The following is a 72,089-nucleotide window of genomic DNA, read 5'->3' on the forward strand; positions in this document are numbered from 1 at the left end:
GTGCTGACTGTGAGACATGCTTTCTTTCTTTGAACTGTTTAGGAAAATATGAGAGCAGGTTGTCTATGGATTTAGTTATTTCTCTGAATTTTATATTAAATTTTACCACAGAAATTAGGGAAATGAAATGAGGATGTATGTGCTGATGTAACAAAGCTGCAGCCAGATGCCAGACTGTGCCTTGGGTGCTAAGAATGGGTAAAGTGATATGAGAACTGTAAGTGACAGAAAGGAATTAGTTACAGAGAGGAAGAGGAACTGGTGAGTGAGCTATGTGCCTTTACTGCTTGCTTACTTACTTCTTACAGCTTGCACCACTGGGATGTACAGGCCATTGTCCTTAGCTCAAAATTAAGAAGCTTTTGTTTGGATGTTTCCTAAAGCTTTTCCAAGCCTAGCCTACACAAACACTTTATACTGGAACATTTACTTCCTCTAAGATCATGTTTTTTGTCTAATATGTCTACTATCAACAGAGCTATGCTGTGATAAATATGCTCACAACATGGCAGATGGTTCTTCTATAGAAAGAGGAATAATACATGACGCTATTCTGCTAATCATAGAATCATAGAACATCTTGAGTTGGAAGGAAACCATAAGAATCATCAAACTCAATACCATGCCAACTGCTGTATTTGCATTAAAGATAAATAAATTGCAGCCTTGATAAATATGTCTAGCAAAAACTACACTGAAGCTAGGGCAATTTTGTACTGAAATAAAGGCATCTGCACTAATGGGTTTTTGCTGATTTCATTGCACAAGTAGTTTGGTGCTTTTATTAACTAGATCCCCAGTTAAGCCACGTGAAGGGATAGTGATGTGATGTTCTATGATCGAAAAACTTTGACCTCTGTCTTGTGACTTTCCTATGTGAATATGACACATCTCAGTGCACAAACCCGTTTGCCCTGTGCCTATAGGCTTTTTCCATGGGCATTTCATCTCAGTGATCTCCCCAGCTTGTTCCTTTGACTCTTGTGTGTCGCATTTCTCTGCTGTGCTTGGATAGCTGAAATAAGTCAACCACTCTGAATTTTTAAGAGTAGCCAGAAGCAAATGCATCATGTAAAAATATTTCCTGCTAAAAAACTTGACTGTCTCATGATCAGACCCTTTTGGATTCATGTTCTGCAAGTGCATCAGTATACAGGTTCATTGATCAGCTGTCCGTACAAGAAAATACGAGGCATGCGTTAATATTCATGGAAGACAGTGTCATGTTCAAACATACTCCTATAAATACTGTTCTAAATAATAGGTTTATTCGGGGATCTCACTCCCTGGTTGTGTGTCTAATCTGAAAAAAACCTCCACTACTCATATATTAAATAGTACCTCCTTATAAACTTATCTGCACCAAGAAGAATGTGAGCACTTATTTTTCAAATAATTTCAAAAAAGGAGTATTCTTTCAAGGAAAAAACAAAAAAAAAAAATAATCACATTGCAGTTCTCAGCTAATATAAATTAAATCCAGCTATGCAGCAACTGCTAAAAATGTGCTTAAATCTATTTATAACCCTTTAAATAGCTCTCACTAGTTTATGTCTATAAAAGACACCCTTACAATTGACTGTATGAGCTCCCTCTGGTGGGTTATGTGACATCTACCATTATTACTACAAAGCAAATGGAGATACCTCAGTAAATGTTTTTGGTATACAATTATGTCTGTCTAAGTGGAGTTTAGTTTTTTTAAGTGTTTTCAGCTCCTAATTCTTTATATATCTAGGTATAGAACAGTATACTAATTTCTCACTGTCTGATCTCATCTGAAACTACCAAAAGTGTGATATCCAATATTTTTAAGATACTTGGACAAAGGTGCAGTTTTCAACAACACATTGGACAACAACTGACATGAGCACCCAAGTTAAATGAGTTCTGGCATCCTAGAGAAGCTGAAATAGTTCATAATACTCACAAATTATGTTGTAGCATCTTTATTTGTCCAAAGTACTTCTGTTGAGTTTGACTGGATTTATGTGCCTGGAAATCTGGTCTATACAGCTTTATTAACACTTTTTCAGAATAACCAGGCAGTATTAACTGATAGTGGACACTTTATGTAAAAAGCATTTATTTAATGGTACAAAAACTAAGAATCAAATATATGCTTTAAATAACACAGTACAAGACAGCTGACTAATGTACCTCTTTTTTTGCTGGCAAATTTTAATATCCCTTGAATCTCATACAGCCTGAGATTCAGGAGTTACACTTTTCTGAAAGAAACACTAGCGTTGTCTTCCTATTTTTCTTTTCATTAAGGTTAAGTAATCTGAGCACGGGAAGTGTTAGCCTTCGGAAGAGGTCCCTAATGCATGGGCAATGGTCCAGCCACAGTTCAAGTTTCAACAATCCAAAGTTGTTGTGCTGAAATATTAGGATTGCTTAGCCAGCAATGAATTTGGTGGCTCTTGCACACCCCGCAGTTTTTTGGACACCATGTTTTTGGAAAACGTGGGTTCCTAGAATGTTTTGGAAGGAAAAGGAGCAGAAAAAGCATGCTAATAAATTTGCATTTCTACTTCAGCTGTTTCAGAATTCCCCTTTAATTAACAAAAAGAGGTTTATGTTTTGTCACTTGGCTGAAACCTGGCAAGAGACAAAGTTCTAGTTGCACTGTATTTAAAGGTGAGGCATGAAGATGAAGGGAAGTTTAAGCAGGATTTTAGCAAAGGCAGTGGACAACGTTTTTACTAGAAGTTTGTGATAGCTGCGTATCTCCTGACTGTATGTGCAGTATTTCCAGATGTTTATGAGATTCCTTTAACCCTGTAATTTCTATTCAAGAGACTCTTAGTGCAGAGTTTGACTGCCAGAGTGCTCTGATGGAAATCTACCACTAAATTGTCCAAAAGGGAATCATGGCTGAATTTTTATACTGAGAAACTGGCATTTAAAAGTGCTTAGCATTTCTTCTGAAATGAGGGTGTCCACATCTAAGTGAGCAAGGCTGCCCGGTAGGTAACCAGCAACACCAAGAAGGCACCACATGGTAAACTGGATTCTGGCCCTGGTTCAACACAGCACTTACTGTGGGGCACTGTGGCCACATCAAACAAGTTTCTTAAACACATACCTAACTTTAAGCAATGAGTAGTTCCCACTGATTTGCCAGTAGGACTATTCACAGTGGCACATTTTTATTCACAGACTGAAGTGTTTTGCTGGATCAAGGCCAGAGGGACCAGCACCTCAGCTTGAAACTCAACTGTTGAAAGTTCATTGGAATTTAATTACGTGCTTGGAGTGTTTAAACACCGAGCTACGTCAGGGCCTTTCTGTTGAGCTGTCTGTCAACGAGCTAAACAAGTCCTCACAGCACCTAACAGTGGGGAGGACCTTCATGCTGTGAGGTGCATACAAAACTCGGGTATCTTGCTCCAGTGCTTTGAGCTAGGTCTAGGTCCAGTTGCAGCTGCCAAACAAGCCAGACACTGGCATAAGATGTCAAAGTAATGAAGAAAACATTCTCTTTTGTCACTCCTGGTGAGCACATTTGTTCCCACTTGCACAACTGCAGCCGTGCCAACCCTTATGAAGTGGCTCTGTAGGGTCATTATATGGAACTATATATAAGTCGAAAAAAAAGCAAGCAAACACAGAAGAAACGTCAAATATTTACAAAGCACTATAAAACACATCTAGAAATGACTCTTAACTAGAGAAGTAACAGCATAATACTGTTAAAGAGTTTTAGAAATACTCCTCTCGCTTTTCTTTGGAAAAATGCAGCAGAAATACTAGACTAGGACAAATATGCCACGGGTATTTTCACCAGCTAGATGCCACTCCTCCTTTCCTCATCCTTCACATGCCTCTCCTTGTTCTTCCAGTAAGAGATCTCAGCTGCTTCAATGATGAGATAGAGAAATAAAAAGCTACTCGTAGCTGTGACTGCAGCTCACTTTGGTCAGAGAAGCTCTGCCTGCTCTCTGCTTTTGGTGTAGGGACTGGGTGGAAGAAGAGTGCTTGGGTTAAAGGTGTGTTCTCTGTCCTCCATGTAAATGCCTGCTCAAATTGGAATGTTGTGCTGGTTTGACAGAAAACAAATCAATTTTCTTCATGCAGTTAGAAAATTTTCTTTTTACTAGCTAGCGTGAGCATTGTTTGGATTTAGTCTGAGAACAAGAGATAACACCCCAGGACAGAGTTAATGTTTTTAATTGCTATAGTCTGAGAGTCAAGGATGTTCTGAGCTCTGCCCACAGGTGTGAGGCAGCAAGGAAGGGGGGCATAGATAGGGCAGAGCTTGACTGACATCCAGACAAAAGATATGCAACTTAATGTAGAGTGCCTTTGTAAGACAGATAAGTAGTGTGTTCAGACCTATCATGATATATACACAGCTGAACAAACAAGATGACTATTTCAGCATGATCTTAAGCATTTGGAACTTTTTGTTTGATGACGCACCTTCCTACTTTCAAGAGTAGGAATTACTTAATATCTGTCTGAAGCAAGCAGAGGATTTATGAAACACATCATCTTCAGCTAATCTCAGCCTTACTGGAGCATCATTGAAGACTTTTATTTAAAAATAATGAAATAAAAACTTCTAGACCCATTTAATTTGTCATTAAATACTTTTATAATGCCACCTAAAGGATGAGGTTAGAAAAAGAGGAGTAGTCCACAGTGGGCTTAGATTTCTCACTATATAATTTAAGTCAAGTTTTCAACACTAGTTAGTGTTTGGATAAGCAGCATACGGTAGTCTCTCAGGGCTTCATTATCAGGGATTGGGTAATGGGGCTTTCTGAATATTTGATTTTTAAACTAAATCAAAATTGATACATCACAACAAGCCAGACTTCAGTTTTGAAAATGTACACTGTATGAAGATCACCTCTGATATCTGACAAGGACTTGGCCAATGCAGAAAGTGCCCCAGTTCAGAAAAAATGTGAACAATTCACATCGAATATTATCTGGGGTTGATGCTACTCTGGGATCAGAGTGAATAGGAGGCAGTAGGCATTTATTCAGACTGAAAGTGCCTCTTGTAGAGGTCTTTCACTTTTCCACTGATTGTATAGGGACCTTGGGGTCCAGTCGCCCACCAGCTGGGTCTCCATGGACCTCTTACTTACCACAACTTGCATCTGTATGAAAGAGACTTTTATTCACTTAAAACTTGGCTCTCCACACTTGAGTGTTAGCCTTCTGGGAATGCTGTTAGGACTCAGACTCCTGGTAATCTGAGTCATGCTATGTGGACATAAAAAGTACCTAAAACTCTGATTCCGACTAGCATCAACACCAAGTTGTTCTGTCTTTACTTGAAAAAACCCTCTCAGAAACCAAACACATATAAACAAACTATGCTGCCAACCACACAAAGGTGAGTATGGCATGAGTACAAACTGAGTGCCACTGAAAGGGAAAGGGAAATCCTTATGGTATGTCTGTGCAGCTACAGTAATTGCTCTTTTGAATTCAGGGGCCTGGCATTAAGCCCCACTGTGTGCCATATACAGTGCAGCAGGTTTGCGTGACTTCCCTTCCTTATGGAGCCACCTCCAACTTTTGCAGGGGAAAGAGAAGCCAAAGAGGCTGCTCCACACCTTGCCCAGCTGATCCTGCCTGTTGTTCTTCATGTGACTGGCAAAATACAGAGAGGTCTTTGGAGGACACAAAACGTGGCCATTTGTCACCGGGGCTCCAGAGGCACCATCAGGTGGAAAAGAAGCAGCCAAAAAGACTTCACACCTGCAGACCAAATGCTGCTGCAGCTCCATAGAGCACTCAACAGTAAGGGGAGATATAATAAAAAAATGAGACAATGTAAACATTCCTGTTAAAAAGCAGTTTAAAAAAATACTACTGTGGTGCTGCAATGAAGATGTATGAGAAACAAACTTTCAGTTGTCTGTGCTATATGGACAATTATATTCAAGACCTTGAGCTTTTTCAGGGTTTGGCCTGAAGCTTCCTCAAAGTGGAACAAGATCATTTGGTACATATGTAGTCTGCGAAAAACAAACAAACAAACAAACAACCCAAGGAACTGCTGTCTCTGTACTGCTTCTGGTCTGAAGCCTGATAAATGGAAATCTTGGAGACAGACAGCTGACCGGTGGTAGGACACTGCTTTTTTAATATGCTGAAAAAAATAAATTACTTGGTAATTTCAGCTAAGAAATACAGGAAATGTACCTTACAAACAAGTTTTCTCAACTGCACTCTTTGACCTTCAAAAGGTTTTGATGATGTCTCAGCTTAAGAATAGACTTTTTATTGTATTTTAGCAGAGACCTGGAAAGAAGACAGATATGCACTGTAAACCTTGTGACAGTGTACATGGGTCTTTTGGGACTTCATCGGAAAACTGTTTTGAATTGTTTCCTCCATGTGCAGAGGATGAGGGGAGGAAAGCATGCAGTGATTTCTTACCACCTTCCTCCCCAGAGTCAGTCTGTAGGACCTAAAAACTCAGGACACATTTGCTGACTCACCTCTGCTGCTGCAGGAGCTCCTGGGGACTCCAGGCAGGAGCCCACCTGGGAGGGACACATCCCACCTGGGCTCCCCGGCATCCCCTGCCATGTCCCCACCTGCAACCCACTGTGTCCGCTCACTCTGAACAGCTGACAAGCTGATCTGGATTGGCATTTTTTTTTTTGAAGTTGCTATTCCAGGTGATTCCTTCCTGGATCTTGTTACTAATTTTCTTTAAAGCCGGGCTACGCATTCTGTGAAGTCAGCTCCAATTTCATCCTTCCTTCTGCCTAATTATTTCTGGAAAAATCTGTGTGCAGTTTATCCATGTGTCGGTGGTGTGAACCAACAGTCTGCTTTGATAAAGCAGAAATGTTAAATTCTGTTTATAGCCAGTCTTATGAGTGAACTTTTCTGTCACCCCTTCTTTCTGCTAGAACTTCTGGTCTTCATTGCCTTTTCTGAACTGAACCATTTCATGTTTTTTGTTAGACCTGTTCCAACCTGCTGTCAGATGGCTGTTTTACAACAGTTCCTTCCTCGCTGTAGAAAAATTAAATGGGGACCCACACCAAAACTTTATTAAAAACTCAGTTTATTGGTAGGAACATAATAACTGTCTTAATTCATTAACAAGCAATTAACGGTCTTAATGGGCAGCTTTTCCACGACTGCAAACATCTCTAGCAATATACTAGTTATTTAATTAATTATTCTGCTTTAAAAATTGACAAGCTGTCTTTTGATCAATTGATTTCTTTTTCCTCAATGCTATTTTGAGCCTCCATTTTTTTTATTTTTTTTTTTTTTCTTTTTCTTAACTGACAGCAACATCTTTTCTCCCCCACACAAGCTTATTTCTCTTTCACTGCCTGCAGGATAGGGAGAGGACTCTATCTCTAGTAAGTCTGCTTTGCCACTGATAGCCTGGAGGCACCTTTCCTACCTGGAACCCATTTTCCTAGAAGTTTGTTTCCTACCTTTATCTCATAATTCAAACACATTTTGTACTTTAACAGTTTCTGTAGGAGGATGACTTTAAACTCAGTAAACACAACTTTTATCAGTACTTCTAATTTGTTTTCCGAAAGAGTTTTTGCTTAACTAATTCTACTTCATTCCATCAGTGGTTAAATTTTATACTTTCACTGTAAGGATTTTCCATGCCACTATCTACCTAAACAGCTTGCTTTTTTTTTTGATGAAGCTTCATTTTTAATATATGTACCCGAATATATTCTCTCAACTATGGTGGCCATCTTGCCAATGAGTCAAGTACATCTTGGATCTGGAAGTTAGCTAGTATAGTGGCAATACGTTTATTTTGCTCCTTGAAACTTGACAGCAGCTTAGAATCATAGAATCACTTTGGTGGGAAGAGACACTCAAGATCATCAAGTCTAACCATTAACCTAACTCTGTCACTAAACCATGGAATCATAGAATGCCCTGAGTGGGAAGGGACACACAAGGATCATCAAGTCCAGCTCCTGTCCCTGCATATGACAACCCCACAGTTCACACCATGTGCCTGAGGGTGTTGTCCAGTCTCTTCGTGAATACCAAACCTCATTTCCACATCTTTTAAAGACCTCTGGGGATGTTGACTCCACTACCTCCCTGGGCAGCCTGTTCCAGTGCTTCACAACACTTTCCGTGAATAAATGTTTCCTGGTAACCAGACTAAACCTCCCCTGGCACAACTTGAGGCCATTTCCTCTTGTTCTATCACTTCTCACTTGGGAGAAGAGACCAACACCCTCCGTGCTACAACCTCCTTTCAGGTAGTTGTGTACAGTGATAAGGTCTCTCCTCAGCCTCCTTTTCTCCAGGCTGAACAGCCCCAGTTCCCTCAGCTGCTCCTCATCAGACTTGTGCTCCAGACCCCTCACCAGCTTCACTGCCCTTCTCTGAACTCTCTTCAGCACCTCAATGTCTTTCTTGTAGTGAGGGGCCCAAAACTGAACACAGGATTCAAGGTCGGGCCTCACCAGCGCTGAGTACAGTGGCACAATCACTTCTCTAGTCCTACTGGCCACACCATTCCTGATACAAGCCAGGATACTGTTGGCATTTTTGGCCACCTGGGCACACTGCTGGCTCATATTCAGCTGGCTGTCAATCAATAACACCAAATCATTTTCCACCCAGCAGCTTTCCACCCACTCTTCCCCGAGCCTGTAGCACTGCCTGGGGTTGTTGTGACCCAAGTGCAGGACCCGGTACTTGGCCTTGTTAAACCTCATACAATTCACCTCAGCCCAGTGATCCAGCTGGTCCAGATCCCTCTGTATGGCCTTCCTGCCCTCCAGCAGATAAACGCTCTCACCCAGCTTGATGTCATCTGCAAACTTACAGAGGGTGCACTCAATGCCGTCATACAGATCATTGATAAGGAGATTAAACAGAACTGGCCCCAATACTGACCCCTGGGGAACACCACTTGTGACCAACTGAGCCATGTTCAGGAAGAAAAGCAAAGAAAGTATTGCTTGGTTTAACATGTTGGATGTAAGTGGACCTCAGTTTTCAACAAGAAATTATATTTGTATACCAAAATACACCTAGGTATATTTCCAAACTCCTCTCACAGTCCAGTATTTGCAGTTGTGCTACTCTGCCATCAGCTCACAACTGCTGTTTTAACTGCTATACCAGATGCAGTATGTTTAAAACATACTAGCTATTTGATTTGTGAAGTTGCCTCCCTCCCCTTTTTCTCTGGATCCTGTGCATCCTCCTCTAGGTGAACCTACTTTAGCGGGTGGGTTGGACTAGATGATCTGCAGAGATCCATTCCAACCCCAACCATTCTATGATTCTGGGATTCTGTGATTTTACATCTTCTAGCTCTCAAGAAGAATCACTGAAGATCAGTGCTTACAAATAAAAAGCTGTTCTTTAGCTGCTTTTCAATGCAAGCTTTTGTTAATGTCTTTTCTAATTCTTTAGGCATAAGCTAGATATCCTACCTAAACTTAGGGTAGAAGCACAGATGGGTGCATAGACTACAGCTAATACAGTGACGCTTCCAAGGACAGACACTGGGCACAGCAGATCCCCTCATGGCTGGGCTGTGGGAACTGCTGGAAAGTTCCTGGGGTGTGAGTCTGTTCAGCTGTCCGCAGGGTCACATCCTTTCAGATTATGATTAAGGGCTTGCAGGATCGTGCTTTGCTTGTCAAAGAGCCCCATCAGAGGCCTCATCTGATTAAATCACTGCCATTCTTGATTGAGAGACTCATATTTCTTATCATTCATCAGGGTATACAGATTTATAGTACAGATGGGGTTGTGTCACCTTGCACCAGTGCATGTCAACTCACAGCCTTCTGGTTGTTCCTTGCAAATCATAGCTATCTGCATCAGCAGCCAGCTGCTCCAATATACACACTATTATTCTTTACATAACTGTTAAGACTGAATACAATTTAAAGAATGTCATGACAAAAAAGATAAATGAGACATTTAATTTAAACATCATTTTCTGTTTAATATTAAAAAAAAACAAGATATGACTTAAGCAGTCACTTCTAAGATAGCTTTCTCTATTTCTTAACAACATCAGCAGCGTAAAAACTTGGCAGAAGCTGAAGTCAAACAACTGCACCACTTGTGATAACCTATATTGTTATTTCAAAACCAGAAAGTGCCTAGAAAATACAACTGACTCTTCAGTCAGCAGTTTTTTGTGCTGCATCATTTCCACTGCAATTGGCAAATAACGAAAAAACAAGCAAGCTGTTCACGTCCTGACAGAAATGAAGCTTCCTTGGCACTGTACAACTGAGAACTTTTAAAACCAAATATATACTGCAACGTGCATTTAAGAAGTTTCCACCAATTTTTAAGTGGTTATCTGAAGTATTTCTCACTTTATGCAACAGAAAAAAAATATATAAATGACAGCCAACTTTGTATTAATAGAAACATGTGAAGCTTAGTCATCATGCTCTTGCAAATACAACTGCCAACAACATAAAAGCAGTTTCTTGTTGGTAGAAGAACAGCCACTAGTCTGAATAAACTTGACTGTGCTGACACATGACCTCTCTCAATTAGTGACAAGATTTGCACAATGAGAGACAGAACTGGTAGAACCTCAAACTGTGTTTTGTTTATATATCAGTTTACGTTTTAGATTATCTGAATGAGCTTTGACAGGTTCAGAAGCCTACTCTAGGGACCAGTTGGGGAAAAAAGTAATTTTCCAAAGACAGTAAAATTGGTTACTACTGATTACCATGTAAGAGCATTTTCTCAAAATTATTTTTATACAAAATATCTACTCTTCCTTGTTTTTTTAAGATCAGTGTTTGGAAGTTTCCTTCCCATTCTGCTACATTAATTAAGCCTTCTAAATTATATTCTGCCACCAATGAAACTGCAAAATGGTATTAAAATAGCACAAATTAAAATAATGGAGAAAACAAAAAAAAAGAAATATCGGTGATACTTCCTGACATGGAACAGAACAGAGTATGTTTTGAACAGATTTTTTAGAGGTTTGCTCATTCAGGTCTTAGTGAGACTACCCTGCTTATTGACATGGGCTCTGTTAAATGTCTTACCAGATGAGGGACTCAGTGTATATCATATTCCATTTTACTCTCCCTTTGGAGTATTTAGCACACAACCCTAGAGTTGTGTGACTTTGCATAAACATTACTTACATAGGTTATAAATGCCAACCCCAAAGCCTGCATTCCCAGCTGGAGTGGCAGCTCATTTGTGGTCCTGAAAGCTTCTGTTTAATTTATTTCTTTGTCACAGAAACACTGTTAAAAATGCCCCAGGATTGTTCATCCTTACCTACGCCTTACAATCTGTTAATAAGGCAATAGTCACTACTGTGTACCTACATGCAATTTCTGCATGTATTTATTAAGTTCACAGAGAAAAAATATCTAATTTGTGTTCTACTCTCTGCATGCAAAAAATTGAATGTTTTTGTTACTTAAACTATCATTTTAAGATTTCTTCTCCTAGCACTGTGTCAGCTGTGCAGTTCCTGCTATATTTCTCTGCCTGAAAGAAATGTATAGTATAATGTATCTCCTGGTGTCACATAATAAGCACTGTACAATACAGCCATTGGCTGCCTCAGTTCAGTACATTCTCCTCATTTTCTGAGAAGGTATGTGAAATGTGGCAGGTGGTGTAATTTTTTAGCGGGTAGTGATTCATAAGCATTTAACTAGAACATGGGTATTTTGTTCTTTAGAGGGATTTCATGAGAGATAATTACCACAATTTCTGATTTACAGCATTTGTCGTAAAGTACAAGGCATTTGCATTTTCTTTGGCAGTAATTTGCTTTCCCATGGCGGGTAGGTGTGCAAATGAGCACTCAGAGCTGAGGGCTTATACCTTATCAGGACCAAACATGACTGTGCTTTCCGTGGCTGCATGTAGAGATGTAAACAGTTTGACCGTGACTTGCAAAACTCCACCTGAACCCCAGAATCTCAAATTTTCCAACCCATTCTTAGGTGGAGGGACGTGAGGAGAAGTAGGTAATATGCACAGGTAACACTCAAGACAACATTGCTGCTGTGAGCAACTCACAAACCCTAAGCTGACCCTGGATGGTTTGAGAGATCAGTCAACAGGAGACTGCTCAGTGGAGCGCTCCCTCTTGAAGCCCCAACAGTAGCAGTGTGCTTGGCAAAAGCAGGTAGAAAAGACACTGCTCCGGAGATCCTACAAACAGCCACATCCCTTAGAAAGACTGTAGGGTCTTGACCTCCTATGGAGTACACCATACCATAGACAACAGCCTTGCACAAAGTCCTAGAACAATCTGCTATGTACTCAGTCTTTGAGTCAATACAGCCAGAATTTGCTAGACAGACAAAAATATGAGGGTTTTTGGACAGAAGAGATCATGATGGCATATGAAAAAACATGAGAAAATAAATCTCCTAAGCTAAACATCAGTCAGGAAACATCTTACATGGATTTCAAGGTCATGTTTGCCATTCTCCTTATCAGCAAATAAGTCTGTGTGCAAAGAAGTACCCACAGGAATTTGTTTCTCTCCCACCCTTCTGGCAGAGCAGCAGTCCTTCCCTCGCTCTGACTTTCCTCCTCTCCCTCACCCTTTGAATGCTTGTTGAGAAGTAAAGCAGCCAACACATAACCCAGCTGGCTCTTCTGGGGACTGAAGACCTTATGTGAGCTCTTCAAGCAAGAGATACGGCCTCTTTTCAGAAAAGACACAAAATATGCAACAGGAACTATCACCAACGTACTCATAAGCTGCTTTTCGTTGACTACATTCAAGCCTAACATACATTTGTCCAGCTTGTATATTGAATCTGGCGCAAGGCATAAGGTAACAATAGGCTGCTGTGTGGTTCAGGATGTCTAAATAAGGCTTCACTGACGTTTTCAGGTGTTTTTCCAAAGTGTTTTGAAGAGTTCTCAGGCTAGGTAAGCTCTGGCTAGGACAGCGTCCAGGCTCCAACAAACACCCAAGATCCACACTGTTATTAAGTGCAACATTCACATGTTTGCCAGAGAAAAAGCACGTCTCAAAAACTGTTGTAATCATCTGACAGTAGCAGGAACAGCACCAGAGGTCTTTGCCAAGTAGATATATCACCTTAGTTCCTGACTAGGCAGCTTGGCCTATTTCAGCCCTTCTTTAGTACTTCATCCCCACTAAGGGAATGCTGAGGGGACATCTCACCAATGGGTACAAATATCTGAAGGGAAGGTGTGAAGATGACAGAGACAGGCTCTTTTCAGTGATATCCAGTGAGACACAATGCGGACAAACTTCCACCTGAACATCAGGAAACACCTTTTCACTATGAGGATGACCAAGCAGTGGCACAGGTTGCCCAGAGAGGTTGTGGAGTTTCCATTCCTGGAGATACCCAAAAGATGTCTGGACATGGTCCTGGACAACTGGCTCTGGGTGGCCCTGCTTGAGCATGGGGGTTGGACCAGGTGCCCTCCATAGGTGACTTCCAATCACAAACACTGTGATTCAGTGAAGGGAAAGGGAAAAAAAACACCAGTGTGTTCCCAAGATAAACTTTGAAAATGGTTTCATAAGCTCCTACCTTGCACCATGAGAAATCAAATGCCAAAATGTTTTTTAAAAAGGTTGTGAGTTTCTTCAAGTGCTGGCAAAAGCAGTCTCCACAGCTGTGGATCATCAGCTGTCCAAAGAAGAGAGAGGAAAAGCAGGAACAGTAGGAAACTGTCCACCTATTATGTCCTATGCAATACCTCAAAAGACAACAAATTAACAAAGAACCAAATTGTCAGGAAATTACACTATATAATCAGTTCCATCATTTTTATAACAAGTTCCAGATTTGCAAGTACACTTCCCAACTGTCAGCTTGCTGTTTTCAACAACTTTCATTCTCTGACGATAGGTGACCACTAGTTTGTGCATCATCTACTGCTCTGTTTTTCAGAAGAGACTCCATCACAATCAGACCCAGTACAGAGAACTGCAGGTATATTACTTTCCTTTTTTTGCACGTTGATGGTGATACCTCCTTCTGTGTCTTCTTTGCACTGGGTTACCTTTTGCTGTGTGTAGCAGTTTTGGGCTCTTTGTGACTTTCACAGAAGTAAGCTACAGATAAAATCAAAAGCAGAGATAAATTTGGCCTCATTTTCCTTTCGGTATGAGTTGTGCATTTAAATCATGACTCACCAGAGCTTGCAGTCACACCCAAGCAGCGCACAATGAGCTGACTGGCCAGTCACTCGAGAACAGGAGGAAACCCAGATAGACACAGCAGATGGGTGAAGGTCGGCTCCCTCTTACTGGATCACCGCAGTGACAAACAAACTAGTAATTGCTCCAGTTTCTCAACCGAGACTCCAACTTAGTAATGAGTCCCAGAAACTGAACAGCTTCTGTTGTAGTGCATTTAACGTGCGGCTCTAAACAGAAGCAGGCACTGAATCAATTTTTCCTCTATTATGACAAATGGTAAAATGTACAACCTCAGAAAGATAAATATCCTTTTCACAAAGCTGTAACAGTAGAGTTAGTACGTCGAACAGTCAAACTGTCTTCCTGGCAAGTCACTGTGTGATCAAGACAGAAGCAGTAGGCTACAATAAGAACCTTATGCTGTGAAATTAAAACATAGCCAAGTATTTGAATGTATGGTATTCTTTCCTAATTTTGGTATGCTTTCCAATCTTAGACAGGTCTTCAAGAACATCATTCACTTTTGCAATCAGCCTAGCAAAAGCAAGGTGGGCGATGATAAAGAAGACCTTATTTAAGCAGAACAGTAGCTTAATTAGGTACTTGAAAAAAAAAAAAGTTATGCCATGCTGTAAAAAATCATATATTGTTGCTTATTTATGCCACTGTCAGACATCTCCAGAAGCAAATGCAATTTCATTGTGTAACATTCTGGTCCAGGTGTATTTACAATTGCCTTCAGACAGCCTATGCGCATGTCCTTCAGAAGCTTTCTACCAAAACATTCTAAAGTTAATCCTTCTTCAGGCATTAGATTCAAAAGCTAAATATGCTTAGATATACTGGAATCAAAATTCTTTCCTGTATTTTCTTTCAGAGTAGTTGAAGTGTTTCTATCTAATTGCCAGAAAACCTAACCTTTTGAATCATTTAACCAGTGTTTTTGTTGTTCAGCTGTCTGTCTTGGTTGTGTCTGACCTCTGGGATGGTTGTAATAGAAAAAACATTCAGCTTTCCTTTCTTCACTATGACTCAACATCCTCCTTCTCTCTGGGGTATGACTACAGTTCTTAGGGAATTAGTCCAAAGTTTCAACATCTCAAGTCTTGCAGAGATTTATGAATCTGCATGTGTGTCAGAGAGAATCCACTTCTTTCCTACTTTCAAGGACCTCAGCTACAAGTACTTTTGTCATTTAGGAAAACTTGGTACCTTCTTCCACAGATAAAAGCAACGTTCCCTGGGTTCTCATCCAGGGCAGGGTGGGGAGTTTGCACTTTACTAGAAGAGCAACAAACCTGTACTTCAAATAGCCCTGATAACTTGGTGCTAATAAGCAGACTCCTCAGAGCAGTTTAGAGTGAAAGCAAGAGAAGAACCCCAAGCTGGACACACATGGGAGTAACACACCACCAGCTTTTAGTCCTCCTAAGCTAAGGGCGTGCAGAGGGGCCATCCCAAATTGCTAATTCAGGGGATGGTCAATAGACTATATTATAAATTAAAGAAAACAGACGACCTCTTCTTTCCCTAGTACTGCAAAGGCCATTTGCTGAAGAGATAACTGTCTTCCCCATGCACGACCCTTTTATAGGGGAAGGGCACACAGAAGCAGTGGGGCTGCTATGCATTTACGGTTTGTGGTCCTGCGAGTGCACATCCTCAGCCCCCCAAGCACGAGGTGTTTCCCCATGTCTCCCTCCACCTTCCCAAAAACCTTGGTCCTTCCTTGAATCTGTTTGCAGATCCGCATCTGTCTGAAATCTCAGCTTCTGCTGGTTTCAGGCTTTGCGGTTTTCTGCTGCAAGGGAGCGAATTCATCCAAAGCCCACACAGCTGCGATCCCACAGCATGACTTGAGACTGCAAACACTCATCCAGTCCCGGGTGACACACACTGGCTTTTCCCACATACACCAAGGTTTCCTCCCAGGCTTCAAAAGAGCCACTGTGTGATAATGCCCGGTCTGGACAGTCTGGCTGCAGTAATTTCACCTCTTCTGATCTTTTCCTAGATCCCTCAGATCAGGCATTGCTGTCTGGCAAAATTATACCCATTAGAAGTCTTACTCCAGCTTTCCAGGAAAGCAAATCAATTTTTCATGAATAAAACAATTGTTTTCCTCTTTCAAGCTAAGTAGCCGGATGGGGCTGCTGTAGCTGCCTGCTGCACTTCTCATTCTTTGGTATTTTCATACACCTCCATCAGCCTATCTAAGCAGACCTCTTGTTTTCCACAGCTAGACACTTTTAAATCTGTTTCCCACTTTTTTTGCCATTGTTTACACATGGTTTATAACCCTTCTCACAGAACAAAAAAAAAAAAATCCTTATTCTTTTCAAGAGAAGAAAAATAATCTTTTTTTCCCCCGTTGAAATATTACTCTTTAAGGTTACTGTTTTGAAAAATAATATCTGAAAACAAAACAAAACAAAACAAAACAGTTTTAACTGAAGGGCTGTTTTTCATTTTAAGAAGCTTTGATGAGAATTTGGACCAAATTAGCTTTAGATTTAAGATAATGACCTCTATAATTGCATTTTTAAAAGACAGTTTACTAGAATAGGACTGACTTCTAGATGAAAAGCATTTTTTCTCTTTTTTATATACAGAGAATTTAATAATAATTTCCTGTGATTAATAGTATGCATTCCCAGAGTGAATCAAAGACTTTTTTAAGTAAGAAACCAAGAAAAATAAGCAAGTGTTTTCCTAAGAATTAGAATAGTGCCACACAAATACAGCAAAAGACAGTATGGAAATAAATTCTAAAATAATGTAGATAAAGACTTTTAAAATAGTTTTAAAATAAGAGCCAGATTTTCAGCTTGTACATATTGACATAGCCCTGAGGTTTCATTCACTTCAGGACATCATATAGTAACTCCTTGATAGCTTAATTTCTAGTCAGAAAATGTTATCTAAGTGTAGATTTAAAAAACAGCTTTTGTGTTTGCAAGTTCACAGGAGGGAGTTGTTTGGTTTTCTTTTACCAGATTGTAAATGGACTAGTCTTTTACATGATGCCTCCAGAAGTCATATTTGATGTGGACGTGTGTACAATGGGGTCTTCGGCCTCTGCCCCAAGACGCCAGGGCAGCAGTTTCCCCCAGGAGACTCCTGACACAGTTGGTGGCACAGACGGGCGCAGGAGAACATCAGAAGCAGGTCATGGGCTCAATAAGTTGTTCCAGTGAGACCAGACCAGTCCCAGCTGGAATCTTCTCCCACTCCATCTGCCCATCACCGCATGCATGTATTTTAGATGTGCAACACAGCTGATGTACGTACGCACGGAAAATCCGTGGCTCTGAGGAAATGCTGGAATTGCTGCACATGCACGAATGTAATTCACCATTTATGACACTACAGCCAGTGCTTCCAGGAAAGCATCAGACCTACCCCGTATATGCAGTGCATTCAACCTAGGCATGTAAACCTCGTGCGTCTAGGACAACAGCATGTCTGCTACATCTGATGTAGTGCAGTGATCTGTACGCTTATTTGGTTTACGACCAAAAATGCTGGATTCATTATGTATGTCTAATCAGTCGGGTACAGGGTAGGTAAAGAACCAAAGAGAGAAACACTCTTCTGATGCTCAGGTAAGCGTCCTGCTCAGCCAGAAAAAATCGGACATTTCATGATGAAAGAAGGATGCGCCTTTAGCATCTATTTTTCTCAATGACTCTAGAGCACTCTAGAGGATTCTGATCCCAGCATCCTGCAGAAGTATGGGAACACAGGTTCAGTTAATGTGTAGTGCTCTGAGAGTTAGGCCTCTCGCCTCACCCAGCTATCCACACTCCTGCCACAGACAAAGGAGTGAGACAGGCATCTCCAAAAGGAGTTTCATCACACCTGTCTCAGACGTCTACCATAGGAAGGGAAGAATTACCCTGTGGAGATGCCTATCTAGTTCCATTGATTGCACAGAAGTCTAGATAAGTAGCTTAGATTAGACAGTCAAATTTTAAATGGATAAAGATAGGTGAGATGAATCTCACCTTTAGTGTTGCAATTTACCTCTGGAGAATTTATTAGTCAAGTTTCTGTGGTATGAAACCAGCAAGAAGAGAGGGCAAGGGCAGAAAAGATCACACACAATATTAAAAGTGGCCAAAATGTTCCTTCTTTTGGGCTGTGCCCTGTAGTCAACACAACAAACCTCCAGAGGTTAGACCACTTTCATCTCTCTGGGCCATTACCCACCCATAGATGAGCCAGAGCTCAGTGAAACTGAGCTGCCAACTCGTGTGAGCTGAGGCTGGTGCACCTGGTATGCCAGAAGTAGTAAACAACACTGGCAAAGAGACAGCTATAGCCAGGCTTCTTCGGAAAATAACAGCGTCTGACATAATGGGGATTAAAATCCCAATAATGTCATCAATGTGTCAGGAAAAAAAAATGAAACAATGAAACAAATGGGGACTTTTTTTTTGTTTTCTTCTAGTTATGGTTATTATTTGTTATTATGCTCAATAATTCTGTGAGCATCTATTATCTCAGTTTTTATGTTGCTCTATCTTTAAAACATTTATTATTCATCTGCAGGAAGACCTACTTCCTTGTTTTTCAGTTTAGCTCCCAGATCTCCTTTTTGCTGGTTTTACTTCTCCTTTTAAGGAAAAAAATGGATCAACTTTTTTTTTTTTTTTTTTTTTTTTAATTTTTCTCCTTCCAGTTGTGTCTAATTTCAATGAGGAAAGCACTTATTCAGTTCTTCAGTCTGACTATAAGTGAGAAGCAAGCTATCATGACGTAATTTCATTCCCTACTGTGTGGGAAGTCAGCATTGCATCATCCCTAGAATTGAGAACAAGAGATGAAGATCCCTTCTTGGTGGGTGCAGTCCAAGATTTGATAGCCAATCTTCAAGCCAAAGTAAGAGCTTCTTTTGTTTTGATTTATTATTTTATGTTTCAATTTTTTTCTTCTACTCCCGTCTCTTCCGCACAAAAATTGTTAAGTGTAAGACCAGAAAAAAAAAAAACAAACAAAACTCTTAGTCTAGTGGTAGGTATTTTAAGTTTTCTGTTTATGCTTAAACATTGAGAACATCCTGTATTTCTGTAACACAATTTTTACCACCTAAACAATTGTCTTCAAGCTGCTTTCTTCAGATCTGAGTAGTAGGGGACTGAGAAGTACCAACATGTGTAAGGGCATGAGAACTACAAGCTATAGAAAACATAAAGAGCAACTGTAGAAACTTAGATTCAGAATACATCATTATTGAGAACTGGTAGTATTCAAAGCTCAAGCAAGAAGATACTCTTTGGATATCATCAAATAGCTGTCCTTAAACTTATGTGCCAATAGATTTCTTACCTTATTTTGTAATGGAACTCTGGTTGTACAGAGGAATATATTTACCAAATAATAACTAAAAAGAATTAAACGTTGTCTTCTTAATGAGGTGAAAGGCAATTATCGAACAGTCATTGAAGGAATATCTGTATTAGCCTCTGTCAAAACTGAAAGCCTTGGAATTTTGTTCAATATGCTCTTCATATGAATAGCAGGGAGAACCACACCCTCCCTCCACTATGTGTGATTTTGCTGAATCTTGTGTGAGATTAAAAACATCTCAGATGCTCATCTCATAATATAGATTTAGCAAATTTGGGCCATCAATAATTTCTTGCTTAGTCAAAATATGGGAGTTGTATAAACACAGGAATAACAGCTGTATTACATAAAAAGAGAACTATGAGAGGGATTATTTCAGTTTACAAAGTACTGGATATAACCTGTTCCTTTAGCAGAAATACACACGGACAGATTCATCAGAGAAATCCCAAGGAAAAGGTGGCAGTGGAGAGGCAATCCTTCCTCCCAGCAAGGGATTCTTCTAATCTCTAAGGCATCACACCTCCTTCAGAGAATGCTCACAAGATCAGTGTGTAAAATAAACAAAGACCCCAAGTGTATGCAATTTTAAATTAGTAACTGAATATCCAGATTTGCTCTTAATGCAATAAGTTTTTTTGAAGCTTCCATTCTTTGCCTGGTCCCATACTTTACACTGCTGCTGTTCTTTATACCCTTTCAGCATCTCTTTTGATTTGATACCTTCTCTGCTTTATTGGCTCCAGCGCAGCATAGGTGCAACATCTTTGTCCCAGCGGTTGGAATGGATGATCACAAGGGTACATAATCCTATTTGCTGCAGGCCTTTCAGAGAAAGCATTGCTTGACTAATCTCATGTACAGCCAACACAGTATATTGTTTACTTTATCCATGTTGCTTTTATTTGTTTTGCATGATTGTCAGTTACAAAAAACAACTGTTACTCAGATGTATTAGCCCACAATAAAGACTCTTTTTAAGAATCCAGGCACATGTAAAACTAAACTGGAAGGTGTGTTGCTTTGGAAGACAGCTAACCTTTATGTGCCAAGCCTACAGCTGGCATAACAGAAAGACTTCCACCTACTGCAAATCTAAACAAGGTGTTAACATCTGTCTCAAACGTTGCCAATGGAGAAAAAGACTTTTGCATCTACATGCACAATTTTCAGAGTAAGTACTACGAATTCACAGAGCTGGGAACAACTGGGAACACTTAAGTAATCTGGAACTGCTACTTAGGGTATGGTCGCGCATCTGCTTTTATGGTGCTTCGGGTTGTCATTTTTATTTTGGGTGCTAAGGAAGATTTCAAATTAAAGAAATGGAAACAAAGAAATAGTACAAAATGCACCTTACAAAACTGAGCCTAAATAACTCATAAATGATCCAAGGAAAAGTGAAGCCTGCCTGTGAAATGCAGCCACTCTCCACTTAAAAAAAATCCCATCCAGAACCCTCTCTTCAGCTAGCAGACAAATCAATAAAGCAGCAGGGTCTTCCTATCTGTTATCAGTTATAATCTGGTATAATGACTTTTGAAGAAAGCCATTGAAAAGTTCCTTTCTAGTTTGCTGTGAAAATGAAACTTCAGTGTACAAGGGCTCCCCAGTTAACTGGGTAGGGGTGAAATCAGTTCAAGATCCCGCAGACCTCCTACTGGTGCAATTTCTAATTGGCTTGCCGCTGAAAGAAGAATTTAATTAGCATTACCATTCTAATGGTAGTAGCTCTTCAGAAAAAAAAAATAAATAAATAGTATTAATATATAAAGAAGTAATACACAAAAGTATTTGTTTTTTTAAGAATGACACTCCATGAATTTAAAACTTAAGCATTCTTCCCCATGGTTTCATCTGTTTCTAAATTATGTAAGGTCAGCCATTACACTCAAACTTGAGGTGCACTCCCTTCCCTGTTATACGCACCTATCATTACTAAACATTGCCAATAAGACCTTTGCTCATACCTTTATCGAAAATACTCAGGAAGCTTAAAATGGAGTTTTGAATTTCTACTGTAATAACAGCTTGAGAAAGTTACAGGACACTCAAATACAATGTAAGACAGATTGCATATTTCATACCTCCTTTATTTTTGAGGCATAAATGCAATCATAATTCAAATGCAAACAAAATTGTTAAACTTAGTTAAAATTTCATAACAATGAAATTCCTATTAGTATTCTTGGCAGTGCATCTTTCATAGCTGCCATCATTAATCTTTTATTCAATATATGCAGCTTCTAGCTTACCTTCAATGACGTCCTTCAAAAAACAGGTGCACAGAGTTTAGCCTCCTCAGATCTGCCCAACAGAGAATTTTTTCCCTTTTAACACAGAACAAAGCCAAGGTTTTTCCATTTTTCAGTAAGTTTCCCTTTGCCTTGCCCTCAAGATAATACTGGGGCGAACAAGTTACTCTCCAGCTATTCTTAGCAGCAGGAAAGACACTGCTACTCTAAGCTGCTCTTGAGGAGACAAATATCTATCAGAGCCTGGAAATCCTGGACAGGGCAATACACAGCAGCCATTTTTAAGACATCCTCTTATCTATGTTAGGCTGAATTTGTACATAAAATCATAGAATGTCCTGAGCTGGAAAGGACCCACAAGGGTCATCGAGTCCAACTCCTGTCCCTGCATATGACAACCCCACAGTTCACACCATGTATCTGAGGGCATTGTCCAGTCTCTTCTTGAACACTGTCAGGCTTGGGGCTGTGAAACCTCCCTGGGGAGCCTGTTCCAGTGCTCCACCACCCTCTGGGGGAAGAACCTTTTCCTCATGTCCAACCTAAACCTGCCCGGGCACATCTTCCTGACATTCCCTCAGTTCTGTCATTGATCACCAGACAGAAGAGCTCAGTGCCTGCCTCTCCTGCTCCCCTTGTGAGGAAGCTGTAGCTGCCATGAGGTCTCCCCTCAGTCTCCTCTTCTCCAGGCTGAACAAATCAAGTGACTGCAGCCGCTCATCATACGGTTTCCCCTCCAAACCCTTCACCAACTTCGCAGTGCTCTTCTAGACACTCTCCAGTAGCTTGTAAATGGTATCACACAAAAATACTTGTCAGGACCTAAAAACAGCATGCAAGCTGCATACACACAGAACTGGACATCCTGGTCTACCTTTTAATAGGGATACTAGCTCAACAGTACCACCACAGCAGTTTCAGTTCTAGTACCGGTGTGTCTGTTGCTAGCTGAACGTTATCTCTTCCACCACAACTTGCTTCGTTAGTATTTTTTTTTTCTGCCTTACTTGTCATCTTATCTCCTCGTACACAGTGCAGCACAGAGCTTGATAGCTGGTTGACAAGTCAGACCCAGAACAAGGACAATTCCAGCAAACCACCTCCACATCAAAGCAGGTTGAGCAGCCGCAAAGTGCTTTAACCCGCACTGCATCAATTCAGCAATCAGGTAAGCTACAGCAGCAACAACTCACTGGGAATGCTACCTTCACAGAACGTTAGTTTAAACTTTCGTTGCACACCAGGTGTCACTAACCACACCACTGGCCAAACTTGTCAACTGGTAGCACCTCCCAGCACTGGCCTCGTGCCACAGTTCTAAAAGAGTGAAGAATTTGACACCAGCAGAACACACAAAGTCCTGCTCCGTCACGTCTCTGCCTCGGACACCACACGAGGAGATGGCCGTGGGTCCGAGGCCGCCGCCGCGACCAGCGCTTTCCACCACGTAACTGCAGCCCTTACGGGGCACCTACGGCTTCCGGCCCGCACAGCCCTTTCCCCTCAGAGAGGCGGTGAACACCCCGCCCAGCACCTCAGCCGTGCTCTGGGATCGCTGCTCCTACTCCAGCTGCCCCAGCCACCAGCGGGCTGCTGGCGGCGGAGCGCATGCGCACTGCACCGCGGTGTGGGCGGCTGCGCGTCGGCGGGGAGCGTCGCATCCAATCAGCGGGCGGGGTGTGTGCGCGGCGGGGAGGGCGCAGGGGCGGCGGGCGGGTAATGTTGTTTGGGAGTCACCTGACCGCTCGCGCCGCAGTCGGGCCGCAGCCTCTGTGGCAGGAGTGGCCGAGTCCGAAGGAGCGGGGGGAGAAGGAGAAGGAAGGGGGCGAGGCGGTGACGGCGCTGCCCTCCCGCCGACCGGCCCGCGGGTAAGGGGGCCCGTGCGGAGCAGCGGCGGCAGGCGCTGAGGTGAGCCGAGCAGAACCGTCCGCCCGTCCGGTGCCCGTTGGGCTGAAGGTGTGGTGGAGGGGGGCGAGGGCAGCACCATTTCGCCGAGGGGGGGGTGGGTGTGGAGGAGGCTGAGCCACGTTCATGGGGGTGCTGTTATTCAGCCGGCCGCCCCCCTTGCCCCCCTACTCTGTGGCGCGTCCTGGCAGGGGGCGGGCGTTGTCGGACCCCGGGCGAAAGCTGTGAGGACGACGGGGTCCGGCCGGTGGGGCGAGGGAGCGGCCGCACTCGCGGGGGCGCCAGGCCGGCGCAGGGCGGTGGCGGAGTCGCCCTGTCAGCGCTGGGCACCGGGTGGCGGCCGGCTCCCCCTCCTCGGTGCCGTGCTTGAGGTATTTCCCCCCCCCTTCCCCCGAGGCCTGTGCCCAGCGCTACCCGCGGGGCTGGGCAGTCAGGCTTTAGTCAGCGTCTCGCCCCCAGTTTCCGCGGGTGCCCGTGCGCTCCGGTGACACAGGCGTGACTCTCCCACGCCGCGGTCGCTGGCCCTGTGCGAAAGGGACAGCTCAGCTCTGCTGGAAGCCTGGCGGTAACCCCGCTTTGCCTGCGTGAAACGTGCAGCTGGGGTGTTTGTTACCCTCTGTGGGAGCCGGGGAAGATTTATTTTAGACTGTAAACAGTGAGATCCAAATCCTGTCTGTCTTGTTCTGTACAGTGAGATACTTGGCATGCTTTGAGGCATGCTGAAAATTTAGTAATTAAAAGAATCATCACGTGCTTTTCTGTCGAATTATATTTACGTTCTCTATTCTAGTATGGCAATGTAACAGTAATCCCAAATTCATCTACAGCTGGGCTCTCTAAACATTTGTTGAAATAAAAGAGGGAAAAGCAAACGCTCTAGCAGTAAAGTGAAGATAACTGTATATACAATTTCATCATGGCTATAACTTTTGACAGGCTTGCTAATTTGAGGCACTTTCAGGAAGGCACTTTCACTGTGTGAAAAACGTATTTGACTGCAGTAATTGAATAATTGCAACCAAAAAAACACCGTAGATTAAAGTTATACAGCACTCTGAATACTTTAGTAATGGAGTCAGTTCCTTAATCTCAAATATTATGCTACACTGAGGAGAAAACAAGGGTATCTTCCTGTCAAACTTGTTGAGTCCAAATTAAAGTAACTAAGATATGCCAAATCTTATTTCATGGTTTATGAGTTTAACCTTAGAGGTTATTTAAATGGTATAATTACTCCGGGATGCCCTAACATATATAAGTCTGTGTGCATGTTAGCAAGTAGTAAGTTGCAAAAGTTGAAGACTTGCAGAGAAATAGTTGTCACTAAAAGCAGAATACTCACACTGTATGCTCTTCAGGAGGGCTTCTTTCAAGCAAACTCTGTTGAATCCCTGAGTATTTGTGCTCCTTCAGATGTGCTTCCAGAGTATATTTCCTAGTTTAATTTAGTTGGAAAAAAGAACCTGCTGTTGTTGTCCAGTCTTGTCTTGTGCAGTGAATGAAGGCACAGCAAGTGGGATATTTGGCCAGTTTCCTTTGCTAGCACAATCCTGATTCTAAGGAGAATGCTAAAGTGAAGGTTTAACTTGCGTTTGTTCTGGTTTTGAGAGTTTTATACTCAAAATTGTCAAAGATCTTGGTGTGCTAAATATTTATTTGCATTTAATAGGTTTTTTAAATCCTTATGCTAAGGATATTTTAAACAGTAATAAAAACCAGAATTGTCTAGTATTAAAAGTCTGATAGTTTGTATCAGGTGGCACTGTCATTGAGCGTAGAATAGAAATGTCTTTGTATGTGGGTTACTTCTGTCTCCAGTAACTTTGCCCTGTGGTTTAGGGAAGCATAGCTCAACAGGTCTCCTTGTCCTGTCATTCCCTCAACACCACCCCCTCCCCGCCAATCCTGGTCTTATAAGACGAGGTGTTCATACGTATTCTTCATATATTTAATAATAGATCTGTCTTTCTCCCTGCACTGGGCATACTGGTGTGAGGGGGAGGAGTGGTAGGTCAGTCAAAGGATTCATGGTTGAGTCCAAGTGCTGGCATTTTAGTTGTCCCTTAGAATTTGACCGCTGAAAATTTCATGAGAGAGGTTTTAGGGGTACAAAAAAGCTTTGTGTTATTTGTAGCGTAACTCCTAAGTCCTGTTTACACGCAATCCTTAGTTAAACCATAGGTAACATGTCAATTGATGCAAATGTGGCTAGGAGCAAAGCTTTATGTGAGCAAAAAGTAACTACTGAAACAAGCATTAGATTGTATGAATTCAGCTTAATATGACCACAGTGGGGATAATGTGTGAGGACCCACCTGCCGCTTTCCCTGCTCCCCACCTGCAGTTCAGAGGTTAGCAATGTGGAAAGAAAAAAGGGTAATAGAAAGGCTCTCGTTCCTTTAACAAGTTGTAGGCTGTGCCACAAAAGTAACTCCCTCTCCAGCAGTATGCTGTATTTTTCACTTAAGGCCCCTTTGAGGGTGGACAGTTGTTTTGCTCTTCTTAAGTAACACGAAGGAAAACCTTAGTATTTTGGATAAATGTGAATTAGCAGGTCAGAGTAAGGCTCAACTGACTGGTCCACTACTGAAGCTTTAAAAAGAAGGGGGAAGTGCACTATGAAAGGCAAATTGACTTTAGAAGCATTGGTGAAATACAAATAAATTAAGTATAATCATTAGACATACATTGGAGAGTGGAAGAGGTAGCCTCCGGTATCAGTCAGTCAAAGTGCCTTTAAATGACAACCTGCATCTTAAAAGAATATTCAGCTAGTCTTTAGAATCACATTTAAATAATTTGGTTATGAATAACTTCATTTGAGCTGTTAAGTTAACCTTTGAAGGTGTTTGGATTCCAGTCTTGGTCCATTGACTAATACCTTGATAAGTACACAGATAGCACTGTTATCCCTGTGTACCCTTCTTTTAAGATCAGTATTTTCTATGGTGCCATCTCAGAAACACTTATTTACATCACATGTGACTTGACTAGAATTATCATTTGAAGTCTGGTCTTCTGCATCTTTTTTTCTTTAATATATAAATATTGCCAATTCTGATGAACCTATGCTTTTCTGGTTTTGCATAAATGTTTCTGAAGTTCTTCCTGATTTATGTCTGAAATATTTGTAGAATTTTGTTTCAGTTTCACATGCTGTGAAGAACGGTTGTGGAAACAAATTTGAGTTAAAAAGCTAATACCAGAAACAAGATTGTGAAGATAATTTCCAAAAAGTATTTTATTTGACTTGCCAAATTATTTCCTTCTCAGCTCTTTCAGGTTCTTGTGTCCTTCTAAGTTAGATACATTAAAACCACAGATGATTAATTTAGTATTCATTAAAAAGAGTTTGACATACATACTTGTGAATGGATTCTGACAGTCATTAAAACAAAGTAATTCATGTGGTTTGTTTAACTGTGTCAGGGAGTAGAATATGTAGCTATAAATGCAAAGGTATTCATCCTTTAAGTAAAGGCAAGAACTGACAGTAGATGTTAATTGTCCATACTTTACATTGTACCAATTTACCCCTTATCCTAAGTGAATATTTTATTATGTAAAGTAGTTTTTATAAAAAAAAGTACTAGTATTTTTGGGGTGTTGTGTTTGTGGAGTTTTTTTTGTTGTTGGGTTGTTGTTTTTTTTTTTTTTTCTTTAGATGAACCATGCATTTCAAAGGTCTGTGCATTGTTGTTTTTCCAGAGTGACTGTTTGAATGTCAGCAGAATTGAAGGGTTATTGGTGGTGAGATTTTACCGCAAAGGAGTCTCTGAAATCCCTTCAGTCCTGTTTCATATTTTAGCACTGAAACAAACCCAGTCCCACAGTATGATTTTTATCCCTGTTCCAAAAAGTAAACAATAAGTGTTGTGTAAAATAATGTTAAACTGCAAAATAGTCACATTTTTTTTTCCTGGTTTTAATATGGACTGTGTTGTGTCATCTTCTGAGGGAAACTATTCAAATCTCTGTTCTTTGGAAAATTTATATGATTACACAGTATCCATCCTTTTTTTTTCCTTTAAAATCCCAACTAGAATCTGGAGTCTTGTGACTACTAAGAATTTCAGGTCCCTGTTTCTCCGCCCTCCCCACACCTCAACTTCTCATGTAGCTTGCAAATGTTAAAAAAAGTGGACACTCAGGCTTAAAACCTGGAAAACAAATTAAGACTCTCAGTGCAGACTTAGAACTTGCCAGACTTCCCGTGATTCTTTTTAATTTTTGCTTGTGACTTGACAAGAGTCCAAATGCTGTGGCAAGAATTATGTTGCAGAAATACAATGTAATAATTTTTAAAGAGCTCATTTATGTAATTAAGCTTGAACACTATAATCTAGGTGTTTGAACTAATAAGAATACAATTTAGAATTTTAATTATGAATGTGCTAATCATCTGAAGGTGCAACTTTTTTTTTTTTTTAGAGGAGAAAGCATTGTTCTTATGCAGCAAAGCTGCCTTTTTTCTTAATTGCTTTTTTCTTTTAACATCTTTTTGAACTGAAGATGGGGAGGCAGTAAACATTAATGCTAAAATGCCCGTTCATTCCTTGTCAGCATAACATGAATCAGCAGCTATTAACTGCTGTAGGCATTCATCTGTAACATAACTTTATTTCCTTAAAAGGAGAGGTAGCTAGGGGCAAGGACATAGATATAAAACTTTAGAAAAAAGCCTTTGCTGTGTATTTTGAATAAACTGTCTCTTATCCAAACTGCCGTGTTTTAGCAGTACTAAATGATAGCGCTCCCTTTGTACTTTAAATCTGTGGATGGCAGTTTTGTTTTTTTTTTAATAGAATAAAGTAAATGTAAATATCTCCCTCAATAGATCAACTTTGAAGTCAGGAGAGAGCCCAGAGTTTGTTTTTTCCAAGCTATTTTTTAGGGCTTGATTATGCCTTTTTTCTAACTGTTCAGGAATTTAAAGTGTTCTGAGAGTATAGATATGCTACGAGAGTCATGGTAATAGAGCAGAACTTTATTGTCTGCCAGGTGTTAAATTAATGTTGCTAATTTTGTCGTGATGGTGATCACAACTGAAATTATGTCTAGATGTCCAAGTTCAGCTAGCTCAGATAGTAATGATGCCAAAGCTGTGCTGCCTGCAATTACTGAAGGGGAGTGTCACTGTGTGCTTTCTCCTATTGAAAGAACTTTACCATGTACAAGTGAGAGTTACTGTGATTCCTACAGAGGATTGATATCCAGTGTGGTATTAGTGGATGGTGCTTCACTAAGTAAATAAAGACTAAGGAAAAAAGTTTTGTTTACTTTTTCAGTAAATTGGGTGACTTTTGAACTGGATCATTTACAGGAAATTTATGGTAGCTGAAGGTCAGGAAAAAAAGCCTATGTGTAGGCTGAGTTGATTGCAGTGGTAGAGCCACATAATTGATACGTGAGTCTAGGAATAAAATATTAGCTCTTATTTTAGAAATATTTTAAATGGATTTATTGACTGATGGATAATAAGTAAAAGGCTGTTGCTCTTTAAAAGCAAGCACTGACTTGATAGGATGTAATCTCTTGTAACTTCTGTAGCTCATGTATTTTTTGCTTGGCTCTTGCTAGTGCCATTGCTGTCTCAGCCGAGCTTCAGACAGAAGAACCACAGGTCAATTTGTGCTGGCTTTTTTCCCCATTTGCTATTAAGTGTGTTACAGGTGACAGTAAAAAAGTACAGTCCTGTGTTTTATTTGACAGTGAGTCTGTCACAGTCACTAGGTTTGGATGCTGGACTCAATTGAATCCAAATGCTTGTGGCTTGCCATTGTATCTTGGTGACCATTAGATACTGGATTTTCTTTTCCAGGTCCTTAGATTTACTACCAAGAATTTAGATTGTAAGTTTAGCAAGTCAGCTATGTTTTTCCTGAAAATGCAACCTTTTAAGTAGTGAAGGCATGACCATTATTGATTTCTGTGGATTTGTGTGCTCTGATTTCATATTTTTAAGGACACTTGAAACAGTCAAACTTAGAATGTTCAAAAAGTATTTTGGTAAACTCATGTGCAAATCATAGAGGTATCATAATGTAAATAGAAGAAGCAGTGACAGTGATTTGCACTCTCAAACCTGTATCTCAGTTTTAAGTGCCATTTTAGTATTCTTTGACTGTTTGCCTTAAAGAGTCTCGGAGCCTATGGAGCTCATTTGTGTGACTCATTATTTCTAGCTGTGTGTTTTCTTCTAATGCTACCAGTGGATCTTTCGAGTGTCAACTGGTCCAACTTCTAAAGCTCTTTTTAGCTGTAAAGCACACCCCTTTGTATGTTGAAATATTACCCTTTTCAGTTTTTGTGGTGTTTGAGTATAAAATAAAGGACACTGAATTTACCAGTGTGTTAGCTGTCTTATTGTTTTTCTAAGTTATTCTGTGGTAAAGTTCCTGGCAGCTGTCCTAGGCAGACAGGGACACCTCCAGCTGTTATTTTTAACTTCTTTGTTCAGAAAGAATGATGCAAGTATATGATAAACCAGCTATAAGCATACGTAATTGGTGGCTTTTGACTAGTTTTATAAGTTATTGAAAAGCTTAGTTGTAAACTGTTTGGCATTTTGGGGGATTTTCTAACATGATGCAAAGTGCAAGATACTGTAAATCTTCATTTAAAGTCTAAAAATGTTCTTACTATTAATTCACTGCACTGAATAGCAGTTTGTATTATTTATTTAGTCAGTCTGATTTTTATGGTCCTGTATGTTTGGTATTCATTATTAATAAAATATTTTGGACAGAGCATCAATGTTTTAGAAAGTCTCTACAGAACTCTTTGGTAGTTGTCCAGTGGGCATCTGGATAAGTGGTAATGATTTGGAATAATTGTTGCTGATGTTAATATTTGCAGTGAGCTGATGGGTGGTACAATTGCTTTATTGTTCCAAGGTTTTTGAATGTTGTCTTAACATCTGCATCTTATTGCGATTGCTGCTGGTTAGTCATATAACTTTCGTCTTTAAATGGGATTTGTGTCTGTTTTCAGCTTTTTACAATGACAAAGGACTTAATCATTATAGCAGATTTTGAAGTTTGGACTCCACAACATAAAAAGGGCAAATGCTCATATTGAGTGTTTTATGTCAATATATATACACAATGTGTTTTATTGTCCTTTGCACAATGGGTAGAATTATTCCTCAGCGTTAAATACTTGAGAAAATGGTACTGTGTCAAATCCTGACTTATGAGTGGTTTGCTTGGAAGACCTATTGTAAAAGTCATTTACTGTTTATTATTGTCATAATGATATATATAGTATATTAAAATCTATTATATGTATTTACACATATAAAAATATATCTCTTATGTGAAATGCAATACAAAACTCTTTTCAGGACTATGTAATTGTCTGAAATGTCAGAGACGTACTTAATCATCAGGCAGTTCTTTTGCCCTGTCATGAACGTTGGAAGGTAATCTGGTTTTTGTGTATGCTTTTGTCAACTTCAGTGACAATTTGCTCCTTAAAATCTTCCTTCACCTCTTGCGTGACACTTTTCTTGTCAACCACAGGATGTTGAGTGCAGACTCTCAAATGCTGCAGAGGTACTGCTGAGTATGAAAGTTAATCTACCTTATGCCAGATTTATATGTGTGTGGATAAGAAATACATCACACTGAGTGTTATCCTGATATGTTCCTACTCTTATGCTATCTATTCAAATATTGTATTATCTACTGTTATTTTCTTTCAGTAATTTAGCAACGCAAGTTCCTTACAGCTTTACCTAGTCTCACCCATAATGATAATCATCTTTGGAATATGAATATATATTTATATATATCTTAGTATTGAATGGGAGGCTTTATAGTTTACCTAAAGATCTACACTAAGTGACTCTTTTAAAGCAGAGATTGTGGGGGAAGGCAGTAGAGGATCATTTAACTCATGTTTTATTCTGCAGTCAACTAGGAGTTAAAGAGCAGTAATTGCTACCAATCCTAAATAATCAGGTGAGCAAGCCTGAAATCTAATTTTAAACTACCTTATGCTTCCTATACTTCACAGTTACCTTCATGTCAATAATATAAGCTAATGAATAACTTTAAATGCATGAGAAAAATGAGTCTTGGGTAAGATCTGTATTTGCCATTGAGGCTTGATAGGCATCTTGCTCTGATCTCTACTCTGTATACTTAAATGTATATTCCTTCTTAAATGTTGTTGCAGTGCTAATTTTCATTACGACAGTAAGTATTTTATATGTTCTTTGAAAATAAATATGTATATATCTAGTCAATTAAAAGTACAGATCTCTAAATTTCCTGGAGGTGTAATTTTGCAGATATGTGGAAGGCATAGCTTTCCTATTGGATCATATACTACTAGGGAGAAAAAAAAAATCAGACTTAACTTCACTTTCATGAAGCAGAATAAGGATTTATAGCCAGTATTTAGGAGAAAATATTTTCGCCCTTAGGCAAAACATTTTTAAATCTCAGATATCACTGTCTGATAAAGTATGAAAACTTCATAGTAACATGATTAGTTGTGTTTTCAAAGCAGAACCTGATTCATTCAGCTGCAAGTGTTCCTTTATGTAGTTATTATACTAGCATGTGTTTATATACTTTCGATCATGTTTTTTATTTTCCTCCCTTCAAGACTATGTTGTTACTAGGTGCACAGAATTTCAGGTGAGAGGAATTTGAGGAAAGCTCTTATACTGACAGTATACTGACTATTTTGAGACTTGGAAGATCTCTTCGGACTCCTTAATTTTGATGGTACCTGCTGTGTCAAATGTCCTAAAGAATATTGTTGCATGTTTTTGTTTCTTAGCATCTTCTGCATTCAGTAACGTGGTGGGTTGTTGATGCTGACTTAGTGAACAGTGATTTAAATGTAAGGTCATTTATTGACTGTTGGAATGCTTGTACAAATTATCTGTGCTTGCTTTTAGTTTTCCTTAAGTGTTCATTTTAAAATAAAAATAGCATGATAGAATAGGAGTTTTAGTCTGGCTTGCAAGGAAATAATTTGTTTTATCGTTGTTAGTAGTGTGCCTTTTTCTTCTTTTAGCGACTTGTTGCTGCTTTCATTTGAGGGTGGGGGGAGAATATGATAGATAATGTTTTTAGAAAATTAAATTATGTAAAATGGACACCTGAATTGGGAAGAAGAATGCACAGAAGGGTCTGTCTTTGTGAGACAGTTGCGGTTATAAAGGTTCTTTTAAAAGCACCATTGATTTTTTTTTTTTTTTTTTTTTTTTTTTTTTTTTTTTGTCTACTTCATACCTTTTCACTTCTTTGTCCATTCAACCACTACTTTTGAAAATTTTGGAGTCATCCAAGGAGCAGTTAAAGTAGAAGAAAAATTAAACAGTTTACATAAGAGATATTCTTTTTGGTACAAGAGTGTTGTCGTTGTGGAAATGTGCAGAATGAATCTACTTATGGAGGAGTGTATTTTGTACTCGCATGCTGTTGTGGAAAATTTAGTTGGCTGTTATTACAAAAACTATCAGAAACGTGGTACCATGCCTTTATTATGCAACTGGCAAACAGAATTAAGACATTCACGGATTTGACCTCTGTTCGTACTTCTCTGAAGTGTTACAGTGGCTACACTTTCCCTTTCCTGTTTGCTTTTTGTATTCACCAGCATTTTCAGTCTTCTGGTTCTTTTCCTTTTGATTTCTCTCTTTATGATGTATGACAGTAATTAGATTTTACAAAGAAGACTGAGAGAAATTTAGTGTTTGGTTTGTGTAGTGTGTTGTTTTTGTTTTGTGGGGTTTTTGGCGTGTGTGTGTTTTGGTTTTTTTTCCAAAGGTTCTTTTAAATTTTGAAATGTTTAATGAAATGCTGCTTTTTGTATTTTGGATACCTGAAAAAATCTTGCATCTTCTTTAAAAATAGTGGAGACATAATTTGACTGAAATATTCACATTAAGAAGTACAACATTGTATTGTATTGTAGTGTTAAATTGAGTTTAGCTCAAATCAAATACCTATTTTCACTTCATAAGAAACAGAAGGTAGCTTTTCAGTGTAGAGACCTAATGTATTTTTGGCGGCAACAACATTGAAAGCTCACTATCAGTACTTTATGTAGGCTGCATGCTGTTTTGAAACCACATTGTGTGCCTTGGAGAGCAAGTGAAAAGGAGGTTTGACTGTTCTCTGTGCATATATGTATATACACACACACAAACATTTTTATATATATGTATATATATACATACTCTTCTTCCTTTTAACCTTTCATGCTGTGGAAGTCTAATGAGCTGAATTGGATATTGGAACTGGCTATTTTGGGAAAACCCAGGAGCTGCATGTGTGATACATGGATTGTCTGTCAGATGGTTGGGAGAACTTGGGACTTCAAAAGAAAAAAACAAAAAGAACCTTTGAAGGCCTGTCTGTAACTGTTGTCTCCCTTATGAGTTTTGTCTAAGTGTTCATCCCAGAATACATCCTTATCTTTAATACTCCCTGTATTTCCCACCACCCTGGATTTAGTCTTCTGTTTTGTGCTCTGTTCCTTTTTCACACTTTTTTCAAGCTTTCTGGTAACAAATAGACAGTCACATTTTATTAAGCTGTGTGTCCTGTAATATTTGAGGAATATGATAAGGATATAGAGCAAACAAATTAGCAATACATAGTTTATATTGCACGGCTTAGATCTCATAAGCTATTATGTGAATACCTGTTTCACATGGAATTATTCCATAATTTTCAGTTAAACTGATTGAAAACTAAATACCAAGTAAACAAATCTCTGTAGTCTTGTCATTGGGTATATGAAAACATTTAAAGTGTATTTTTCTTCCAAAAATAAGCCCTTTAGGGTTAACGCACGTGGGATAGCTGTTAGTCATTGGGAATCTGATTTGTATAACTTTTTTTTTTTCCTCAGATCTTTTATTTTCACAAAACAAAATCTTGCATATTTAAGCAAATGCCCCATAACAGCCTTACTTTCTTTATCTTTGCCAAGGTATGATCTGTACATTTTTTGGTAACATTGACTGAAATTGAGCGCAAAATATTCCACAAGGGAGTGGGAAGGGCAGATAATGCTGATGCTCTGCACTTTGTACCAGAGTCCAGGCTGACACTGTGCTACTACTGCCATTGGAAATGTGGATCGAAAGATCACTAAAAATGCCTGTATCCCATGAAAATAACTTGAGTAGTGAATAACCAGGAGTATAGCTGGCAGGGTTGTTTGTTGTTTCCCTGCTGTGTTTAAAAATGGCCATGCCCTCCTCCCTGCTGTGTTGTGAAAGTTTCCCATATTTGAAAACTGAAGCTTTGCATTGGTGACAGTTTTACTGTTGTTGGAAGCTGGTGTATCATAACAACCTCTGTTGAGCAATATCATGATTGGGTATTCCTGTGTCAGCTGAAGTGAGTCTGAGCAGCTGTGTTCAGTTACAGTAACTCTTGGGTAGAATAGATGAGTGTAATCTAAATGCTCTGTTTGTTAACGCTTTTCCTAGTAATATCATGTTCTTCCTGCAGGACAGTTCCAAGTCTTGTTATGTGGTTTCTTGAACAAGCTTTAGATGCAAGGACACTTACTCACTTACTAGGCCTTTTTTTAAAATAAATTAATTAAAAAAAAAAAGAAAGGCTTAATTCAAAGAAGATAGGAATTTAGACATACAGTGTGAAGATCAGACTTGGAAATGCTTTTAAACTTTGCACTCTCTAGGAGGGCTGACCACTCCCTAGCTTGCTTCTATTTTGTTTTTTTGGTTTTTTTTTTAATACTAGGAGTTGAGGAATAGCTTCAGGAAACTTTTATAATATTTAATGTCAAGGTTTTAAATATCATACAACTTGTAATGTTGTTTATTCTCTAATACTGTTACTTCAGAACTTTGCTCTGTCACAAAAGAGGTTTTGTTGCCGGGTGATCTGAATTAAAGTGATCCATTAGGAAAGGAAACTTGACAAGCATGACAATTAAAATAGCAATGAGCAGGAGAGGGAAGAAAGGCTGCACTAGGTAGCTGAGGCAGGTGGTAAATAGGAGAACTAATCTGCTTTAAAAACAAAACAAAGCACCAAGCTACTAGAGAAAATTAGAATATTTTACCAGTGCCTGATTGGTTTAACAGGCAAGCTACTTTTGAAAGAAGGTAGGACACAAATATTTTATTCTGTACTGGGTGAATCAGTAAACAGAAGTAGCTTACATAGTATTTTGGTGAGTTCTGGCTTAATGCATCTGTTTTTTATTTCTCTTTACACTTACATAGTGTTGGAGTCAGAATATACTGATAAGTAAAAACGAAAGCTTAAAGAATTTGTGTTACAGTGAAATTATGACTCTTAATCACTTGCTAAAGAAAATTCTGTTCTTTGTTGCTGAAATCACATTAAATACTCATGCTTTTTTGGTCTATGAAACTACTAAAGCGTTATTTTAAGATGTATATGTTAAGGTCTGAGTACTTCAAATGCTCATAAGCATGTATTTATGTATTAACATATATGAAATATGGAGTAGTAATCTTAGTCTTAAAGAATTTGAATAGGCAATGCATGTTTAACAGTTTGCTTATTTTTTTAGCATCAACAGGTTCCTGTTGGATGACACTTTTCACATGTACAACTTCTTTTTTCTTCTTCCAGATTTGAAGAATAGAAGCATGCTTTCCGCTGAGACTTACACTACTACTTGTGATACAGAATGTCTCTAAGTGAGAAGAACAGTGTGGTTTTTGCATATGAATCTTCAGTACACAGTACCAATGTACTTCTCAGTCTTGATGATCAGAGAAAGCAAGATATTCTTTGTGATGTTACTATTTTAGTGGAAGATCAACGATTTCGGGCTCACAAAGCTGTGCTTGCAGCTTGCAGCAGTTACTTCCTTTCAAGAATTGTGGGTCAGGTGGATGCTGATCTTATCATCACTTTACCGGAAGAGGTGAGTGTCACTCCCTTCTGTATTTTACCTGCCAGTGCTTCCAATCTGTTTTGTTTAATTCTGTTTTACAGTAGGCTGGTGGTGCCTAACTGAGAAGGTAAGAGAGTTAAGAACAGAGGAGAAGGAATTTCTAAGTTTTAAAGCTGCCGTTGGTTGAAGGAAACGCTGAACAGATCAGAGTGTATATGACAGACTGTGAATGCTGTCTTGCTGAATGTATAGGGGATATCTTTTCAATTAAATATATATTACTTATAAAATCATGCATCTGATGCAAAGCATGTAAGTTTGTCAAAAAACAGCCCTTAAATGGTAAAGTGGTATTACATAACTAGTCCTCTTATATGAAAAGAGAATACATTTGGAGTAATAAATAAACAGAGCTTAAAATGGTAGTACATCTAAATCAGAGTTATTAGGATTTGGTTTCATACATTTGAGTAGTACAGCTGTGCTTATGTTGCTTGTTTGGTGCTTAATGCTGGTAACAATTTTCTTCTGCTCAGTTCCCTATCCTTTTTACACACTGACAATTAGCAGCATGTTTTTTTCATTGTGTTTTATTGCTTTTAAGGCTGAGAAAATGTATTGCAATTACTTGTTTTATTTTATATTTTTTACTCCTAATATACAAATTCTTAAATCAGATTGAATTTAAAGGCATTTAGCGGGAATGAGCCAGAACCTGACATCCATAGGAAAGAAAATTTATTATTGCCTATCCAGAGCATCCAAGACATTTAAAGAGTCCAGTTCTTATTTAGTTAAAAGACACATGAGGCAAGCCACTGATTGGATTTTCATACGAAATGCTGTGCTTGTAGGTGAAAATTAAGAGCCCCCATGTGCTCTGATTGTGTCCAATGATAGCAATAATCTGAAGAGGCGGTTTTTAAATAATCAATGGCTTCCTGGGAAGCATTTTATGGTAATCAGCTTGGGAGGTGGGAAATAACATGCAAATTGTTGGCAACTCAACTAGAATCATTAACACTGGGGGAAAGGTGCACATCAATGAATATTTATAGTGACCTTGGAGATTACGTTATAGACTTCTGCATGTACAAGACTGAGTTGAGTGTTAGTGCAGAGATTATGTGTTCAAACCGCCCGTACTTCAGTAAAATAGCTGCTTTGCTGGCTTTGTAAGGTTGAGATAAGCACAATGATTCTCTTGTTACCAGAATCTTTCTAATTTTAGAGAAAACAAAACTAAAATGGATCAGGCGGTCTCTTTAAAGAGCTTCTGGGGTCTGTGCTATTCTCTGCTGATCAATTAATTTATTACAAAATTGTTACAGCACAATGCCACTGTGTCACTTTTACTCAACCTTCTTACTGTGCCTCTGTGTTCATTTCTTCTTATGCTTTTTTTTCCTTAGTGGCTTAATATGTTGATAGCCTGAATGCATCTCAGATTAAAAAAAAAATAAAATGGTGGGAGCTGGTGTAGGAAGGCAAGTAGAATACTCCAAAAACATGATTTGGAGTAAAAGAGGGACAGTAGTGGCATGTAAAACTTCTGTTGTCAAAGAGAGGATTTTGCTTTGGGATAATGAAAAAAATAGTACATCAGAGTTGGAGAGGGGAAAAACAGTCTATGGTGCAGAGCAACTGTGTTCCAATGGACCCACAAAATAAACCTGAGTTAAAAGAGACCAGAGTTTGTGAAGAAAATGGAGGAACATGATAATCCTAATATTTATTGCAATGTAGACTTAAGAGGACTCTTAAATCAGTAATGCTGAATTACATTAAGAACTGAATCCACTGAAGCAACAAGCAAAAGTACTAACAATGAATCTCATCTTTTAATCATTAAATCTGCTCGCTTCGTAAAAGCATTTGAAGACTCAGCAACTTAAGCTTCTCTTCTGGGAACTGCTAAATATTTTGAAATGAGTCAGTTTATGAAGCTACATATTTAAGAGAGAGGCAAACACTGATCACCTGGTTTGACATGTGATTTTAATTTTTTTTAACCTTTTTCGTCATCCGAAGTACTTGAAGTTTAAAGATACCAGTCCACAATGTGAGATTGTAAAATGTTTTTGTATAATTATGATTTTATAAGTACTTCTTATATTGTAAAAACCAACTACCGACATCTTCATGTCCATTCTGTGTTGTTTTTCTACCAGTGTTTTTACTCTGTAAGTCAGAATTTCAACCTAAATACGAATTAAATGACTACTGCAAGAGTTGCTTTTCTGGGTCAGTCAGACCAATCATCTTCTTGTGTTCTGTCTTGTTTCAGGATAGCCAGCTAGAAATGTGCAAGAGAAAGTGAAAGGAATAGAGAATGGGTTTTTTTCCCCTCTTGATCCTTCAATTTTTTAGCATTATATGGAAAGAACCTACAGTTTTGAAATATCATTGTGTTTGTTTTGTTTAGTTTCGTGTATGAATATCACTTGTTTGTAAATCCACTGTAATGATTTATTGAATATACTAAGTTTGAAGACTTCTTGCCAGGTTACGGATAAACTGTCTTTTACACTTCATTTCCCCACATAATTAAGGATGAATTCATGTGGTGGTTGTAATCAGTAGTCTTTTTGTTTTTCCAGAGCATATTTCAAATGTCATTTTAAGAATTCCATACTTAAGTTATATGAATTTTTGCTAAATGCCTCTGTGCAGATCTCTTCAAGTTTCTTTCATGTGGTGTTTGTATTCTTTAAAAAAAACAACAACCACTCACTAAAAAACAAGCCCTCAACTGATTCCTAAATTAAATTGCATTCGTAATGAATTACCTTGCTGGCAGTAGAATTCAGTATAGTTAATGCATTAATATAGTGCTTTGTTCAGGATAAAGTCCTGTTCGTTTGAGTGAAGTAGGGGAGCCTAATGTGCACTTGAGTTTAAGTAGTAGTCATGGGCATATTGCTTTGTTCTTTCAGAGAAAGGCTAAAGAAGTGTCATGTAATATGGTGATCTGTTCACAACTTTCTACCAAATTCCTTAGCAATTTTTTTTCTATGTGTAGATGATCTTGTTCAGTTTGTAATGACATAGTTTTGTTTAACTCTGGATTCCCTGTTAGACAGCTGTTCTGCGGTAAAAACTGAGGTGATAATGATGGAAATGTTCAAACAAAACTGCCACCTCCAAAGAGGCTTTAAGCTGAGAATAATTTGGTTTGGTGTACAGTTGTTTTGGTACAAGTCTTTTCATCTGTGGGAAGAAGAAAGGAATCGGTAGCTGTATAATAAATAGTAATGTGTGGTCAAATTCCATTTTTTTTCAGACTTTTTTTTAATATCAGTGATGCATAGGACTGAACAAATAACAGTAACTGCTCTTTAAAGGAAAAATACCAGCAGTATTTTGATCTTATTCTATGGTAATTCGTTTACAACTTGAGTTTGAAAGGTATCTATGAAATTGGAATCTAGTTACTGGTTTTCAGTATACAGCAGTATTTTTTTCACTTGTTAGTACTGTATGTTCAGAACATTTTAGAGGCTGATCACTGTGAAAAGATAGTTGCCATAAAATATACAGAAAAAACTTGCATTAGAAGATTTGTTTCAGAATGAGTGTGGTCACGTTTTCTCTGTGGAACAAATCTGCTGCATTTGTCTTGTACTCTGTCCTACTGGCATGGTTTGCTCACAGGTAAATTTGGGTTCTGTGTGTTTCTCTATTTAAACGCATATTCACCATACTTATATATATATATCTATAATTTTTTTTAATAGGTGACACTTAAAGGATTTAGTCCTCTGCTTCAGTTTGCATACACAGCTAAACTTGTTCTAAATAAAGACAATGTGTCTGAAGTTTGCAAGTGTGCTGAATTTTTGGGTGTACACAACATTGAAGAGTCATGCTTTCAGTTTCTCAAATTCAAATTTTTGGACTTCAAATCGGATCAGCAGGAGTGTCCTAGGAAGAAGTGTTGTACACCGCATTTTCAGAAAACAAGCCCTAAAATTGGCAATGTGGACGATGGAGACCTAGAAATAGATGATGAAGCAGAGGAACTTTTAGAAAAGGAATATATGCAAACTCCTGACACAAAGATCTGTAAAGATGAAGAAAATGCTAAATTGTCACCTGCTGTCCAAGATAATGCAAATCAAACATGTGATCCTGTACACGTAGAAAGGGGTGGTGTTTCCAGCTTATCTTCCCAATGTCCAAAATATAGGAAATTCCAGAAAGCTTTCGGAAATGACAAAGTTCATAATTCAGAGACTAATTCCAGTATTAAAGACATTCAGGTGCCACCAATTGCAACTTTTATTGAGAAGGACATATCTGATAATGATGTCATACAAAAAGCTCAGGAGTGTGTACCTATGCAGCTGGTCTCAAAATGTGAAGAGACTCAGGTAAAAATGGAAGAAGGGGAGGAAGACATGGAGAAAAAGGAAGAGTCAAAGAGAGATTCTGTGACTCAGAATGTGTCGTGTCCTGTGGAGAAAGTGGATCTCGCTGCTTTCCCCGCACATTCTGCTGCACCTCATGGACTCAACTCTGTGTCTTTTTTACATACTTACGAGCAATATGGTAACTTGAATTTCAGTGGTATGCAAAACAACACAGTCTTAGCTGAAAAAGCTTTATCAGGTACTGGAGTTGGGAATGACAAAATTGAAAGTCAAGATGACGCACCGTTGAAGGTTGATTTGAGCACTAGAGAAGCCACTAACATTACATCAGCTGTTGATCGAAGCAGTGTGGAGAGAGAGGTAGCAGAACATCTAGCACAAGGGTTCTGGAGTGATATTTACAGCACAGATCAAATGCATTTACCACCTGCAGTTCCAAAAGAACGCTTGGAGCCTGTATATTCGGGGAAGAAATCAGAGTGTCCGTGGCTGGGTATCAGGATCAGTGAAAGCCCTGAACCTTGCTCTCAGCGAACTTTTACAACGTTGAATTCTGTCAACTGCCCCTTTATAAGCAACCTTAGTACTGAAGGAGGCTCCAACAGCTCTGAAATAAGCAGTGGAGATTATGCTCAGGGACAGCAACAAGAACAATGTCCCTATAATTATCTAATAACTTTGGGAGAGGATTCAGAAACTGACACCGAGGGAGACAGTGAATCCTGTTCAGCAAGAGAACAAGAATGTGAGGTAAGAACATCCTGGTGTATCCTTTGCTTCCCTGTCTCTTAAGTCCCTATTCAAAAACCTAATTCTGAGTCTCTGGGCCAGGGTGGGGGAAGCTGAAGGGGAAGGAGAAAGTGGAGGCTGGGGTTGCTTGTTTTAAAAGTCTGGAAGATTAACCATTCAAAGGTTTATATGGCAGATCACTGTTAATTCAGGGAGACTTATGTTTTGGTAGGGTATTAAAGTGGTGGATGCTTCAGTATTAGAAGACTTCAGATATTTTTCTGGAACAGCTTTATCAGAAAAGGTTGTGACCAAGGCACGAGAGTTCTTTTTTAGAATTATTTTGTCTATTTCAGTTAAACTTTAAAAATCTATACATTTATTGCAACCTTGTTTAATAGGAACTTAAAAGTTTTCTTGTGTTTATTCTGAGTTGTGGGGAGAACGTTGGAGGTAAATGATATTTCACGTTTAGTGTCAAATGAAAATTTAAGTTTTCAAGCTGGCTTCAGTAGCTGTGTATTTAAGACTGTTTTAATAGTATTGCCTTCTCTAAAAAATTGGGTTAGATTTGTTCCTTCAACAGCAGAAATTATTTAGCACTTTTTTACATCATTGCTTTGGTAGTGTTTTGGGCAGGTGCCATACATAAGTAGTATAATCCCAAAAGATTTTACTACATACCTAGAATGATTTCTGTCACAGTTCTTAGAATTGTAGTATTGCAGTGTGAATCTGTGCATGATGGGTCATTTAATGCCATGAAAATTCAGTTGTTTTTAAAGCACTTGTTTTTTTCTTTTTAAGATGCAGGGCCTTACTGAGACTTATTCTAAGTGGAAGCTACCATCAATATAGAAAGTTGACAGGCCAAACAAAGGGCCAGAATTGTTTCAATACATAATTGCTGAGGGCAATACTGCCTTTTTTGTTTTTGCCTGTTTGTCACCAGTGTTAGCCAAACACAGAAAGGGTTTCTTTTTGCTTTTTAAAATAAATTAAGATCTTTGACCCCTCCAAGATAACATACTCTGCCACTTAATATGCTCAAAATGTAAGGATTAAAATAAAGGGTCTTTAGTTGGATATTTCATAAAATTATTTTGTAAAGGTAAAGGTGTTTTTCAGTGTTAATCAGGACTTTGTGATCTGCGTATGTTTCAGAAGCTCCTGCTTCTGTTGCTCAGGTGTACAGACAATAGCAGGAGCCTGGTTCTCTCTCTTCTCCAGCGTTAAGAATTATAAGACAACTATTGTAACTTCTATATTTTAAGTAAATGTCTTTCCTGCAGAAAACTATAGGTATAAAAATGTATGCAGGATACTGTCTTAAGAGCAGCTATGGGGAAACTTTAGGCTGTATTAGTGATTTTTTGACATGTTTTGTGTATTGCCTAACGAAAACTTATTTTCCTAGAGTGTATCGCCTAATTGCTTTGCTGCACACAGGGACAGATTTCACCCTACTCTGAATATGCTTTTGAAGATCTAGTGTAAATTTGCAGAGTACTCAGTTACTTTGCCTGTGCTTGAATCCATCTAGTTCAAACTGTGGGGTTATATCTACCTCACCTGATGGCTACATTAGCTTGCTCTTGTCTCTGAGATTCAGGAAGAAAGATGAGTGGTGTGGTAAAGAATGCTTAAAAAATTGAATTGGCCTGTTGGTGTTTATTTATATCAGTTTCACCTTTGATTTACGACTGTATCTTACATCCTAGGTAAAACTGCCATTTAATGCACAAAGGATTATCTCACTTTCCAGAAATGACTTCCAGTCATTTCTGAAGATGCATAAATTAACTCCTGAACAATTGGACTGTATTCATGATATCCGAAGACGAAGTAAAAATAGAATTGCAGCACAGCGATGTCGTAAGAGAAAACTTGACTGCATACAAAATCTTGAATCTGAAATTGAAAAACTGGTATGTATAAATATTCATTACTGTTGACTTGAGTCTTTCTCTAAACATTTTGAATGGATGTCTGGCAGTAGTTTGAGAGTGAGGTGGTTTACTACTTTTTGTACTTGAGATCAGAAAACATTATGTGTCTTGGATAACTTCTTGGTAGCAGTTCTAGATTTTCTGTGCTTTACTCTAAAGTACACACATTTTTCCTTCTGTGGACCTGTTTCCCTTCAAGTAAAAGTGCATTACAGCATAATTTCTGGTGAACGGTATTTTTGAAGCCCATCAGCATTGTGCTTAATTGTACTGGATGATTCCCAAACCTTCATACCACTCTGCTTTGTTTTCTACCTTCTTACCTTTTCTTGCTTTGTGACTTTGTTCTTCAACTTGTGGTATTGCTCATGATCAAGTTTACTGTTGTGCAATTGTTAGTTGTGCAAGTATTGTTCTTGTAACATATCAACATGGGCTGTTTCCCAAACTGTTTCTTGAATCTCAAAAATGAGACCCTTGCAGAAAGGCAGAAGACATAAAAGAATTCAGGAAGCTGCTTTCCTCTTTAATAGTTGTATCAGGATTGTAGCTGAGGATCTGATGCATCCAGATTTCTCTACAACCATCTGTTTATATTTTTTCTCCTTTTTAAAATACAATAAAAATTTAAATATGTAACTTAAATGTGCATTAAACAGCTAGGAACATATGCAGTCATTTATGTTGCACCTTTCTACTTACAACTTCAGAGTGAAAAGGAAACTAAAATTAGAGCAAAGCGCCATGGGGTAGAAACTTATTTTCCTGAAGTGCTCCCTCATGTTTCACTACATGCACTTCTTCAACAAATGAGAGAGATTATGAAGGAAGGCCTGCAGTGCTGTACAGCCCTGATGAGTTCCCAGAGCAAGTCATTCAGTGTGCTGAATGAAGATGATACTCTGGGAGGGAAGTCAGGTGACCGTGTTAATAAGAGCTATTTTATTTTGACTAAAGAGAGAAGTTTCATTTGTGACAGTGCAGAACTGTCATAGTGTCATTTCTGTTTGTTATGTAACTTTGTCAAGATTATGCAACAGTTGGGGGAGGGGGAAATTAGAGCCTCATCTATAAGATTAGACCTGTAGTTGACTAAGTGACTGATAATCATAGTGCTGTATCCTTTCTTCTGTAGACCTGGGCTAGAAGAGGCTGAATGTCTGCTGTTTGACAAAGATCACTGTGCAAGGTCTAGACAATGAGTGTTGAGAATTGTGAGGTGAGGTCTGAGTTATGAATCATACTCTAGGCACAAAGGTGTTCTAGTTACTTGTTTTTTCCAAACTGTGCACGTAAGTTTCTTCAGAACTTCCTGAAATGACCTTGTGTGGAGCTGTTGAGCGTGTCTGACAGCAGCTGATGTTATGCACCATCAATCTTGTGTAGGTTGTGCACAACTACAGAAACTTTAAGATCTGTCTAGGTGTAATTTCCAGGTGGGTGGAAGAAAGGAGACATCTCTGAAAAGCATTGTGTGGCACATCCAGGATGCTTCATGCATGATGACTCCTGCATCGTTCCTTCTTCTATGGGTCAGTCACGTGTCTCAGACCTGTAGGTCTTTGATCTTTGCATGGTATCCTCTGTAATGTGGCTTTGAGAGAGGATAATGTAGTGTAGCTATAGTTTGAAAACACTGGACAAGTTTTTAATACTCTGTACTATAGCCTGTTAGGAAATATTAATGGGTTAAATTCCTCATCCTGACTTCCAATATGTGCAGCATGTTGTCTTGTATTAATTTCTGTTTGTTGTCTCTTATCAGGTTTTTGTTCTCTCAGATTAAAAACTAGTATTTGTGCTATTTTTCTTGGGAAGTCCCATATCTGGAACATTCTAACTCCCTGCATGAGTAGAGCCTGGAGGCTGACTGGCTGGGCAGTAGCTTCACTGAAAAAGATCTTAGGGTTCTGGGCAGACAGCAAACTGAGCATGGGTCAGCAGTCTGTCCTGGCTGAATAAAAGGCCATCGAGGCTGTTGGCTGGATTAACAGGAACACAGCTAGTGGTTCAAGGGCAGCAATTGTACTTCTATACTTAGCAGCATGTGTAAGACTGGATCTTTTGCCCAGTTTTGACCACCCCAGTGCCAGATATACATTGACAAACAGGGATAAGGTTAGGAGAGGGCCACCAGGATGGTGAGGCTTGGAGTACTTATGCTGTGGTGAGAGGCAGAGGAAATGGGGCCTCTGCTTGGAGAAGAGATGGATGTGGGGAGACCTAGTAGCCATGTGCCCATATCTTTGGAGAAGTCCTCAAGATCATGTAGGCATTGGGAGTGAAAGATCTTCAGCTTGCCAGGGGTTAGTACTTCACAGCAGGAGAACAGCAGACATTGCCATGAATTAAAATGAGAGGCTTCAACTGTATATAGGGAAAGACTTTTTTTATTTTCCGGTGGGGACAGGCAAGCAGTGGAGCAGGTTACCCAGAGAGGTTGTGCATGTTCTGTCCTTGGGAGTTTTTGTGACATAACTGAGTGAAGCCGTGAGCAGCCTGATCTTACCCAGAACTGACTTTGTTTTGAGCGGGAGGCTGGACTACAGAACTCCTCAGGTACCTTCCCACCCAAGTGATTCTGTAAGATTGAAAGTCTTACGTTAAGCTGTACTTATATTGAAGAAAAGTGCTGTTTGATACTGAATCTAACTGTTATCTGGAAGAATTAAGTTGGGTCATTTCTCTTCATCTTTTGTACTGATAAGGTCATTTTGACCCCCATATAGTCTTAATGTTTTTTCAGGTGAATCTATGTGTTCTTATTGTTCACTAATGTTCCATATTTAAGAATGCACATGGGTCACTAAAGGTGGTGTTGGCTTGTTAGAAAACCTATGTGTATTCAAAATCCTTGTACCTTCTCGCTTCAGAGCTTTAAAATGAGGGTACCTGTGAGGAGGAGCACAGTAAAGGACAACTGGCTTCAGGAAGCACTACTTCCCTGGAGATTCTGTAGCTTAGATGGAGGATGTGTTGGAAAGTGATACACTGTAGGCGTAATCCAAGAAATGTAATTGAGATCTTGTTATATATACTATAGCAGGGAGAGGAAATGTGTGAACAAAACAGATTACTTAACAGAACAATTAAAAGAGCTCTGTTTGATTATGACCTCAAAACTAGCTGACGTTACTTCACAGTATTAGTACAAGGCTGCTAAAATAAAACAATACTTAAAGGTATTTGTCAACAACTTCAGACAAAGGTGGGGAATTGACACTGGAATAACTATTTCTGGATGTTGAAGTTTGTTTTAGACAGTAGTTCAGCTAATTTCATCAGTCCATAATACACAGCTGACTGCCTCTGCATAACCCGAAATGTACATAAAGTGATTTTGGATTAGGAGATGTGGCAACAGCTGTTTCCCGTATGCTGACAAGAAGTTTATTAGCAAAGCACTCTTTCTAATCATTTTAGGCAAAAAGGACTGGCAACAACTGCCGCTCTTGCAAAATGCCACTTAAAGTTAGTCAGTTCCTTCAGAAAGAAGTCATAGAGGTTGCAGTATGAGTGTTTCCTGCAAAAAGGAATGTGAGGAGGACTGAAAATAACTTTCTAAGAGTGAATTGACATAGCAATATTAATAGCACACAGTCCCTATGTTTAAAATTTATTTCTTAAGAACTGTTTAAAGCTTTGTATGTCTTCAAAACTCTGCCTCTTCTTTTAATTAATTATAGAACTCATTGTGTGGCATATTTGTTTTTGTCCTTTTATTTCAACTGTTCCATTAAGGTGTTGCTTGTTTCCTCTCCTTCTTTGCCATTTCCTCATTTTTCTTTATTCCAGGTATTCCTTGTTTCCATCATTAGACCTCTCAGTTGTCAATATCCTTCATCTTCAGCCAGTTGTATGAGAAGTCTCAGAAAAATTCATGACGTTGAATAAAAGAAAAAAGGAAAAATAACCCAACCAAAACAAAAACAACTCTGCCAAAACCAAAACAAAACAGCAACAAAAACACAACCAGAAAAATCCAACAAATTTTTAATGAATTATAATTTTTTCTACTTGATATTCATTAGTGAATTGCCATCCTTTTTGGTTCCCTGTGTTTGAAAAATTCTTTTGCTTTATGTAGCTAGACTGTAAGGTCTTCAGAGCAAGGGCATTCTTGTTTTGTGTCAGAGAGGTATCTGCCTCTATTAAATATGTTTGCTGTGTAAATAAAACCCAAACATTCAGCTAGTATTCTCCTGTTCCAATAGTAGATTACCTGCCTACTCTCACCTCTGTTCTTGCCTCTTCAGTTCACTAATCTGTCACTCCACTTTAGATTTTTTAACTTCCAGTGTTCTAGTTGGAGCCTTGAAACAAAGCAGATTGCAGCATTTCCAGATAAAAATATTTTATTTACAAGCTTAGCATGTTTTATTACTTTAACTTTCCTGTATGTTCTGTTTACTTTAGAAACTCTTCTTAACTCCATTGTTTGTTCTACAGTGAACTTGCCACTTCTTGTGAAGTGAGTTTATTTTCATATAGCAGAGCAGTATCAGTAGCAAAAATGCGATGTCTGATTTTCAACCGTTAACTTTTAAAATATAACTCTCTATGAAGACTGCCATGCTTATTGTTTTGTTGGTCCAGTGGTAATGGTTCAAATGCATTTACCCTGTAAAATTAGCTTTTCAGGAGCACTTCTAGTAAATGAAGCGAGGTTTCATTTAGTTCATAACTACAAATTACTCTTTTGGCTGCCAGTATGAGTTCTGAAGAAGTTTTATGTCTGAAAAAACACTTCAAATAGCTGAGCTATTGTGTCTTCAGGAGAGGTTAGGATTGTCCTTTTGGTAGGCATTTGATTGTGTGACTGTTAAACCTTGTAATTGTCGAATTACTTCTGTTTTGGCAGACCGGATTATTTAGAGTCTTCTTGTAGCTTCGATAGGTACATAACAAACCATAGTTTTTGTGTTAAAATGTGGACTAAAAGGCTATTTTTCTTCTTGCAGCAAAATGAGAAGGAGAACTTGCTGAAGGAAAGAAACCACATTTTGTCAACTCTGGGCGAGACAAAGCAGAATCTGACTGGACTTTGCCAGCAGGTGTGTAAGGAAGCAGCCTTGAGTCATGAGCAAATACAAATACTTGCAAAATATTCTTCCTCAGATTGTCCACTTTCGTTTTTATTCCCGGAGAGAGAACGAACAACTCCATCTAATAGTGAGCTTGCAATACCAGCATGTATAGAATCAGCAGATGGTCTTTCAGGTGTTACATCTACAAATGAGCGGAGTTCTTGCTATCAGTGTGTGAAAAGTGTGTCTGATGCAACATATGATCAAGCACAAGAGCTGCATCCAGTTTCTGTGAGAACGTTTGAGAAAACTTCACTTGTGGAACAGTGTGGACAGAGTGGCGGGATTACAGACTTCTGTCAGCAAATGACTGACAAATGCACTACAGATGAGTGACTCGATTCTTTTCCTATTGCCAGCCTCTCAATGTTGCAACTAAAAGTGTGATTGAGCATTATCATAAAGTAATTGAGCATTATCGTAAAGAAAAGATGAAACTTTATGCTTTGAAACCCCATTGACAATTACATGGTTGTTATATTACTTGGCAAGTGTTGGGTTTGGTCTGTGTTTTCTAGAGTGTAATTTGGATGTGTCAGCCTTGGAGCTTTTTCTGTGTGGTGGTGCCAAGGAGAGCTGAGGAAAGTTATTAGAAAGTATAAACTGTGCACAGATGTTTGTTTGTGCAGAAGCTTTCATTCAGATATAGAGCAGCCTTCACTCTGATTTATGCCATAGTACCTAATGCCACTCTGCATCTCAAGAGGTGTTTATACAAAATGACTTCTATACCTGGAGTTCCTATCTCTATAAGATTTCTTCCTGACAGACAAACCTTAAGGAGAACATATAGCTCTGTAAATGTTTCTTTTTAGATGGATTAGGATAACGTGACAGTAAGAGGAGATTCTGGCAAGTGTGCTCTGTAACAGCTGATTACTTCCTGCTGTTCCCATCCCTAAACTAGAGCCAGGTTTTATTGAATACATGCCTTTGTCTTAGCTCTCTGTACATAGTTAAGACAACGGGAACAGTGGAGGTGCTGCTCTGTTCTCTAAATTTTGTGGGAGGAGTAACAGCAATGCTGGGAGAGCCAGAAGTTTGAAACTGATGGAGTTCTTTGATTCATGCACATTGGATCTTCTGGCATCTGAATCCCATATGCTAGTTCAAATTCATATCTGTATTGTGACTTGCTATCCTAGCACCTTCAAGATGGTTGCTGGTTGTGGTAAGTGGGAATCAAAGTATTAGGAAAGTTTAAGGACAGATTTTTTTTCCAAGGTATTCAGGCACTAAATTCTTCATTACTTCAGTGCCAAATTGCCTAAAGTAATCTACAAATGTATTTGTTCTCTAATCACTGGGACCAGTAAAGATCTATTTCAGAATTTTAATCTTCAGGAAAGTTTTATGGCTAAACCTGCAGTGCGTTTTCAATGGCTTGTGCTATAAGTAAAAACATAGAGAAAGTATAATAAGGAAATGAGCTGGAGGGATTTCCTTTATTTACTTTGTGAAGGAGAAATTCAACCACTAAAAATAATCCCTGGGGTTTAGGGTTTTTTTTTTTTTTTTTACATGACAGTAAATGCTTCCTGTATACCAAGGATGCTTTGTTATTTAGATGTTATTCTCACACCTGAACTAAGTATTGAACCTCACCACAGAGAACTTTGGTTTTGCTGGTTTACAAAACATGAAGAATCTTGTACAAGCCAGTGGAATTCTTCATTTCCTACCTCAGAATGTATATTAGCTTTTTGTGTCATTGTGTGCATGTACAGTAGGCAGCAACTAAGCAAAGGACTATTGTAAATACTGCTATGCAGCTTTATCTTGCAGTGAGACAAAACTTGCTGAAGAATGTTCTTGGCAAGGATCGATCTTTTTTTTTTTTCTTCTCCCCTTCATTTTTAGGTAACATAGCATTAATAAATGTATTAAGACTATTAAGCCACTTATTTAAAACAAAATTTAAGAGTTTGACGGATTTCAACAGTACTTCTCATAACCAGCATGTAATACAGATGACTACACTACCTCACCTATGGGATTGAAAGTTGATTCGTATCTCTAGTGATATTCTTGGATTTTCATCATATATCTTTACTTTTTTAAGGGGTAAATTTGTTAATGGAGCAGAGCTTGTATAAATCACAGTGCTTGCAGTAATTGAAATTCAGAAACAAATACTGTATGGCAGACATCATGAGAGTTCTGCTGGTTCCGATATATTTTCAGATAATGGAATTGAAATGATTTTAAATCAAATTGAAATTCTTTTAAATTGCTATCATTTATATATGTTGATTCTCTACATGTATTACTTGTGAAGCTCTCTGGTTCTCCAGCATGTGTAAATGCCTGGGTGATTTAATCCTTCCTCCGTCCTGTGCTGCCACCCTAGGCAGCGTTTTGCTCTGAAGTCTCTATTTTATTTAAAAAGCAAACCAACAGGAAACAATAAAAACAAATCAGAAAGCCCCAAACCCCTTTATTGTCCTTACATAATATCACCTTTAAAGCTGGTGGTGTTCTGAAATGACGTGGATAATGACATTAAAGCATTATCCTATAGTACACGTACTCTAAAATGAAATTCCTTAGGTTAAATGCTTTTTATGAAGGGGTGGAGCATATATGTAGAGAATGACTGTCTGGGAGCTTAAACATCTCCAGTGGCCCAAACCCCTGACACGCTTGGCTATGGATGTTGGAAAACAAAGTCAGTGATTACCAAGTTCAGAGGTCGGAATGTCCACCAAAGAGTTGAGCTCCACTGCTGCGGTCCGGCCGGTGATCAGCCGGGTGTGACCGCTGTCCGGCAGGCAGAGCAGCAGTCATGGCTGCATTTCAGTGACATTTGAAATTCATGTCAGGTATTTAAAACCTATGATGAACTTGATGAAGTTTGAGGGTAGGTTTTTGCCTAACCAGCTTCATCTAATTAATGTTAAAAATATTTATTTAATACAGTAAACATACAAGTTGCATGTTGACTTCTATAGCCTCTATCATCAACTTGCAAAAATGAAGAATGATGGACAATTTTATGATACAGAATTCTCAGGTAAATGTTTTGGAGTTTTTTGTTTTGGTTTGGTTTTGGGTTTTTTCAGTAAAGAAATACTCGATTTTGAAATTGTAAAATACTTTGTTAAAGCATGTTTTAAAATACTTTGGACAGACTATCTTAAAGCCATAAGAGTATGATGGCATACAGATTGTAAAATAAACAGATAATGACAACAGTTGATTTTGTATCTTTCATAATTCAACATTTTCTAAGACTGCAATAAAAACCACTATCCTTTCTACAAAGGCTTTTCTTTTTTGTACAAATCTTTTGCAGTGAAAGTCTTTACTGGTGCATTATTCACTTGTGTAGTACTACTAAAATACTTCTGACAACAGTAGCAAAGTAGTCTATATAGTTTATAAGTTCCTGAATAATACACACAGTAGCAAATATTACTGAGTTGGAATAAATTTCCTGTAAGTTTGATTTCTTTGTGTCCTGTTCTGTTTGAGTGGGTTTCCTTTTCTGGGGGTCTTTTATTTTATTGGTTTTATTATTTCTTTTGTTTTAAGGGAGAGAAAAGTTAGATGACTGATTAATGCGATACCATAGGTTTGTTGTATTTAGAAAAAACTTGGAGGTGATAATTACACATGTAATACAGATCAGTGCATGAAACTCCCTCTGCATCTCCTAAGCAGTAAACTGTGATACTGGATGTAGCCTTTCAGCATTCCTTTTTACCTTCTTCAGAAAGCTTTTCATAAGAAGCCTTACTTCAGATGAAGTTTTTGTAACCTGTGCATTTGACTCTTTCAAGTCCAAAATTGTATGATCCCACCAGAAGACCTTTCATTAAAAGCTAAAATGCAGTTTTTGGGGAAAATGCTGGAGAGCAAAGGGGTCGATTAGAAAGCTCAACTTGCTGCTTATAGTTGATAAGGCAGTAAAAGCCGTATCTCTTTCTCCAGGACAGTTTTGTCATTGGAATTCTTCGTCACTTGGATTTAGTCAGTGTACTGTGCATTTATTGCCTTTAAGAACCAAAATGTTAGTTTACACCAGAACATTAGTGTGGTTTCTCTTTGAGGAAACTTAAAATCTTGTTGCAAGAGTCTGTGATGTGTTTAATGTGCCTCTTAATATTCAGCAAGAAACAATGGCAACAAAAGCTAAAAGGTACATACACCAAAGATCAGAACTGCACAATTGGTTCTGCCTCTGGATCTTTTTTTAGGAAGTAAGAAATGAGGAACTGCTGGTAGTTGGCACCCTTGAGCTCTGGGTTTTCATCCGAGCATGACTGAGCTAAGTGAAATCTGTTTAAAGTGAAAGAGCAAAACTTCTGCAAAAGCTGAGAAGAAGATAAAAGCACCTGCTGTAACAGAAGCAGTTTTTGAACTAATTTCTTTAATAACTCCTGTGGCAAAGGTTGGTGTGTGAACAAAATAGTTGATCTTCACAGAGCGACGTGAATGTTGTCCCTTTTTGGCACTGAGAAAGAAGCTGTTTGCTTATTGATTTCTTCTTTGTTTTGTTTTTGTTCTTCAGAAGAATGAGCCTCAGAAGCACACAGATGCCATTCACTAGCATGTATAAAGGAGAGTTTTAGTACTGATGTATTAATACTTACTGCAGTTGAATTTTTGTGCACAGAAGGAGAAAAATAAGGGAAAAAGGTTTAGCACAGGTTTGAATTACAGAGACTTCATGAATGTTAATATTGTAAAAGCCTATTTAAGCATGTTATGCTCTCCAGGCCTCATAGATTTGGATAGACCGCACTTAGGGGTTTTTATTATTATTTTTAATCTTTTCGAATTGCAAATATTAATTTGACAGATAGGGGAAAAAATGATTTCTAGTGTCCACAATCTTTCAATAGCAGGGATGGGTCCGGGAAAGCAGGGTTCACCTCAGAGAAATGAACAGGATGTTTCCACAGACATTTCTGTTGAGAACAAGGCAGTGGACCTGGACCTTCACAGGTCCACGTGGTGACGTTTGTTGCTGGGAAATGTTTTGGCATGTTGTAGGTTTAAAAATAAGGAATGAAAAGTGCTTATTTTCCTGTTGAACCAGGAAACTTTCAGGGTAGAAGCTATCAGGAGTGCATGCTAAAACCTGTGGGGTTTTATTATCATCATCATTATTATTATTATTTATTATTTCCTAGTTCGGAGTAGAGAAGGTGTTTTGTACTTTTCTATCCCTTCTCCACTGTTTTGAAGAAAAGTGGAAGACATAATATTTATAATCATGCTCATTCAGAATACAGTGTAGCTTTCTAAGGATACTATTAAACAAAATAGCTTTAATATATGCTGGGTATTGTAGGCATACATGCAAATAGTCCCTCTTCAAAAAAGATTTTGATTAAGGGATGTAAGATAACCCAATAACAGGATTTGCAAAGAACAGGATAAACTATAATCTCATTTTAGTTTTAGGACAGTGTTTTGACTTGCTACCTCTAAAAGACTGTAATAGGCATTCTGGGTTATGAGCAGGGATAGCACGACTGCAGGAGAATAAAAACAGTTTTAGATTACAACTGAAAATAAATCTGTTTGGTGGTGGATTATATTGTCAAAGTACTAGGTTTACTTATTCAGTAAAAGATTGCCAATATTGCCTCACACTTAAAGAACCACATTGCATGGTCAATATTCACTAGGAAGCCCTGAGGTTGTGTTTGTAAAGTTCACTAGAGGCTGAATATTTGCTTGTAGATAGTCTTGAACAGTAGTGATCAAATAGGAGTGTTCTTTGGGTGCGTTGTAGTGGTTTCTTTCCCCTTTCAGCTGCTGAGAAGCTTTTTCTGAGTGCTACAGCCAGTACAAAGCTTCCACTTCTCTTTCTACCTCTTTCTGCCTCTGTCTCAGATGAAAACGATCAACTTTTTGTAACGTGGTGCACACTTTTTACTAATGAAAAAGTGACTTACCAGTGGTTTCATAATGTTCCAAAACTAGAGGGTCAAGATGAAGGTATTTGTGAGTTTGTAATACCTGTAGAGGACATCAGAAAAATGTCATCTGCTTTTTGGATTTTAGTCAGAACCAAATTAAACAGGGAACTTTTTTGTTTGTTCTCTCAGGTTGTTTGTTTTTTTTTTTTTTAATTAAAAAAAGCTGAAACAACGAAACAAACGAACAGCAAAGGAAATAAAACCAGGAAGTGTCAGATTCTAGAAGACAGAAGTTGGTAATTTACAGGATTTCCACATAAAAAAAAAAAAAAAACAAACTTTTTCCATTATTTTCTTAACAGGCAAACGAGTTTCCAGTTTTCATGGAAATTTATCACAATTTCTTATACTCAGCTTTCTGCAAAAGTGTATAATTTCATGAAGAGCCACTTGGAGAACAGAAGAATCTCAATGCCTGAATCATTTTGTTATGTGAAGATTTTATTTCTATAACCTTTTTCTTCCAAGCTGCATGTGTAATCCAGGTTCCCAAATCTCTTTCATGCAGTTAAATAGAAGCTGATTTTTGAGAGTGCTGATGTGCTATTATTTGTGCCAATGATATGAACTACACATGAATGTATTTGTGTATCTCTGATCACTTGCCCTTTGAGAAGCCTGGATCATTTTCATTCTGTGAATGCTGAGCATCCAGTGGCTTCTTTCAGAATTTGGTATCAGTGCAGTCTTATTCTTTATGCTATAGATGGCAGCATGATACTGTGGACTGTACTTCTCAAAGTGAGAACAACTACATTGATGTTCGTTGGTTTAAAACCCTCCGAAAACGCAGTGGAAAAGTGAATTTAAAGAACTTTTTTTAAAGTAATTTAGAAGATAAATTTTGCTATCTAGCTTTTCAACCTGCAAATGATGCTTTAGCGCTCACCTTACTAATTTCAACAGATCAGTGGTGCAAATGCAGCATACTGGTTACTGATGCTGTTAGACTGGATTCAGGTTTGAATTCCAAAAGCATACATTCTGCCCGTTACCTTTTCTTTCTTGAAGTATATCTTATTTTACGGACTTGAATTCAAGACAGAAATGGGAACAACAATAAAATAATTAACAAAATATTTCCTGAGGCTTTCTGCTTTGTGAATATACCTGAGTTGGAGGGTACAATGAGGTTTTCCTTGGGGCCTGGCCTAACAGTGTTTTAGCAACTTTTAATGTTAAATGTACTATTAGATCAAGGAGCTCACCTTATGTATTTTCTAATAGACAAGACATTTTTATATAAGTAGAGACAGAAATAGATTACACATAAAAAAAAAAAAAAGATTACACACATTTTGGAATAAAATATTTTATTTTAAACATTTTACAGTGTCAACTGCAGCCCTCGGTTGGTGCCATGTAACGCTGCCCACAAAGAAAGGAGGAAAGACAAAGAATTAGTTGAGACAAAATAGACACTTGTATTTAATTATTTTGTTGAGAAACTATGATATGATCATTCACACTGGTGTCTTTATGCCAGATTAATCCGAAGAGTATGTATTAAGAAGGAAGAAGTTATGCACTGGTATTTCAGCCTTAGACTGAAGCTCTACATAGTTCTTTTGTTATACAGATAAATTACTTGAAAACTCAGTAACACACAGATGCTAAAAGTAAATTCTCCCATATCCCTTTTTCCCCTCATCAGTTTTTTGTTTGTTTGTTTGTTTGTTTTAATACCCCAAGCAACATAGTTCATGTGTATGTGGCAAAATATTCTGCAATAATGTTACCAAAAATGCAACTATCTTCTTCCATAATTCTTCTTGCAGAGACAGTAATGGAAGTACTTTTAGGGATATTAATTTACTTGAAGAATGACAAGCTAAACTGGAAAACAACTTTTGGTTTGAACAATATATAGAAAAGGCTTTGTTCTCCATGCGTGAAAATGCAAATGTTAAAAGCAGGAAGGTACAGATGTCATAAAAAGAAAATTCTTATTTCAAAGCTAATATATTCCACTATTACTTTACAGTTATGAGAAATTTCCAAGTATTTCAAATGCCTTTTCTTAGTAATAGAAAAATGACCTGTTCTTTTGTTTTTCCCATCTCAAAAATAGCTTTAAAGGATCCTTTATTTGAGCTGTCAAAAATCATTTCTGCCCCATCTTAAAATCAAATGGTTATGCTTCAGCCCAGAGAGTACACTTAACATTGGACTCTGCAAATACAGCCTGAACCATTGTTGAAACCAAGCAAAAAAATAAGATGGCGCATTAATCCTTCTTTACTGTTTTCCTGCTGTGTTGATCTGAAGATCTGGTATCTGATCCCAGAAATATTATTTGTTGACTGGATTGCCCTGTGGAGCTCTTAATGGGGAAAAAAAACAGCCTGGGAGGGGGAAGGCTTGGTGCTGCAACTGAGGCACTTGCCATACAGTCATTCCAAGGCTTTTGGAGGTGCTCTTATGACTGAGATTGTTTGCTGGCTTGCAAATTTAGGAAATCTATCAATCAAGAAAAAACGTTATGTGGAGAACCCAGTTGCCCTGCATTGTTGGGAGTTTTGGGTTGTTTCCCAAAGGGGCTGTGATTTGAGGCCGAGGCTTAAGAGAACCCAACAGCTGCTGTTTGGGGTTGGCATTTTGGTGTTAGAACTTTTCGATGTGCAAATTCTTCCAGGGAAAATACCTCAGAGAGAAACATGATCTCACATACCACGTCAGGAGGTGTTGCATTGTCACAATTGTTCATTTGTAGCCATCTTCTACAGGTGATCTATTGCTTGAAAATAGTCGTGTTAGAGCTGAATGCATCACAGCCATCTATGCTAAGTTCATATCTTAAAAAAACAATTCTTGGATTTTGTTCTCTCATTAGAAAACAAGTTGCAGCAGCTGGAGACATAGTCACTCCAGCTGATGCATTTCATAGATGCTTGCAAAAATATTTTAAAAGTCAAATTATTCATAAGCAATGTTGGTTTTAATTCTCTCTTTAAATCTCAAGTCATACTGAACAATACTGATAAATGAGTTTGGTGTCTCTCGGCATCACAACATCCATTATGTTAAGAATTGCTGGTGGGATACTGGCAGAAGTCAGCTAGATCTCAGACTTTGTTTCAATGTTTTTAGCTAGCTAATGAGGGAGGAAAAAAAAGCCCTTTGCACAAGCTTTCTGGTTTTAAAATGTCATTTTTTGCATTTCTCTTCCTCCCAATTTCCGACTAATCATACGAGAGTCCTAATCCTGTGTGTGCAGGACTATCATCCTGCAGCATCACCAGTCAAGTCTACGAACTAGTAGGATTCAGGACTGGACTCTTCTCCTTGTTTACTAGAATGTAATTTAATACATATTTTTTTTTATAAATCAGAAAAATATTGTGCAAGACTTCAGAGAAGTCTTGTGCTTTTACTGATTTTCTTCTGCTATTTTTGTCCCCTTTAAAACTTATTTGTCCTTTTCGGATAGGAAGTAAAACACATGAAAAAGTGATGTAATATTGGTCATGACTCCTCTCACACAGTTTTAAAAATGATGGCTTAATCATTTCAGGTTTTTGCAACTCTAACACTAAACTGTAGATTAGACTAGGTATGGTACATCCTTATTTTTTACTAAACGGTGGTCATCAACAAAAGTGCTTTTCTGTGATGTTTCATTATTCCCACTGTCCTCAGTGTTGGTATTGGGCAGTCAGGCATCTAAATGTATATACTACCATGGCAGGACAAATTGCACGTGTAACTCAAGAGCTGTAGCTTCAGCATCCTCAGCCGTTACCTCCTTCACAGATAATCTGAAGCAGGGATGCCAGCAATCATTGTTTTGGCCAAAATTCATGGTAATTGGTAAACTTGGTAATTCTGCTTGTTGAAGCCAGATCTGCTCTGCAATGGCTTGGACCTGTTGTCACCTCTCATCTGGTCTTCTGGTGCATGTGATGTGTGGGTCCTAGCACTCTTCTGTAGAAGGATGCTAGCATGGAAATTATATGGTCTGGTAGCTTCTTCAGCTCTGCTTTGGGGCTTGAACTGTCCTGTGGCTGGTAGTGTAACATGGCTGCAACCTCAGTGGATCTGGCAGGAGGGCACAAAAATGTTGGTTATTACAAGGCTGTTCTGTTACAAACAATAGAATTGCAAAAGAAGTATTAAGACATTGAAACATCTTGCCAACTGGCAAGGATTCCTGTTGTTGAGAAGGACTTAAGAGTTCTGGTTGACAACAGGTTGACTGTGAGTCAACAATGTGCCCTTGTGGCCAAGAAAGCCAATGGTATCCTGGGGTGCATTAAGAAGAGTGAGGCCATCAGGTCGAAGGAGGTTCTCCTCCCTCTACGCTGCCCTGGGGAGGCCACATCTGGAGAACTGTGTCCAGTTCTGGGCTCCCCAGTTTAAGAAGGACAGGGAATTATTGGAGGAATCCAGCAGCAGCTACGAAGATGATTTGAGGCCTGGAGCATCTTTCTTATGAGGAGAAACTGAGAGAGCTGGGTCTGTTCAGCCTGGAGAAGAGAAGGCTGAAAGGGGATCTCATAGATGTTTATAAATATCTCAAGGGTGGATGTCAAGAGGATGAGACCAGACTCCTTTCAGTGGTGCCCAATGATACTGGAACAGGCTGCCCAGAGAGGTTGTGGAGTCTCCTTCTCTGGAGACATTCAAAACCCTCCTGGACACATTCCTGTGCGATCTGCTGTGGGTGAACCTGCTTTAGCAGGTGGGTTGGACTAGATGATCTACAGAGGTCCCTTCCAACCCAACCATTCTGTGATTCTGCGATATTCTGGATGAACTAAGGCTAGCTTAAAAATCTCAGTGGATATGCTCTCAAACACTGTGTTCTTCCAGGGGTGAAGAAATTCAGAGGAACAGGGTTCACTGTGGGAACAGTAGTTGCAATAAGTAGTTTGATTGCTACACAGAAATATGCCTGCCTGACTAGGTGCCTAGGACACTCCAAGGTAAAATCCCTGTGATTGTGATTAAGTTTGCTGCTGCTGTCAGTGGCGCTGGTAGAAGGATTTGGTTGCCTCAAGACAGGTGATTAGGACCATTTCAAGTATGTGGATCTCCCATAAATCCTACCTGTTAGGCTCATGAGATGTCCTGTATACCTGATGACATTTACTATCATGCTTGTAGAGGGGGCATGAGTAAAAGAGTGTTTTTAGCACTGGGCATCAGAGCACCCTTTAGACATTGCGACGGATAACATCCAGTCAATGAAGTGAAACTGGGAAAGATGACTTTAAATGACACTACTGAAATCTTTGACAGCTCTCCAGCTTCCCTCAGAGAAGGTGTTTGAAAGTGGATGTAGGTAGTATAGTTGAAGAGCTTGGTGGTGGTTTTTCACAGAAGACTTCTCATTCCAGGAGTCTGATTAATTTAGGCAATAGGAACCTAAGATTAGCAGAAAACATTTTAAAGCACTGGACAATAAAGCACCCTTGATGTATTAAAAGAAAGCCAATAGGTAACCAAGTAAAACTGGGAATTATCATACTGCTGAGACAAATAGGCAGGAAACCATCTTGTAGTCAGTAAATAAATTAGAAGAGTCTAAACAAGCTTGTGAGGGCAAACAGGAATTCTTAATTCAGGAAAAATGAATTGGGAAGCAAGGTTGAAATAAGGGAGACCTACACATTGCTGAAAGGAAGTAGTTCTTCCTGTGTTGTATAATTTGAAGCGGACAATTTTGGTGTTGCATTTTAAAGGCTAATGTGAGACTAGCTTTGAAACCAGACTTCTTGACTATCCAGATGGTGAGCTTGGAAGCAGGCCTCAGGAGCTACTGGATCGTGCCTTCTGCAGTGCTTTCATCCAAGTAGATGTCTACAGGTCTGATAAGTTAGTACACCCATAGCTCAGCATTGGGCCAAGTAGAATTGATGGGCACGTCCAGACAGTCCGTAGGCATCTGTGTTAGTTGGATGAGGAAAGTGGATGACAAGACTGCTGAGCTGCTAGTCATCCTGAGACTGTTCGTCAAGAGCCTTTGTGGAATAGTTACATCAGAAAATAAATCTGAAAAATCATAGGGAGATATTTTGTTTAGTGAAAGCTTTATTCATTACAACAACTGGGACATCACACATTTTGAGGGTGTTAGACAGTGGAATAAATATGGGAAAAACAGATTAAGTCTCCTGGTTTTATGTTTCTCTGATACTCTTTAAATAGATCTACCTTGAATTGAACACTTGAAGAGTAGAGTCTTGTTCCAGCTGGTGATTTTCAGTAGCAGGTTAATGTAACTAGTTCTATGTGTTTCAGATGGTAGCAAATGGATTTTAACAAGCGTTGCAAAACCTGCTAATACATTGGTAAACTAAGCCTATAAACAGGCTAATTCGGTACTTGAGGCTGCCCTAATGTCCGTATATCTAATACACCTTAAAGATTGTCAGCTGGGCCTAGAAGCTCTCCTGAAGCTCTAAGTTTGACTGTCACACCATCGCTATCTACAAATTACTTGGCTGAACTTCAGCAAGACTTTGGGGAGTGATCCCATAGTTCAGTTCTTGACGTCCTCCTTCTACTCTCTGTTGGCTGTGCATAGCATCATGTCTAGAGGAAGAGACAATAATACAAAAAAAAAAAAAAAAAAAAATTATTTTAATATAGGCTTCCAGATAAGAAATACGTGGAGAATTCATACAGTCATTTTAAATGGGTGAATCCAATCCTTTAGTCTAACTATAAGCATCACTGAAAGCCTAATTCAAAGAGTTGTTTGGTTTGAAGTAAAAAGGGAATGGAACAAAGATATCTTTTCTTATTTGTTCCTTCCTCCTCTTTACAAAGAAACCTACTTAGTAGAATAAGATCTCCAAGAAAGAGAGCTAGTGGTAATGTGAAAGTGTAGATGACAGCCACAGTCAGGATGAATCATCAAGTTCTGAAAATGTTTGTAGCAGCAGAACTTGAATCTAAAAAGATGTCTTGTTTCCAAAGTTGAAGGTGAAAGACACCTGCCAAATCTGGCTGTAGAGAGAGTAAGGGGATGGTTTCTCAGTGGGTTGACCTCTTCTTTTCTATCTCCAAGTAGTCACAGATAACCAGTTAGTTTTGCTCAAGAACAGTGCAGCAGTTGCATTCATTTGTATTTATTTGTGTATGTACAGCAACAGTGTTGTTTGTGGATTTTGTTTGTTTGGTTTTTAACATTGTATTTTGTGTGAGGATAACAATACTGAGAAAAGGTCCTAAAAATTTGGCATGACAAGATAGACTTTTAATTTGAATTCAGAAAAAAAAAAAAAAAAAAAAAAACAGTAGAAAAATCAAACACCTAATAACAGCTAATAAATAACAGACCAAACAGCTAATACATAACAGACATTAAATACTAGCTGCTCTTTAGTCCTACTTGGGACTGCCTGGTCACATGATGATTTACTGACTTCACTGATAATGCTCCCAGAAATCATAAGAAGGATGTGGGAACACTTCTGGATATTTTCGGAACACTTCAACTTCTTCATTTGTCACAGTCAAGCCACAACTGTAACTTCCAAAAAGCTGAACAACCAACTTCTGTTTTGCTGAATTCTTTTCCAATTCCAATATTAAACCTGAGGAATGAGTATCTTCCTTGTTATTCACATTAGGTTTTCTTGTTCCTTTCAAAGACCAAGAGTTGTGACAGGAGCATCTGCAAGAAAAAGAAGTCTTAACATTTTATAATAGATCTCTTGCAAAATATGGAGATTATTAGGTGCAACTGTGTTTGCTTTCAGTAGAGAACGTGATGGAGAAGGATCTTCCCTGTGTTGGTCAGTGTTGTTTCTAAAACGTTTCTTAATCCTGAGCTATCTGTCTCAAGGCAGGGAGGAAGATCTCATCTTATTCCTTGGATTGTGTGAATAACATCTATGCTTACAAATGCACTGCATAAAAATCATTGTGTCAGAAACTGTGCAGGAAACATTCTTTTTATTCACTGAGTAATTTTCCCTTGTGTTTATTTGCTGGTCTCTGTTAAAAAGGCCTTTTTCCTTTTGACCTATTCCTGCTCCTTTAAATAAAACCCTGAATATTTTTTGCTATTCTATCCAGCTGTATGTGCTCTTTAAGGAAACAATCCAGATTAAGAAAAGTTTAATTCTAGCTCACTGGCCTCAAACTAAGTTGAAAATAGTTCAAAACTCTTTTTGAACTATTTTCAGGAAATGACTTTTCCATAGTTTTCCTCTTGTGAAGTAATTTGAATAATTCAGGAAGAGATAAACCAGGGTACTCATCACTAACAATGATGTATAGTGTTTCCAGGTTTATGGTGGAAAGTGCAAGAAATTTAAAATGAATTATAAAATCAACATTCTTGTTCTCCTAATGGAGCTGATTAAGATTTCTGTGACATTAAACGATTTCAGCTCAGCTACGTGCAGTGAAAATCAGCACCTGTTTTGTCAAGCAACTCAGACACATGGAGATTTCTGTACAAGACAGGGAACTCAACCCAGGGAGAATAAATAAAGTTCACAAAAGAACAGAGGTGACTCTCCCTTTTATCCTAGATCTCTCTTGCAATTAGCAATGCTCAGTATGTGCTTGCTTTTGGACTAATTAAATTACCCACACCATAGAGACCCTTCTCCTCGTGCCAAGTCTGAGACAAAACCCTGGAGTGGGGCTTTCTTGCTGTGGCAAAGTGAGATAAATTACTAGACCGGTCACAGGAAAAAGCAGCCTGGTGGCCTAGGAAGCCTCTAGCCCAGTGCCCCAAGGACCTGGGTCCAGAGTCTTTATTCTGCCTCCTCAAATGCTCTGGACGTGGAGGTTGCCTGGGTGCTCCAGGTGGCTATAAATAGCTGGGGAAGAGGAAATGAGATGTTACAGCACCTTGTGATGCCTTGCGTGCCTGCTGAAGTGCTGGTTCAAAGTCCTCTCTTAGCTCCACTAAGTCCCCGCCATGAGATCCCTGCAGCTGGGTCCATCTAAGGTGCCCTGACTCATGCCACCATGATCTCCTTCAAACACCAAATAGGTTTTAACAGGCTTTTTGGTGTATAAGAGCTCATAACCATCTTGAAGGAGTTGCTGTATACATTTCTCATTTAAAAAAAGACCTGTCCCTACCCTAAAGACTTTACAATAAAACCAGACATGTTTGGTAGAAATACCCTCAGATTTATTTTTCTTCTCAGTAAATACAATTCCTAGCTTTGTGCAAAGTATGTTGTTGACCTGCACTTGTTACTAAACTTGAGTAGGCATTGAAGCCTGTAGATGCCTCAAGGTTTCTAGGGGCAAAGGCAATCTGAGTATAACTCTCTCATCAGTGAGAAATCTGGTCAAAACAGAATTATTTTCCCATCACATTAACAACATTTTAGAACACACGCATAGGCTTTGATTAATTTTAATTCTTTGCTGAAGAGAAATAAGTGTTCTGATTGTTCCCTGTCAAAGAATATTTATGTACTTTCCCAGTTCTCCTAAGACCTACCTACAGGTTGACTCTCAGTTGCTGTTACTGTGAGACTGAGAAGGAAAAGGGGAAGCAAACAGCTGTCTACCAGAGACAGGTCAGGGTCCTCTAATCTGCCATTTTATACATACAAGATTAAAGATCTGCTTTGAGTTCTGATTAAGAATGCAAAGTTAAAAGATTAAATACCAGCAAGCCAAATTAAAGAGGTTTAAGTCAATCTCAGAACTCATCAAAGTACCAAATTTTTAAGCTGTCATTACAACACAGGATTAGTGCAAAGCTTCCCTCAACCCTGATTTGATGTCCTTCAGTCAACAATGTTATTCTCCCTGCAGTTTTGTGCTCTTGGCATAAAACCAGCTATTGTCTTGTATTTAGAACTCATCTCACCTAGATCCTTCTTTGGCTTTTTCCTTTTTTATACCCATGGCCCAGTTAATCTTGAAACCTACATTTTTTGTGACCCACAGTTTTATAGTCAAACAGCAATATACTACTTTATATTACGCACTGTCACAAAATGCATTAAAGCTTAGTAAATGTGGCTGTTTTAGAAAAAAGGTCTTAGTCACTTGGATAATTATAGGCTATTCCTGTGAGTCTCAAGAATTAAATACTTCCCACTTCCTCGGTATGTTTCAGCTGATTGATTGCAAAGATCCAGGAAGAAGGCAAATGAAATGAGTAACTAGAATGAGATGAGGCTAATATGGTCATCACCACTGGGTTCCTGAAAATGAGTTTTAAAAGTCCATAATTGATGTTCAGACCTTTTCAAAACCACAAATCTTTTCAGCTGAAATTAGTGAAAACCTGGGATGGGAGGGTAGAAGTCTGGAGAATGATTACATCCAGGAATCTGCTAATGCAAATAACTACTTTGGTAATAAATTTTACAAACTGTCATAAATGTTATTTAAAGCTCATACTGTAATGCATTAAAGTAAATGTTCCCCTGGTTTTCAGTATAATAAATTGTGTCCTTTCCATTTTTTATTTCTAGAATTTGGGATGCCTCAGCTACATTAAGATTATGCTTTCCAAGATCATAATCACGAAAGATAATTTACCTTACTAAATGCTGTACTAATTAAAGCTTTGATTTGAAGTTATGCCCCTTTGTAAGACAGTGTGCCAAGTGACCTATTTTGAAAATTTCATCTCAAGACTTACAATATTTTGTAAGAGGTAAGAAAAAGAATGCAGCTTTTTGAACCCACATTTTGACATACCTGTGCAGAATGTCTTATCTGAAACATCACTTATGTGCTAAATTACATTTTTCTAAGGCAAATTAAAATTGTTGTTATGTATTTAAATACAGTGTTTCCATGTGTATGTTGACTTTTCCCTGTCTGCTCTGACTCTCATTTTAATTTCTGAGACTTGCCTTTATTAAGAGACATTTTAAAATACTGCTATACAAGTCATGTGAACGTACTATACTGTTGTCAGTCCCTGGTATTTTTCAGAAATACTCTTTGTAATGACAGAACACAAGGGATAAATTCTTGGCCTTTGAAAAAAAAGTTATATTTTTCCATTTAATAGTTTTCTATCATCTTTTTGGAAACAACTTACTGATCTCACTTGTTTTGAACACACTCCATACATCCTGAAAATGCTTTCAATCAGCAAATAAAATTCATATTAGTTAGGTTTCTGGAAAGAACTTAATATGTGTCTTTTGGGTAATGATGGGAAAAATTGAATGTAGAAGAATGAGGAGAATAATGAAGGAAGAAAACCAGGTTTTGCTTAGGAATTTGAAGGCCATCCTACTCCTAGAAGACTGCCAGTTATTTTATATCTGAATTTTCCTTGTCCCTGGTGGCCAAGAGGGCCACCCGTGTCCTGGGTGCATCCAGCACAGCATTGCCAGCTGGGCCTGGGAGGTGATTGTCCCGCTCTGCTCTGCACTGATGCGGCCTCACCTGGAGCACAGTGTGCAGTTCTGGGCAATACAGGATAAAAAGGATATAAAGCTACTGGAGAGTGTCCAGAAGAGGGCTACAAAGTTGGTGAAGGGTACGGAGGGGAAACCGTATGAGGAGCATCTAAAGTCACTTGGTTTGTTCAGCCCGGAGGAGACTGAGGGGAGACCTCATGGTGGCTACAGCTTCCTCACAAGGGGTGCAGGAGGGGCAGGCACTGATCTCTTCTCTCTGGTGACCAGTGACAGAACCCGAGGGAATGTCAGGAAGATGTGCCCGGGCAGGTTTAGGTTGGACATGAGGAAAAGGTTCTTCCCCCAGAGGGTGGTGGAGCACTGGAACAGGCTCCCCAGGCAGGTGTCTCGTCCCCAAGCCTGACAGTATTCAAGAAGAGACTGGACAACACCCTCAGACACATGGTGTGAACTGTGGGGTTGTCATATGCAGGGGCAGGAGTTGGACTTGACGATGCTTGTGGGTCCCTTCCAACTCAGGACATTCTGTGATTCTATGGTTTCACCTACCGGTATTTAAGTTGCAAGACAGAAGTAAAAATGGGGGAGTATGATTTCCAGCCCACTGAAAGGTGAGATATTCACAACAAACTCCATCACCTGAAAATTATATTGACAAATTAATCTCATGAATAAGCACACACAGATTGGGCAGATTTGGGGTAAATTTGATCATGCATTGGTAGAGATGGGGGAACAGATGACTCCACCATTTAATGCTAATTTGTTCCTGCAGTTTGATGGACCTTTTTAAAATGTAGAGTGTAGGAACAGTGATACTGATGGTATGTGGGTTCACTTGGCTGTGTATATACTTTCTGACAGTGAATATACAACTTTAGACAAACACAGTGTCATCCTTCTGGCATATCTCCAGCCAGTGATTCACAGGTTATGGGCTTCCTGAGTCCAAGATTGCATTGGGATTTTTCTCTTAAACACTCTAGTGTTCTTTTTATGGTTTAGATACTAGTTAGTGTCACCGTGTAAATACACACAAAAAAATTAGTTCATTTAATGTTGCTCTTAAATCTTCTGCCTGACCAATTCTTCTGATACACTTTAGTGTTCTTATTATGAAAAAGAATGTTTAACAGGTTTCTTATTCATACTTTCCATTTTGTCTCTCTTCACTTTACCTTCTAAGCTAAGTTCTGCTGTATCCATTTTCAGATGTGGTGAGCAGAACTGCATACCTTGTTTAAGACATATTGTCACAGTATAATTGCAGGGTGACAATAAACTGTGGCAGATGCTCTCTGTCAACCCCCTCCATCTGCCCCCCCCTCCAGCCCCCTCCCCATAGCTGGGGAAAGGCAATAGGAGGAAAAGAGAGACAGACTTGCAAGTTGGAAAAAGTTAAAAATGTTTTACTAATGCTACTAATAAAATAGAGAAAATAATACAAAATATACAAAACCAATCTCGAATTTCCCAGCACAGCTCAGCGCTGGCTGCTCCAGCAGATGCAGGGCAGGCACCCAGAAGCCCCGGGTTGGACTCTGCAGCAAACCAGAGCTGGATTCAGGGATGCAGGGTCTGTCACTAGGCCTCAGATCGCAAGGATGACAGGCAGGGTCCTCTCCAGATGCCGGCCATAGTCGAAGAGAGCGAGACTCTTGTGATCTCCCATCTTTATATGATATATGATGTGGATGGGATGCAATACTTAGTTGGTCAATTTTAGTGACCTGTTCAGTTCGCCCCTCCTTGCAAATACACCCATCTCACTTACAAGACATACATTTTATCAGTATTTTGCATTCCATTGCTATGTTATCAGCTACTGTCTGCAAAAGCAAGCAGCCAACTTCAGAAAAGTACAGTTACTTAGAAGAACTTAGCTGAAAGGAAAATTCACTAAAAAAAGAAACTGGTCTTGTTTTTAACAAAACCAGGACACGTATATTTATATATTTGTAAAGAATGCTTTCTATTTTATTCTCTATTCCTAAACTTTTCTAACTTAACTAACTTCTACTCATTGCTTTGACCACCACTGAGCACAGAGCTGTTTCCAAAAACCTATCCAAAATAGCTTAGATCTCATTAGTGTGTACGGTTAATTAAGGTTGTTTTTCCCTATATGCATCATTGTGCTTTAACAACATTGAATTTATTCTGCCTATTTTACCAGTCAGCTGCTCAGTCTCTTTCTGCAACTCTTCATAGTCCATTTTATCTTTTTACTGTGCTGATTTATTATCATCAGCAATCTTTATCCTATAGTTCACTTTCTTTTCCGGGTAAGTTATGAGTGTGTTGAACACAGAGACCACTACTGGACCCATGTGGTCCAGTGCTTCCTTTATGGTAAAGGCTAATCATTTATTCCTGTCTATTATTTCCCATCTCTTAACCTGTTATTAATCCAGAAGAGGATGTGTTTCTTACAAAGAGCTTTGTTCACAAACCCATTTTGGAAATCCAAATACAGTTCACTCATACCCACATGCTTGGTGACCCCTTTGTAACTTCCCTCCTTGGGTCATACTGACCCATCTCATCATATGACTTATGTTTCTTTTAGTTCTACCCATGTTATAATCTCAACCAGCCTGGTTTATACAGACAGCAGAATTATTAAGTTCCAGCTCCCTACATCTTCTCATAGCCCTTTTCTGAGGCTGTCAACACTTTCTTTTTCTCTGATGCTCATGTGGTAGGAGACATACCGCACTCAACTACTTCAAGAATTAATATTTAAGAACTTTAATACCTGAGCAAAAACTGTCTTGTCCTTATGAATTGTTACTATTTGCTTTATCTATTTATTCTACAACTTTTCTATTGACTCTTCTATTTAGCCACCTCTCAAGCTGACTGTATGACTAGAAGCTGAAGACGGCAGCTCTACTCTTCCTCATGGCGAAAGCGGATGTAAGGAACTGATCTAGCATTTTTGCTCTGGATTTAACTTTCTTGTGTATTTTTCTTACATCTGTTTCTTTTCCAGATTCTGCAGACTGGCTGATTTTTCACATTTAAAAAGTCTGAAAAAAAAGTCAACATTTTTTTTCTGCAGTGTATTTCTTATGCAGTTTAATATTTAATTAGCTCCTCTCTGTTTTAAGTGTTTTGACATCGCTTTCACTTCTGGAAGGATGCTTTTCTTTTACTATTAGTAGCTTTCTTTGCTGCTTGACCACACCAACATTTTCATCAATCCAGAGTCATTTTGATCCATACATAAGTATGTTTCAAGAGTCTGACACTTTGCCTTCATATGCTTTTAAGACACCTGAAAACATTTTGGCCCCTTAGGTGATTTTATTTTCTATATCTGTATGACATGTCATTTCAAATACTGTTTTATTTTTACCAGGTCTGTATGGTTGCAGCATGAACAGATTAAAAATTTGCATAGCAATGAATGAGCAAGCAGATGAGCAAATGTCAGAAAATCAGCCTAGGTGAGGTTAAACTCTGAACTTCTGGCAATATCCGGATCACAGTATTATTCAAATTGGGTCCTACCTGTTACCAACAACATGTGTTCAATACACTCTGACACGGCTGTTGTGGTGAGTGCTGAAAAAATGCCTGTGTGCCTCACTGACAGAAAAACAGATGGACTCCTGGTGCATTAACCTGCTGAAGGCAAACTTGACATCTAAAAAGGGTGTTCATGGACTTTTTCCCTTCCCTCCCCTAATGTTCTACTTCAGGTGGACCCTGGAAAGCATCAGGGAGTTTGCAGGATCTATATTGTGGTGTCTGTCGGCCTCCCTGGGTGTAGCTGGTGCCAAGCAACATGGCGGCGCAGAGGTGGTTGGGAGACCCTGCCCCGCTTTGCTGTTGGTGCTGACCTGCTGTGGCCTGCACCAGAAATGTCCTCTCAGCACCACTGTGACAAGGGCATTCAATTCACCATCTGACAAGGCAAATAGTTGAGGGGCACCAGGGGAAACAAGCTACAATTAAAAACTAATTGAGAAAGAATAGCATGAATCGGCTGGTTATCCCTGAGCTTTGCTTGTGAAGATCAGAAGTGGGAATGGCTCCTGCATGAGCAGTGAGTGAGGAGACCTCACGGTGGTGTTACAGAGGTCCTACAGGATCATGACTAGTATGGGGTGGTCAGAGACTGTTCAACATCTTATGTGGGCAATCAGATGAAGCTAGCAGGGACCAAGTTCAAAACAAAAAAGAGGTGGGTCTTGTCTTAATGGATGGCTTAGTTTCTTGCTCAAATGATATTAACACATATAGGTGCTAGGATGTTACACGGGCTGAAAGAGATCATTGGACAAGTGCTTTGAGAAGCAACTCTCAGTGGAAGTCTATCGTACAACCATATCTAAATTAGGAAGTTTCCTAGCTTCAAGTAATGGAAGGGAGTTTATTGGGAGGATATTAGGAGATGTGTCATGTATGTCTTATGTACTCTTCTCCTCCTGGGATCTACTGTAGCTGCTGTTGGAGACAGTATATTATATGGACTCTTGGCCTGACCTTGTGTGGTTGCTTTTATGTTCTCGTTGTTTCTGGTATAGACATGCCATGTTGTGTGTAGGACCTTTATCGTGACATTGGGATCTACATTCTCATGATTAAAAATTCTGTTTTGTCTGAGTATTTCAAAAGGGAGAAGATGTTATTGAGTCTAAGGCTAAGGAATAACCATGAATGATGCCATAAGGCTGCTTCTCTGAAGTCTGTGTTGATGCTCAGCAATGGGTCATAGTTCAAGGCCCAGTTTCATCCTGAGTGTTCCTAAGGCAGAAAAAGCACTGCAGTGTGGTCTCCTATGTTTGAACTTAGAAATAAAGTAAATTAATTCATTTGAATTAAAAAACAAACAAACAACAACAACAAACAAAAACCCCCACCACAATCAACAACAAACACAAAAAAGTAGGATCATGGTTATCATATCTATTCAGAAATTACTATAACTTATATAGCACTCTTCCTTCATACATCTTGGTGCTTCCGATGGTAATTGGCATGCTGTTTTGAAATCCATATGTGTGAATATTATGTGCTACATTGGGTTGTCACAAAGCTTTGTCTACAATATGGAATATGAAGGCACAAAAATCACAGCTTACATTTTTGCAGAATAAACTTAGCCAGTGAATGTCAGAGTCCAATACTCTCTGCCCAGGTTAATTTAGTTATTCTATATGAAGAGAGTTTAATATCAAATGTACTTATTAACAAGTTCACTTAATAGCAAATGACTTATTTGATTTATTTGTTGTTATATGGGATTTTAGTTCAGGAAAGTGATAGAGCAAGGTACTGAAATCACAACACAAACGTAATATAACAATGCAATACACAGTAGAATCACAATACAAATGTGATTCCCATTACCAGTCTCTATACACTCACCATCACCACACTGGGCATCTCCAGTCACCAAGAAGGAATACATGGGTGGAAGACAGTTCAAATAATTGTCCTCTTCCAAAAGTGCTTTATTAACTGTCCAATTTTTAAACCTTATGTTGAGCCAAGCCACATATGCACTTCCTGTCCCTCTCTGAACTGCCTGGCTGAGGAAGTGATTGCTCTTTGTTAATTGTCCCAGGGTGCAGTTGTCTGATCTAAAGCTGAGGTTGCCCTCCAGACTCCCTGGTGTTGAGATAAATTTAGCCTTCTTTATGATACATTATTCCCTGAACTCATTGTGGTGGTTGCTGTTGTTTATTGTGGTTTTAATTTTTATTTTGTTTTTGTTTTCTTTCTTTTCCTTTCTTTTTGGTCTGTGCTCTTTTGTTCTTTTCTCTCCTTTGCTGTGGGGTTGTTCACAGTGGACCAGTTGAGTGATGAAAGAAAAGGCCTTTTCAAAAAACAGCTTACAAGCACTGTTCTTATTATTTTAATGTTAGAAAAATATATTAGAATTAAGCTTTTAGTTACATTGAATTACTTTAAGAATTGTGCAATACATATAGTGTTCAGCTGTTACATTGTGCTAGTTCAAGTGCATTAGAGCCCTCAGTCTTGTTGGGCACTAGAGGTCTCTTATTTACTCTTTTTCAAAAGACTACCAGTTCATTTGTATTCCGAATACAGCACCCATCATGTTGCACTTGCTTGCTACTTTTTTATTAGAGGTACATAATGTACCATAGACCAGAAAATGTTAGCACGAATTAAAAGTCCTAGTTATTGAATATCACTCTTT

The 72,089-nt window shown here is 38.8% G+C and overlaps 1 protein-coding gene across 2 annotated transcripts; it reads left to right on the forward strand.

The window, feature by feature from the left end:
• The first annotated feature begins 23,442 nt into the window (after nt 1-23,442).
• BACH1 (BTB domain and CNC homolog 1) lies at nt 23,443-52,111 on the forward strand. 2 transcript variants are annotated; one of them, XM_065066051.1, is made up of 5 exons: nt 23,443-23,655; nt 36,258-36,555; nt 40,263-41,648; nt 43,349-43,555; nt 48,538-52,111. In XM_065066051.1, the coding sequence occupies exons 2-5, from the start codon at nt 36,316-36,318 to the stop codon at nt 48,997-48,999; spliced, it is 2,295 nt and encodes a 764-aa protein (XP_064922123.1). In that variant the 5' UTR covers nt 23,443-23,655; nt 36,258-36,315; the 3' UTR covers nt 49,000-52,111. The 2 variants fall into 2 exon arrangements, with proteins under 2 accessions (XP_064922123.1, XP_064922126.1); XM_065066054.1 differs by having other exon boundaries at nt 23,567-23,703.
• Nucleotides 52,112-72,089: the final 19,978 nt, after the last annotated feature.

This window comes from Columba livia, chromosome 1, assembly GCF_036013475.1.
Source record: "Columba livia isolate bColLiv1 breed racing homer chromosome 1, bColLiv1.pat.W.v2, whole genome shotgun sequence".
Lineage (NCBI taxonomy): Eukaryota > Metazoa > Chordata > Aves > Columbiformes > Columbidae > Columba > Columba livia.

Excerpts from the sequence above, each read along its gene's own strand:
- BACH1 (XM_065066051.1), top strand. The coding sequence starts at position 36,316 with ATGTCTCTAAGTGAGAAGAACAGTGTGGTTTTTGCATATGAATCTTCA. Across the intron at positions 41,649-43,348 it reads CAAGAGAACAAGAATGTGAG|GTAAAACTGCCATTTAATGC; the intron begins GTAAGAACATCC and ends CTTACATCCTAG. Across the intron at positions 43,556-48,537 it reads AATCTGAAATTGAAAAACTG|CAAAATGAGAAGGAGAACTT; the intron begins GTATGTATAAAT and ends TTCTTCTTGCAG.